Genomic DNA, 72,089 nt, shown 5'->3' with positions numbered 1-72,089 from the left:
CTTTAAACTTTAGATAGTAATTAAAGAATATAAAAGATGAGAGTTAAAATGTTTTAATTTACTCCTTTCCATCATTTTTAGGGTGACCAGACGTCCCGTTTTACCCGGGACAGTCCCGTTTTCAAGCTGCGTGTCCCGGTGTCCCGACAAATATCTCTAAAACACTAATATGTCCCGCTTTTCAACATTCACTGCAAAATTGTCACGGTTTTCGCCAGAATTAAAATAATAGTAGCTGTTTTCAGTGGTTGCATAGACATTTATCATGTTCTTTTCATGAAAACATGCTCACCTAACCAATCAGAAAAAAGGAACAAATTCATTGCGTGTCTGAATTCAACGCTGAGGCTGTTTGTCAATCACTCACTGCCTGTTTGCAACCCTGCGGTGCGTGTGTGCGCGTGCACGAACGTTAGAGAATGGGCATGCGCGTGCGCGGTAACGTGTGCATTGCTTTTAGGGTCCCAGTTTTAGGCAACAGTGTTTTGCGTCCCGGTTTGAGTGGCTGGAAATATGGTCACCCTAATCATTTTAGAGATTTCAGTGGCTGGGGCATGCGTGTGGCTAAATATGTCTTTTTACACAGAATAAGCCCATTCCCAAGATGCACCACAATCTTTCATGGGCAGATGTGACTTCTGGGGTTACTGTAAATAGCAATAAAGAAATTGCAGGCTTATTGTGTCTAAAAATACACATTTACCCACTTGTACACATGCCCCCATGCGTACACATGCCCCCACGTTTTAGCACGGTAAACATACTAAAACGATAGAACAAAGTAAATGAAAACATTTTAACACTCACTTTTTCTTTTCTCTGATTACAATCTAAAATATGAACCCTTGTTGTCCTTTAAGTAAAAGTATCAATTACTGCAATGTAGAAATGATCTGTTACAAGTAAAAGTCCGGAATTAGAAAATGTACTTGGTGTTGGCATCAAAATATACGTAAAGTACCAAAAGTACAAATTGTTTGAAAATAGCCAAGGTATAAAAGTGGTTAACGTATGTTTTATAATATTATAATTTATATCTGCAAAATAAGTAGTAACTAAGTAAGTTTTCAAATAAATGTAGTGGAGTAAAAATACTACATTTGGAACTGAGATGTAGTAAAAGTATTGAAAATGGGAAACGGACACAAAGAGTCTCCTCAGATTATTGGCTTAGGAATGCGACAAAAACGAAAAAACAATATGCATGAATTCAAGTCTGCATGGGGTGAGTAATCGCTATAGGAGGAGAAAAGAAAAGTCATTTTGGGGGTGAACTATCCCTTTAACACCTACCAGTACTGAATTTGTAGACAAGACACTGCTACAAGAACCCACAAGCTCGGCTCGCAAATGTAATCTTTTGTGAGTAAGTCACACGAAAATAAAATCACTTGCGTCAAAGTACAAGTACAAAGAAACAAAACAGCCAGAAATGTTGTCTACTTCTATTACTTCTAGCCAGTGATGGGCAAGCTACTTGGAAAATGTAGTAAGCTAAGCTACAAGCTACTCTTGATGAAATATAGCTTAAGCTACAACGAAGCTACCCACAGAAAATGTAGCAAAGCAAGCTACAAGCTACACGGCAAAAGTAGCTAACTACAACAAAGCTACTTTTTTTTTTTTTTTTAATCAACTTCATGATCAAGTGCAACTTTCCACCAAACAAATAGTCAGGCAAAAAATGCTCAGTTCAATTGATTATTATAAAACTGGAAAAAAGCCCTCATTTCTGGCTTTTTGTTTCATCCTTTCATTTACTTTTTAAATTAAATGTGTACCTTTTCAGGCTGTGACCCCCCCCCCCCCCCCAAAAAAAAAAATCCTATTTGAACTTGGGACCCCACCCTGACAAGCAATTGGAATTAGGAGTTGAGGCATTACATTTAGTTTCACTGTTCCACCGATAAATATTGTGAAAATAGCAGATCTACAAGCTCACAACACCTCGGAACACAATGCGTTTCGAGCTTGTAGATCTGCCATTTTCACAAGTTGTGCCTCTTTTACTATATTGTCAAATTGGCCAATGTTTGACCAGTTTTTATAGTTGCTAACTTTTGATGCAGTTTTGGTATTTTATTTATATTTTTTAGGTATTAAAAATGTCTAAAAGGTCCTTAAATTGCCACTTCACTGTCATTAGTTAGCTGTGGACAAAAGAGTGCCCTGATCTGTGTGCTGTCGAAACAGCTGATAAGATGGATGGATGGATGGATGGATATTCTTTATGCTGACAGACAGACAGACAGACAGACAGACAGACAGACAGACAGACAGACAGACAGTCAGTCAGTCAGTCAGTATAGTAACATTCTCATTTGAATTGATTCATGTTATAGGCCTACAATTCATTTTGTACTGTAGTGCAGATAAATGGTGAGTTGAGTGTAACGTTCTACTTTGACTACTTCAGACCAGTGGTGTAAAGTAAAGTAGATTTACTGTAGGCCTACTTACACCAAGTACAATTTTGAGGTATCTGTACTTTACTTGAGTATTTTCCAGAGTAGGCCTATTTCCAGTTTTCAGTACTTTTACTTCTACTCACTACATCTCAAATCCAAATATTGTACTTTTACTCTACTACAATTATTTGAAAACTTTAGTTACTAGTTAGGCTACTTTACAGCTATGAAAGATTATATTATAAAATATACACTACATTATTCCACTTTAGCCCTATTTTATACCTTCCTTGGCTATTTTCAAACATTTAGTAGCCTACTTTTACTTTTGGTACTTTAAGTAGAAGACCTACATTTTGATGCCAATACTTTCATACTTTTACTCAAGTACATTTTGAATTCTGGACATTCGCTTGTAATGGGGACATCTACAGAGAAGTATTGATACTTTTACTAAGTACAAATTGTGAGTACTTTTTCCATCTCTGCTTTAGACAGAACAGAACCATTAGCACTAATTTAGCAGGTCACACAATGGATCAGATATGCATCCAGCCGATGGCTCATTCTTATGTTAATTCACGTCGTTGAGACACGCTTTTTAAACGAGGTGCGAATGGTTGTTTTTGATCGATATGCGAGGCATGTCCACTGTCCAGTCCGTCGTTCCGTGCACTCTATCATGCGGTGTGGTGGTGTCCCCTTCACTGTTTCACCCGCATTTGGTTAAAGTTATAACGAGTGAAGTTCTAACATTGCAAACGTTGCAAATAACAGTTTCACTGTGTAGGTTTAGTTCCATATGACCACCATATCCCCTCCGTGTCTGACTGTCTCTGTGTGCAGTGGGTGCACGTCCGGTGCAGACCATATGCAGACAGAGAGCGGGGAGGAGCCATGATGGAAGCAAGGGTAGATCTTCAAGCGAACACCCTGCAGAGCCGAGACACGTTGATAGCTTGTAGATCTGTCCTTTTTGGCAAATGACACCGCTGTACTATAGAAGTATAAAACGAGCTGTGATTCATGTGCACAGGCTGTAGGCTACCATGGCTTTTCTCCGGGGATTTTTTCTTTTCTTTTTTGCGCAAAACCTTTATTAGTAACGTGTAGCGTTTGGTGGACGCTACGTCACTACTGGGCTCTAAAAATAGCTCCGCTACGCTAAAAGCTATTTGGTTCAAAACGAGCGGCACTACCGTGACGCTACTGAAAAATGTAGTTAAGCTATGTAGCGTCGCTACTTGTAGCTCGCTACTGCCCATCACTGCTTCTAGCTACTTTCAGAATAATGTAGCTTTCAAATAGTTCAGCAATATGTCTTTTCCACACTACAGTATATGCTGGGTAGCGTAGCGTAGTACAGTACGTAAAAGAGCACAACAGGGGTTTTGAGTGCACTTCATCACAAGCCATCCGACCATGTGTAACTTTTGAGAGGAGGTTGTTAATTACACAAAATACATTATTCTCCTTATGCATCCATTAGCTTGTATGTGTTAGTTTTGTGCAGATTTTGTCCCATCTTCCAGCTTCTCCATCTTCGTCCACTTCAAACACACCATAAGAGCTTCTGCTATTATCAGCCGGGTGCTCAAAACGAATTGAAAAAGACCTACAGTATCATTCATACGCAGTGTTGGGCAAGTTACTGAAAAATAGTAACTTGTTACCGTTACTAGTTACTTCATTTAAAAAGTAACTCAGTTACTTTACTGATTACTCACACCAAAAAGTAATGCGTTACTGTGAAAAGTAACTTTTTAGTTATTTTTTTATTTTTTAGTATAGTAATTTTTAGTAATGACCTTAGCCTGGTTAAACTTTATAGCTTGTAATCCAAAAGAGACATTAGACATTTGCCCGTGACCCAAACTAGTGAAAACAGCAGATCTACAAGCTCACAATGCATTGCTTTGCGATATGTTGTGAGCTTGTAGATCAGCTATTTTCACTATTTCTTAAATATTTGTGTTCTAATTTATGGAATTTCTTTGATTTTATTTATAATGTATTCATAGAATTACTTACAAAATAACGTTGACATTTATTTTTTGATTTTGCAAGTAATGTAGTCTACAAAAAAACAGTAAATAATCATATTTTCCATTTATGAAATACAATGCCTTACAAGCAAAAAACTTGAGGCAAAATTAATTACCTTAAGACCACAGGAAGTTTTCTTTCTGTGGCTTTCTGTCTCTAACACCAAAACGGTAGGTTCCGTACGGAACCATTGTTTACTTAGATATGGAAGGATGACCTCCCACTTGGGTAATGACGCCCCCTGGCGATCATTCAGAGAAACTACTTCAGCTCCCGTACTAACGTAGGTAGGAAGGGCCTGTCACTCAAACCGGAGTGACCCGCCTCCAGGCTATATAAGCCCCCGGAGGCGGAAGTAACATCCTCTTAATACCACTCTCTGCCACATTCAGTGAAACAGAGGGGCATTACGTGGGAGGTCATCCTTCCATATCTAAGTAAACAATGGTTCCGTACGGAACCTACCGTTTACTGTCAATATTCCAGGATGACCTCCCACTTGGGATTCTTAAACTCCCCTCTAAGCCACAACCTACTCTCATACCCCCACACACCCCTCATACGGGTGAGCACAGCCCAAACGGGCGTGACCCATCACCCAGAAGGTCCCAGGCCCACCGGACCTGGGTGTGAAGGCATGAGAAAATAAGGAGAGACCCTGACAGACCGAAGTCCGCCTCATTCAACTAAATGAAAAGGACAAGTCCGCCTTATAAGTAAGACACACTATATAAGGAAAACACAGGGTCCCCCCCAAAATACCCCAGGTGGCTACATGCCCACCTGTGGGAGGGGAAGATCCGACTCCTCTATGACGTAGAGGAGGCAACTGCACCCAGAACCGAATGCGCTAGCGAAGAGGATTCGATATCCAGGTGATAGTAGGCTGCAAAGGTAGAAGGCGAAGACCAATTCGCCGAAACACAAATCTCCTGAACGGAGACTCCCTTTGCCAGTGCCCACGAAGTAGCCACACCTCTAGTGCTATGGGCCTTAAGTGCCGCCGGCACTTCCACACCCGCACTAGAGTAAGCCAGCCTAATAGCATCCACAATCCACCTCGAAAGAGTGGGTCTAGACACCGGCTTTCTGACAAGAACATTGCCCATTTCCACGAAGAGCTGAGAAGAAGCTCTAGAACCAGCAGTCCTGTCACAGTAGGCCTTCAATGCCCTGACAGGACAAAGGCAATTCAGCCGTTCATCCTCCACCGAGACAAACGGAGGAGGATGAAAAGCCAGAAGAACAACAGGCTCCTTAGGAACCACCATGTTCTTAGGAACAAACTTAAGATGAGGCTTGAGCAACACCTTGAGATCATTGTTCATAAACTGCATGCACTCCGCAGACACCGAGAGAGCTTGCAGGTCACCAACTCTTTTAGCCGTGGCCAAAGCCAGCAAAAGAGCCGTCTTGAAACTCAAAAGTTTCAAAGGCATCCCTACAAGCGGCTCAAAGGGAGCCCGACATAGGCCCCCTAGAACCACCTGCAGATCCCAAACTGGGAACAAAGACCTAGTCACCGGCCTCAAACGTTCAACTCCTTGCATGAACTTGATGACCTCCGGGACTTTAGAAGGTGCCTTGCCCGCCACCCCCAGGTGACAGGCATTAATAGCCGCCAAATACCCCCTAAGGGTAGAAAATGCAAGACCACTTCTCAAGCGGTCCTGCATAAATTCCAGAATTTCCTGGGCTGACGCCACATGAGCCACCACCGGTGGAACACGCGACTCACACCAGTCCTCAAAGGCATTCCACCTTCCATCATAAGACGCCCTCGTAGAAGGCGCCTTAGCACTCTGAATGGTAGCAACCACTCCAGAAGAAAAACCAGCCGCCAGCAGGTTTAACCTTTCACGTGCCAAACCCACAGGTCTAGGACCTGCAGGTCTTGGTGGAAGATCTCCCCCCTGGCCTGACTCAACAGATCCCTGCACTGAGGCAGCTGCCAACCCGGTTCGCAAAGGAGAGGGGCGATCGCCGACCTCCACGTGCCCTTGTAGGGAGCCACCAGGAGCATCTCCAGACCGAACCTCCTGACTCTCTCCAGAGTGGGTCGGATTAAGTCGAAGGGGGGAAACGCGTACAGTAGACCTCTCGGCCACGTGTGCGCTAAGGCGTCCAACCCCAAGGGAGGACTGCCCTTCACCGCGAAGAACAACGGACACTTCGTATTCTCCGCTGACGCAAACAGGTCCGCCACTGGCTGACCGAACTTGCGAAAAATCTGGCTCGCCACCCTGGGGTGGAGAGACCAATCCTCGTAGCGAGAACCTCCCCTGGACAGGAGATCTGCTCCGCTGTTGAGGAGACCTGGGACGTGTAAGGCCCTGATCGACTTGAGGCGCGACAAGCACCAAACCGTCAATTCTCGAGCCAGACGGTCCAGTGGCAACGACGACAGGCCCCCCTGTTTGTTGACATAAAACATGGCCGTCGTATTGTCTGTCCTGACCAGGACGTGACAATGCAAAATCCAAGGCTCGAAATGCTTGATCGCCAGGAGTATAGCCATCAACTCCAAATAGTTGATGTGACGACCCCTCATCTCCAGAGGCCAAAGCCCCTGCGCTGTGCGCCCCTCGAAAGTGGCTCCCCATCCACTGAGACTGGCGTCTGTCGTGATCGACTTGCGGGAAACCACCTCGCCAATCGAGACTCCGCTGGTGAGGAACCCCTCCACCAGCCACGGAGACAGGGCGATCGCGCAGGAAGGGGAAACCGTAACCTTCTTGTACTTCAAGGAGGGCGGGATCCCGAGGGATAACATCCATCTTTGAAAAGGTCTCATATGAAACCTGCCCAAACGCAACAGATGTACTGCGGAAGCCATCATTCCCGTCAGTACCATGCAACTCCTGTAAGTGACCTCCTGGCCCACTTGAAAGGAGTCGAGACATTCCCGAAACCTGTCCACCCTCTCCTCTGAGAGACGGGCCGACATGTCGGATGAGTCCAGAAGGACCCCAATGAATGTAAGACGACTTGCTGGAGTCAGCATGCTCTTGCCGTGGTTGACTATGAAACCTAAGGTCTTCAGGTGAGCCAAAACCACTTGTGTGTGACGCGCCACTTCGTGGGCGGAGCTCGCTGAAATCATCCAATCGTCGATGTACGTCGCCAACCTGACGCCCTGCTGTCTCAGCGGGGCGATGGCTGCTTCGGTCACTTTCACGAAAACCCTCGGGCTCAGTGACAGACCGAAAGGGAGTACTGTATACTCGTACAGGCGACCCTCGAAGGCGAACCGTAGGAATTTCCTGTGTGGGGGATAAATCTGGACGTGCTGATAAGCATCCTTCAGATCCACTGAACAGTGGAAATCCCCTTGCCTGACCGACCGTAACATGGTGGGTACAGTTAGCATACTGAAAACGTATTTCTTCAGGTACACGTTTAGTGCCTTTAGGTCCAGGATGGGACGTAGCCCCCCCCCCTTTTTGGGCACCAGGAAATAACGGCTCCAAAATCCCATGCGGGATTGGGTCCTGTCCAGCTCCACTATAGCACCCTTGCTTAGCAAGGAGCTGATCTCTTCTCTCAAAAGATTTGCTTTTAAACCACGCGCCCTGGTATGAATAACCCTGCTCGAAAGCGGGGGTATGTCTGCGAACTGTAACCTGTAACCCCTGGTTATCGTTCGAAATACCCAATGGCTCGGGTTGCATAACTTCCACTGGCGCGCGCAGCGTGCTAGCGTGTTTTGAGCGAGAGAAACCCCACCACTGTGCTTCCGTGACGGCGGAGCTTTTTGGCGGCCGGACCGGAAGTGGGGAACCTGCGTATCCGTATCCGGAACACCCGGATGCGGAGCGCAGGGGTTCAATAGGCCGCAAGGCGGGAACACCTTCTGATTGTACCGCTTGACTAGCGGAGCTTTTTGGCGGCCGGACCGGAAGCGGGGAGCTAGCGAATCCGTATCCGGTGAAACCGGAAGCGTTCGGTTTTCGCTCGATAGAGCAACAGGAAGAGCAAAGCGATTCGACTGATAAACAGACTCGCCCACAACTAAAGCATTCTCCCCTGACAGGAGAGGAACTTTTACGCATAACTTCCACTGGCACGCGCAGCGTGCTAGCGTGTTTTGAGAGAGAGAAACCCCACCACTGTGCTTCCGTGACGTCGGAGCTATTTGGCGACTGGACCGGAAGCGGGAGACCTGCGTATCCGTATCCGGAACGACCGGATGCGGAGCGCAAGGGTTCAATAGGCCGCATGGCGGAAACACCTTCTGGTTGTACCGCTTGACTAGCGGAGCTATTTTGCGGCGGGACCGGAAGCGGGGAGCGAGCGAATCCGTATCCGGTGTCACCGGAAGCGTTCGCACTTCGCTCGATAGAGAGACAGGAAGAACAAAGCGATTCGACTGATAAACAGACTCGCCCACAACTAAAGCATTCTCCCCTGACAGGAGAGGAACTTTTACGTTTAATACCTGCTCTAAGGCCTTTATGCTTGTCCCTTGACCCGGGCTCATAGTAGGCCGACAGAATTTCTGACTCAAAGTTAAATTCATAGCATCGCTCACGCGAGGGAAAGCCCACTCGCGCGCATGAGGAACCACATAATTGTTTGACGTTAACATTACTGGTTGCTGATAAAACCTGTGATTGATTAAGGAGTCCTGACGGGACTTCATCATTCTCACAGGAGGCATGCATAAAGGAGTCATATTGTCGACGCGAGGGATATTCCACTCGCGCGCATGAGGAACCACATAATTGTTTGACATTAACATTACTGGTTGCTGATAAAACCTGTGATTGATTAACGAGTCCTGACAGGACTTCATCATTACTACAGGAGGCATGCATTTATCTTAGCCCCTGTCCTAAGGCCTTTATGTTTGTCCCTTGACGAGGGCTCATTAGTAGGCCGGCAGAATTTTGTGACTCATTGTTAATTCATTGCATTGACCACGCGATGGATATTCTCCTCGTGTGTAAGGGGAACCATCTAAATGTTTGACATAACATTACTGGTTGCTGATAAAACCTGTGATTGACTACAGAGTCCTGACAGGACTACATCAATTTTACAGGAGGCATGCAAGATGGAGTCGTCTGTGCAATAGAGTTGGACAGAAACAGACTTGTTCTTTCAACAGATTTATCTGGGACACAAGAGGCATATTCATTGACATTCTCATTTATATTTCCCCGACGCGGGGAAAAATAAACGTCCTCGTTTGGGGGGAGGGGAACCGGGTGACACCACGGACCCCTGCCCCAACACAATCCCCCTCTACAATGTCCGCAACTAAAGCATTCTCCCCTGACAGGGGAGGAACTTTTACGTTTAATACCTGCGCTATGGCCTTCATGCTTGTCCCGTGACGAGGGCTCATAGTAGGCCGACAGAATTAGTGACTCATCGTTAAATTCATTGCATTGTTCACGCGAGGGATATTCCCCTCGCGTGTAAGAGGAACCATATAAATGTTTGACATTAACAATACTGGTTGCTGATAAAACCCGTGATTGATTAAAAAGTCCTGACAGGACTTCAACACTTTTACAGGAGTCATGCAAGATGGAGTCATCTGTGCTAGTGCAATAGAGTTGGACAGAAACAGACTTTGTTCTTTCAACAGATCTATCTGGGACACAGGAGGCATATACATCGACATTCTCATTTTCATTTCCCCGACGCGGGGTACAGAAAATAAACGTTGTGCCCACCACTCTATACTGGGGTCTGACAGAACCCAGAAAAGATTGTGCTTGTGTAACTTCCATGAGGATTGTAGCGCTTTAGTGAATCCAACATCTCCGTTGCAGAAAACCAACGTCCTCTGCCATCGCTCCACCCGCTCCACCCGCCTGACTGGCGGGTGGAGGGGCAGTTGAAGTGCTGGCGCCGCAGGGGCCTTACCTTTCACTGTAAAGACAGGGCGAGAGCCATCCTCCTCCGCCATGTCCTCCTCCTTCTCGTCCTCAGAGTATCCTGAGTACGAACCCTAGCTCTGACTGGAGCTCAGGTCCGATTCGCGCCAGAAGGATCGGACTGTTTTGCTAAAGTTCACGTCGAAGGGGACGTCTCCGACGGTCACATCACAACGCTACTCTTTAGGCACCGCGCCCGTAGGAGAAATGGTCACCGGAGGGATATTGTTAGACTTCTTAGTCACCTTCCTCGCGGTAACTCCGCCAGACCCGCCAGCTCCAGTGACAGTGGAGCTAGCTGCGGTCGGCTGCACGGCAGGCGGTGTCTCACGTCGCTTGGCGCCATCTTGACCAAGGCGCGCTGCTGAACAAGCGGTGCCCCGGACGGCAGCGCCGCACCTTGACTATCGGTGCGGGCCGCCTGGGGCGGACAGCCTGGGCTGTAGGATCCAGAGCGTTAAGCCCTCCTGGTGGAGCGCAGGCTCCGAGGCCTGCCCTAGCCAGGTGGGACCGATGTACCATAGCGAAGCAGTGTAGTTAACGTTAACAAGGAAGCTGTCGAGCAACGAGCTAACGGCTAATGCTAGGCCAAACTTGGTTCAGGCAGAAACATACATTCCCTCGGCAGAAAGGCAAGAGGGACCATAGCGAAACACGTAGCTAACGTTAACAAGGAAGCTGTCGAGCAACGAGCTAACGGCTAATGCTAGGCCACGCTTGTTTCAGGCAGAGGCCTTAACAAGCTAACAGCAGAACAAACATACATTCCCTCGGCAGAAAGCAAGAGGGTTCATAGCGAAGCAGTGTAGCTAACGTTAACAAAGGAAGCTGACGAGCTAACAAGCTAACGGCTAAAGCTAGGCCACGCTTGATTCGGGCAGGGCCTGAACAAGCGGTAAGCAGTGTAGCTAACGTTAACAAAGAGCAGACGAGCTAACAAGCTAACGGCTAATGCTATGCCACGCTTGCTTCGGCGGAGGCCTGAACAAGCAGTAATAATCCTTTGTTATAGAAGGAAATAACCGTCGTTTTAGGACGGGACAAGAATAAATATTCTTAAGTACGGGTTAATTCAACACTCGCCGGTGGGCGACTCCAATGCCACCGCTTTAGGCTAATGCGCGAAGAATAATAATACAAAGGCTGAGTTTCAACTTATCTGAATGTGATATCGCAGAGAGTGAAAAGAGGATGTTACTTCCGCCTCCGGGGGCTTATATAGCCTGGAGGCGGGTCACTCCGGTTTGAGTGACAGGCCCTTCCTACCTACGTTAGTACGGGAGCTGAAGTAGTTTCTCTGAATGATCGCCAGGGGGCGTCATTACCCAAGTGGGAGGTCATCCTGGAATATTGACAGTAAACCACGGTTTGATAAGCCTTAATGAAATAGACCCGACAACAGATTTGACCGCGAGTAGGGACCAGAGTTATATAATTATAATACTGTAGGTCGACGGGACACATGCATGGATTTACAAGACGTTGTCAATCATCTCATCAATAACGCACAGCTGTGCACTGCACGCAGTGGACGGGAAAAGTCAGCTACTGTAAGTGATTGCATTCTATCATATTCTACCTAGTGGGGGCTATCTCATGTTTGCAGTCTGTATGTCTACACTAGTCTGTTGGTAAGCACAAACATGCCCAGTGCGCGTCTCAGCGCGGCTCTGTCTGGCATTTCGTGTCGGTGTCTCCCCTCCTCTCTGCCTTGTGAGTGACAGAGAGGAAGATTCAGCTCAGCTCTAGATGCATAAAATAACGCAAAAGAACGGAGGAACGCACCGTGTAGTTACTGTAGTAACGGTAACTGAGTTACAGAATTTAAAAAAGAACGCGTTAACGTATTCATTACTGAAAAAAAGAATGGCATTACAGTAATTGATTACTTTGTAACGCGTTAGTCCCAACACTGAGTATCATTCATACGAACATGTAAACACTTCACCTTGCCGGCCTGCGATAGGCTACTCGTCACACAAAGTCACACACTGAAATATCCAATTCCTATTTCCTAAGGACTGACATCAAAATGCATAATGCAGGCCCTAATAAGTTACAATAATGGACATAATGTGTCCTACTATAGCACACAACAAACGGTTTAAAACATCAAGTGACTCAAGTGTGTGTGTGTGTGTGTGTGTGTGTGTGTGTGTGTGTGTGTGTGTGTGTGTGTGTGTGTGTGTGCGTGTGCGTGTGCGTGTGCGTGTGCGAGTGCGTGCGTGCGTGCGTGCGTGTGTGTGTTTCACTGAATAATCAAGACTGCTTGGAAGGAAGGACGGACGGAAAGGCTTCCAGGTTGTGTGTGCAGAGCTTTTCATGCGGACACGGCGCGTTGCGTTGAGCGTAATGTACACATGTTGCACCGTCCGTCTCACTGGTCATTCAGTCATCATCGAGCGTTTTGTGAACTTCAAAGGGAAAACACATCAGCAACCGCGGGGGGGGGGGGGGGGGGGAGGTCTGCTGGAAAGGGCCGCCAGACCGTGGAGGTGAACGCTCACTCGCTTTCACTTTTCATCGGTCAAGGGTGTGTGTGTGTGTGTGTGTGTGTGTGTGTGTGTGTGTGTGTGTGTGTGTGTGTGTGTGTGTGTGTGTGTGTGTGTGTGTGTGTGTGTGTGTGTGCCTGCCCCCTGTGCCCCTGAACAGTGAAGTGAACAGGGACCCCCTGCTGAGGGGAGGTACAAGGAGACTGACTTTGAAGTCGGCTCTCGGAGCAGACACTGTTTACGTTTTTTCTAGATGGTTTGCCGCTCCGTCCAACACTGCGAGGACGCCCCCCGCCCTGCCCCACCAATCTTGTCTACCACGGAACACCTCCATCTCTTCTCCTCCCTCTCCTCCCACCCCCACAGAGGCCTACTGTATATGCCGGTGGTTCCCAAGCTTTTTAGCTCGAGATCCAGAAGAGACATTTCATGTCTCCCCGTGACCCAAAATTGTGAAATTAGCCGAACTACGAGCCATCACATCTACGTTGCATCACCAGTACGTCGCTTCACTTTTTCCACTACTTCTCAAAAGTGTGTTTTTCCCTCTTTTTAATGGTGTTTTGGAGCGGTGCAAACCACTCCTATGACATTTGGGTCCCAAACCACTGTTTAACGGCGCTGTACACCTCTCCTCCACAGAACGCTTCCATCTCCTCTCCCCTCCACTCCCCTCCATCCCCTACACCTCGGAACACTGATCTACAACCTGACTTCAGTGATGTCTATCTGGCTGTAAGTGTCCATGCGTGTGTGTGTGTGTGTGTGTGTGTGTGTGTGTGTGTGTGTGTGTACATAGGTTGCCTGACACCCACTCACGCAGCCTGTCAGCATCTCGCGCTCTACACAATAAAATCCTGAGGGCTAGTTTAACTCTGAAAGTGTACAGGTTGGAACCAAATAGACCTGTAAGGGTTCAAGGGTCCAAAGTGAAAACGCTTTCAGTTAAACTAAGAATGAGAATTATATATATATATATATATATATATATATATTAGAGTTCTCAACAGGCCTGAAAATTAAGGCCCGGCCCTAACTGGGCCCGAGTGGGCCGTCCCGAAGCCCGTCCCGACCCTAAAAATTATCATCCTTTTCTGCCCGAAAACCCGAAAGCCCAAGAGAGAGAGGGAGAAAAAAAGAAACGTCGCCAGTAGGCAGCTGGCAGCACGAGTGTCTCAAATTACAACAGTGAGAGAATGGACATATAATAGTTGGCGAAATGGCAACTTCACATGTTAAATTGTTCATGAAACATGCAAGGTTCTGCACAAAATGTGCTAACGTTAAATCCCTGTTGTTGTCAACAGTCAATCTCAATCATACAGCTCTCATCCTCTCTCTACCTGCCATTGTTGCTGCCTGCGTGATTTATGTTTCGTCCTTTCAACGGTCACGCATCAAACACAGGCAGCTGGCTCGGCAGATATATAAACCCAAAACAAAACGTGTTCATCTGGCTGGCATTCTGGGCTTGCAGATCTGTTGTTTAGTGTGCGACACCACCTGACCACCATGCTTAAACATACACAACTCAGGCATGTAATAAGCGGCGCGCTGTGGCTGTAAACCCTTTAAATATAAATGCACACAGCAGCAGCAAAGGATACTTGATTAACCAGAAAGCATAATGGAATGAATAATATCTTACCAGCCGAGATGATCGTCTGCGTAAGAGGATGTCAACGTATGGTACTTTTTTTAGGTTGATCATGTTGATGTTGTTGTAATACAATCCTCTTAAGTCCTTGTCAATAATATCCAGGTTGGTTCCGCTTTGAAAGTAGTTTTCTTGGATTTATACTTATTACAAACTTGTGAAATTGCCTGCTGCCTTTTAATTTAACATGCAGCTCGAAACTTTCATCGTAGCCGCTCCACACAGAGCTAACGGTGACTCGCTGCTGTGGCAGAATTTCCGTATATCCAAAGGTTTAGATTGTGACGTCATCACAACAACCAGACTGCTCTATGAGACTGATAGACTATACTTCCGTATGCGTCACTTATTATCCTTGGTCCATTGGTTAGGAACCTAGGCAGGCTTCAGTGCTGCGCTGAAGACAGTCAGACAGCTATATGCGCCTGTTCTCTGTTGCTTGAGTGACGGAGCCTGGGGCCCGACTAATTATTATAATTTTGGGCCCGGCTCGGCCCGATAACGTCGGGCCGGGTAGGGTCGGGCTCGGGCCGAATTTGAGAACTCTAATATATATATATATATATATATATATATATATATATATATTTTTTTTTTTTTTTTTTTTTTTTTCATATTGATTACTCACCCCAGTCTTTGTAGGCCCATTGATTCCGGATGGAGACCCAAATCCGGAATCAATGGGGGTACATTTATTATAATCAAATTATTGACAGAAACAAAACAAATATTATTGAACTCAAGTCTCACAATCAAAATTCTAATAACCAAATTCTACAAAGTAACTAGTAACTAAAGTTTTCAAATAATTGTATGAAGTAAAAGTACAATATTTGCCTCTGAGATGATATTGGAGTAGGCTATAGAAGTAAAAGTACTGAAAATTGGAAATACTCTAGTAAAGTAAAAGTACCTCAAAAGTGTATGGGGTATTTCTCTCATTGTCTGCATTTCTCTGAAACTTTCTTTTGAAAACCTCCCTGGCCTTTTGTTGTTGTTGGTGTTGTTGTTTTTACTACAGTGTTATTTGTATTGTACAGCAAACTGACCTTTTCCAAGCTGATGATAAACAGTTGACTCAAATAAATAAAATGTAATGTATTAGTTATTATTTATGTACATATTGTAATTAAGCATTTTTACACACATATTGTATTTTAGAATGATCAAATGTAATACAAAGTGTCTTAAAAGTGTCCATAACAGCTTTCTAGCACATTTTACTACCAGACGCATGGCTAAATATGAAGCTAAAAATAAACAAGAGTCTGTTTATTTCGTCTAAGAGACAATCTCAGTAGAGCTTAGATTGTAAATTATTGTGCATAGGAAATCCCAAGCATGAGCTGTGTTCCTCATTTAGTTCACAAGCACAATTCATGTTCCAGTTGCCATTTCCATATAAGCCACAAGATGGCAGTAAAAGCATCCATCCATTAAGTTGTTTGGTTGAAACCCTGGTCTATTCCACAACAGACCTCCACATGTTTCCCTGTATTGTGTCATAAACTGAGCACTGACTTCGCTATTTCCAAACAATGTGGCAATTATCTGCCATGATTGAATACTGAGTCAGACATGAATGCTCCCTCAAATTGTAACCCTCTCTTAGTGCTGTGTGCACAATATGCATTGTGAGAAATTCACCACTTAACCAGCCTGAAGCACACTATAGCATTATGCCTTGTACCCTACAGCACTGATTCTCAAAGTGGGGTCCAGGGGCCTCCATGGGTCCTTGAGGGGGTTCCAGGGGGTCCATAGCAAAAATGGGGAACAGTTTAAACACAAGCCCTTCGAAAATAGAATTATTAGCCAAGATACAAGCTCACAAGCTTTCTTTCTTGGCTTACAGTAGATCAAATTGACACATCTTGACAGATCTTATGGGGCCACCAAAGATTTTCAAAAGGGGGTCTGAGGCCAAATCCATATAAATCAATTTGGGGGTCCTTGACATGAAAATGTTTGAGAACCACTGCTAGAGTATTGCAGGTATTGTACCTTACATGATCTGTCTCCTACAGTGAGGCACTGCCACATCGCTGCTAACCACGCTATCATGGCATCCCTGTTCCCATGACGACCTGTGTGAAGTGCTGAGACCTGCACACCATCAGAAACAAGAACAAGAGGTTTCCTCCTGTATGCTGTATATGTGGATGTGAGCACACGTGGGTCATATAGGTCCATTTGGTTCCATTTGTATAAGCTCTCAGAGTTATAGATCTGTAATGCATCCTTTTTTTTTTTTTTTTTTTTTTTTCTGGGGACCCTCTGGAACCCTCTCAGGGACCCTTGGAAAATCTGTGTAAAAAGCCACGGTGACTGTTGTTATTACACTCCAGTCAGTCCTCCAAAGAAAACTAAAGCAAGCAATACTCAATTGTTACATACAAGCACTTTCTCAAAACTTGACTGTGTAATAATACGAAATTAACGTTGATGCAGAGACATGCCTCGACAATGGCCGGCGACACTTAAGTTGTCTGATCCAGTCTCTGATGAAGTCAATTTTAGGCCTCCTAAGATTTCCTTTGACAGGCATTGCGACCAAGACGCCTCGAGCGAAACACTTAGTCATGGTGATGGTGACAAATATTCCCGTGACGACTTCACACGCCCCCTCCATGTCCTCACACACCCCTGACCCCCCCCCCCCCTTTCCGCCAGAATCTCGTGGGTACAGTATGGTGCTGGGTGCAAATTGACCACTTCCTGTCCATATAGATGCCCATCTTCCCCGAATCTCTCTCTCTCTCTCTCTCTCTCTCTCTCTCTCTCTCTCTCTCACACACGCACGCACGCACACACACACACACACACACACACACACACACACACACACACACACACTGCTTGCAGATATAAACACAGACGCACACTCCGACAGACAGCAGTGTAAGGTAACCAAGTGCATTTACTCAAGTACTGTACTTAAGTACAATTTTTAGGTACTTTTTGAGTATTTCTAATTTTCTGTATTGTTACTCTTCTCCACTACATCTCAGCTGAAGATATTGTACTCCACTACAATTATTCGAAAGCTTTAGTTACTAGTTACTTAGATTTTGATTATTATTACAAAACATACATTAACCACTTCAGCCGTATACATTTCGGCAATTTGAAAATAGCCGATCGACAAGCTCACAATGCGATGCATTGTAAGCTTGTAGATCTACTATTTTCAAAAAGATTGTTATAGATTTTATACATTTGAAAACATGTGTAATGGGACATTCTGCACGATGAATACTTTCTACTCTTGTACTTTAAGTACATTTTGATACCAATACGTACTTTTACTCAAGTACATTGTGTATTCCGGACTTTTACTTTTAACAGTGTTTCTACATTGCAGTATTGGTATTTTACTCAGTAAAACATTTGAGTACTTTTTCCACCGCTGCAAACAGCGCCCAAAACAACACTCCCGTGACAGAATTAGAGAAGTACAGGGGTTTTTCTTGATCTATTGCATCTGGTGACTAAGAATGGAGAAGTAATAACTCATGAGAGGAGCTTTAAACACTTCCATCCTGGTGTCATAATCTGGACTCTGACTCGACATGAAACAAAAACAAAGCAAAAAAGGACACCATGTGCCAGCGTTGTAAACATCCCACAAGTCAAGCCCATCCAGGAGGCTTAACGCGCTGCGCATTGGTTACAATTTACATTTCAAGAGTGAGGAAAATAATTATTATTGGGGTAGGAAAAGCATCAAGAATCCATGCACTATAGTTGTGTAAACTCAGTGTTGTAGTGCTAAATTTGGAAGTGTGGGTACTCCCCGTGCGTGCACGCACATGCACGTGCGTCCGTGCGCGTGCACAGTGCACACACCGTTTTTGCTGGCTTAAAACGGGTCTGCGCGGCGGCAGAAATAGCCTTAGACCAGTGGTTCTCAACCAACAATTTGATGACCGGATCATCACCCAAACTTCCCATGCAAAATAGCTCCACAACTGATATTTCCAATTAATAAATCCATTTTCAAATCTTATATTACCATCTGCTGTTCATTTCAGCACGGCTGGCGAGCCTATTTCAACCAATTGCTGGGTCAGAACGACCTGAAAATATAATATCAACTGACTTGACTTGAGAGAAGTGTGGGCACCCCGCGTCCCCCCCCCCCCCCCCCCCCCCCCCCCCACTACATCCCTGTGTAAACTCCCTGTTATGCATTTGAACAACAGGAACCGTGAGCTATAGGCCTGCTCCGCTGCACTGTTATGGACTAGAACTTGTGCTTGATAGAGAAGTCTGACTCAAATATCTGTCCTTATTATACTAACTAGGTCTGGGCTGCTTCGCGGCCCAAACACCTAAATTATGCCGCCCTTCTGTCGCCGTGGACCGCCGGCCGGTGCCATATTTGGTCACGAATATCAACACAAACTCCATATGGTAGTGAATTGCACTAGCTCTATATATGGAGCCTCCTGATGCCTGAAGTTAGACACCACACTCCATATTGGGCGTACTCCTTTATGTGACATGAGCATGGTCTATTAGCCAATATTATATATACAGATCCTTCTCGAAAAAATTGAATATTGTGTGAAAAAGCATTGCAGATGCCATAGCACCCCAAATCATAACTGACTTCGGAAACTTCCCACTGTTTTCAAACAACTCTGACTTCAGAAGGTTGACATTTCGCTATTATAAATCCTTGTTTTGAGTGGTTTTGTGTAATTAGCCCTATTCACGGCCCGCCCACCTACTTCCGTTTCTCAGTTTTCCCCGGGTGCTGACTTCAATTTAGAAGGGGAAACTATACTGGACTTAAAGCCAGAAAATCGTTATTTCTAACGGTAAAGTAAATTATAATGCTTTGTGCCGTTTACTATCTTGTGTTCTTGATCATGCTAGCCGTATTTTATACTTTACTATTCGGAAATTGCATTAAATTTGTGATTTCTGTGCTAACTCTATAGGCTCTAGTAGGATTTACCCCTTCAAAACGGGACTTCAGCACCCGGGGGATGCTGAGTGGGCGGGTCGTGAATAGGGCTAATAGTGTAATATTTTGAAATATGGACTTTTGAAATTCATGAGATGTATGCCATAAAAATTCAAAATGCTATAAAAAAAAGGGTTGGAATAATTCACTGAATGTCCAATGTATCTAGAATATATGAAAGTTTCAAGAAATATATGACGGTTTCAAGAAAATGTACTTTTACACAATATTCTAATTTTTCGAGAAGGATCTGTATATGTACACATATATGTATAGGATAATCTGCCTCAACCTTTAACGTTGATGCATAATGTATTTGTTATTGCGGCAACATAGTTTGGTAAATGTCTGTCTATCCTTCTATATAAATATGAATAAGTGTGGGAGTGGGTGTGACCCCTACATTATGCCAAGAACTGGCCGAACGATTGACTTTAAACTCTGTGGGCACATCGCAAAGACTATATAAATCTGCAAATCACTATAATATGGTGATTTGCGTATATTAGACAGTATATGGTGGGTACCCTGATGTCATCAATATGACGTCATAGTACTAACCGACTGCCTGGACTCCATATTTGCGCATGGCTGACACACAGTACTACATATCCATATATGGGCATAAAGGGACACAGGCAGACAGACAGATACAGATATCATATAGGCATAAAGTGACAGACATACAGGTACAACGGGTACAATGCAACGGTTATTGCAAAACCGGAGAGCCATGTGTTCCCAACAGGCATCGATCCCAACGGCCACGGGAACCGTTTAGTTCAAGTTCAAGTTTCCTGTCTGTGAGTGAATGTGTCTGGACAAATATGCCCATATATGGAGTGGACATGCATGACGCATCACCCCAAACAAAATGCCATAGCTCACACGGAAGCGGCAGCCTTCTCTCAAAGGTGCCATCACCTACAAAGAAACCATCTTAGGCTTTGGCTTCTGACGTGTGTGACGTCAGATCAAAGCTTGATCAAGCTTGTGAGCCCAAACAAGAGAAGGGTGATAGGGATAGGGAGAAGGATAGGTGGAGGGAGGAATGGAGGGAGAGAGAGAGAGAAAGAGGGAGAGGGAGGATAAAGGCTCATTCATAGCTGAGTAGCGACTCACCTTTTCAGGTGATGTCGGTCAGTAAAAACAGAGATGTGTCAGGGTGATAGGTGAGTTGATACTATCAGTGAGGTAATGTTGTAGTTTTATGACTTTTATGAAAACTACACCACGGTGAGTTGCAACTCACCTAAAACTGGAGTATGAATGAGCCTTGAGAGGGACAGAGGAAAAGATTGAGGGAGAGAGAGAAAGGGAGAGGAAGAGAGGGAAAGGAGCACATGATTGGACTGGGACAGAGAGAGAGAGAGAGAGACAGACAGAGAGAGAGAGAGAGACAGACAGACAGACAGAGAGAGAGAGAGAGAGAGAGAGAGAGACTATTTCAGGCACGCAATAATCTCAGGTTACCTGGCCTACTGTATGCTGGGTACCGAAAACTGAACGCGCTGATCGACGCATTGTGAAGCAACGTGTTAAATGCCAAAATAATTATACTTAATCTCAATAGTACATTCCTGGTTAAATACAGGGTCTTGCCTCAAGATGCATTCAAAATAAAGTCCATCATGACATCTGTCGCAACGTTATCGCTGTGTCAACATTTTCATCAACACTCAAACCTATTTGTATTTGTTGAATAAATTGCTTCTGATTATATACACATGAATGTGTTGTGTGGCTCACCTCACTGGAATGGAATACGGTATTCACCTTTTGGCATCGAAATCCTCAAGTTGCTCCATTACAGGATCATCATCGCTAAGCTTTCAAATGTGTGTGCTGTGCTCAACGTCAGTTTAACCCTGAGCATTCACTTGCATCTCCTATAGCCAGATATCACAGAGAGGAGTTCATCCTACTTTGTGTCTCCCAATATATACTGCAGGGATGTGGTTTTTCTCTGGAACTTCCCAACAAAGTCAGAACTTGTGTGTTTTGACTGAATAGCAATATTGCCACGTGAGTTTCTGTCATTTTGAAATGATACGTGTAGTTGTTCCTAAAAGCACACACACAAACATGTACAGCTCCATGGAAACTCTATCAACAACAAAAACAAAGACAAGAAAACAAACTAAACATTCGAGTCACTTCCATCTATCGTCAGAGCAGCGGCTCCGATATAAATGCATTTTAATATCGATCAAAATCTTGATTTTATGATGGTATCTATCTTTGGAACTAATCTCCAGCATCAATATCAGTGCCTCATCAGGCAAACACAGATGTCAGACACAGACATTAGGATCAGCTAACCAGTGTCATTTACAAAACAGCTAAGCCCACCTCATTGTCTTACATAAGACTGAGAAGTCTTGTTGACTGGCCGTCCTTTGCTTTGTTTTGGTTTAAAGCATAACAGCGAACAATAATGCTATCATTCCTCCTGGATTCCTCTGGTGCATTTCAGTGCTCTTGGCAAACAATTGTGACTCAGATTCTCAAATACCTGTTGTCTGACGGCTCTGGAGGGCAAGTCCGTGTGGTATGTTTCTGCTGGTCTATTCGTAGGCCTATACGTCCAACCTAAGTTCACAAATATACACCGTCATTTATTCAGTGGTCTGCCCCCGATTTGTGCCAGTGAGTCTTTGGATGGAGACCAGTGAAAGGGCCGCTCTCAATTTAAACCAATCCCTGTTTCCTCTTTTTCTGGTCTCTCAGAGCAGGGTGCAAAGGGAAACCTTTTCGCACCCTGCCTCCGAGACTTTGTATGACCAAACAGTCATGGATTGCAAGTCATCCTCTTGCATAATCATGAATCATGACACAAAATGGATGACATCCCCAGATAATCAGTTGATCAACGATCAAAAAGAGTATATTAAAATACAATGCTTTTTAGAAGAGGTGTGCATTTGAAAATCTTGATGGACAGTTTATTTCGGAATATTTGCAAAGCAACTGATGACACTGGCAATTACATTGTCAAAATGAGTTTTTGAAATCTTCCAAATTTACTGTAAATCGATGTGGGGTCCAGTAACTTTGAGGCAAATTTTATCAGGAAATTCCCAATAACCAGAGACAGTAATGGTACTTACCTGGTAATTGCCACATGATTACAGGCATATTTGTCTTTGGCTAGCCAAACCTACACATAGAGTACCCATAAAAGACACACACACAAACACGCACGCACGCACGCACGCACGCACGCACGCACGCACGCACGCACGCACGCACGCACGCACACACACACACACACACACACACACACACACACACACACACACACACACACACACACACACACACACACAAACCAAGGTCAACAGTGACAACAGAGACTTGACTGTCAAATATCGGTGGAATGTCTTTTTAATTTTACATTCTTGAGACCTATTGCCTGTGAACGAGTGATGCTCAAACAACACAAGTGTGTTATTTGGTCACCTTTATGCAACCTGTGAGTTTCCAGTCCACAGGAAAACGAAAAGGGCCTCCTTGCATTCACCCTCACGCCATATACTCTGCATAATGACAATGATGAACTACCCATCAGGGGCGATTTGAGCGGAAAAGCCTCCAAATTCACCCCCTCCAGACATGCGTTGATTGTGTTTATTCGTGACAGTTATGTTGATGAGGGTGCGATATGGAGGAGGCCGGATGGACACTTGTTATGTGTTAGGGCTAAAATAGCAGACGAGGGAACAAACAGCCACGGCAGACGGAAATCAAGCCGTCTGCCCAAGCACTCAGGGATGCAAATTTGAAAGCACTTCATTACTCGCTTTCTCCCTGCAATCTTGCCCGAGAGACCGAACGAAATGCTTAATCAAGCCCGAAGACCGATCCTGCCTGGGGGAGGGCGGGTCTGCTTGCGAACATGGCCAAGATGGCAGGGTGTGTGTGTGTGTGTGTGTGTGTGTGTGTGTGTGTGTGTGTGTGTGTGTGTGTGTGTGTGTGTGTGTGTGTGTGTGTGTGTGTGTGTGTGTGTGTGTGCGTGCGCGCGCGTGCGTATTTTAGACGTGTGGTGGGGGGCTCAGAGTGCTTCCACTAAGTAGAGTAGGCTTTCAACTCACTAAAACTGTCTTTGTTTTGGTGAGTAGCGAAACTGTATTTTCTATTTTTACTAGAGACGAGAGGGTGCGCAGCCTTTCCTGCCCGGCACACCGCGTCATCACTGACACAATCTGGCTAACCATCGTCAAACAAAAGGGAAAAACTGCGCTCTCTCTGTTTATTTCCTTTTCATTAAGATAGTCTGTTCTTGAGAGACTATCACTGACATAGCGTTAAGGAGGACTCCTTCTAACGCTGTGGACCAGAGCTAGAGCACAACATGGTGTGCAACCAACCAAGTATAACTCAGGAGTAAGAGCATGGTGGTGAGAAGGTGTTTGATCAGTCCAGTGCAAGTCAGGTTCTCCCTGCTGGAGGGTCTGTTCTCATACAGGCCCTGGACACCAACACCCCCTCCAGGCATTCATTATGGCCACACATCAAGGAGAGAATGTATGCGTGTGCGTGTGCCTGTGTGCCTTCCCTCCCTCCCTCCCTCCCTCCCTCCTTCTGCGTTTCTCTTTATATCTTCATTCCCCCTTTGGCTATTTTGACACTGACAGACTCTGACATGTGTCTTGAATGCCCATGTCAGGTCAGAAACATTTATCGTAGGCTGCTGTTGAGCTCCTATGAGCAGTGCTGTCTAAAAGCTCACCCGTGGCTCACACACCATGTAAGAAGAAAAACTGTTTTTTTAGTGTGTGTAGTCTGTTCAGTACACGACCAAAATAACACAATTCTCGAGAAACGGAGACGGTTCAACTCGCAGCGGCCTCCAACCGACCGTCTCCCCAAACACCCACCCGACCTCTCGTCTTTTTCGTCCCTGCGATAGACGCGCCGCTTGATTTAGCTGGAACGGTGTCGGCCTAGAAGAGTTTTGGAACAGAAGAAAAGTGTCAGAGAGAGACCCTTCGAGACAGCAGTTGTATGTGTGTTCGGCTTGTCGCCAGTGCCTTTACCTGTGAGCCTTTGATCACGGCAAAGGCGTGGGGTGGCGTTTGATTCCTGGGGTACTTTGACAGTTGGTAGGCTGACGGAAGGGTTTCTCTCTCTCTCTCTCTCTCTCTCTCTCTCTCTCTCTCCCCCTCCCTTCCTCCCTCCGTCTTCCCCCGATGTCTGATGCCAGATCAGAGGAGGCCGGGGGTCTTGAAGTGAAAAAAAGCAGCGTCCAGCTGGGAGAAGATCAGAAGAGACAAACTTTCACCAGCTCCATTGTGAGGTACACACACAGCAGCCTGTCGGTTTCCATAACTTTTCTTCTGTGCCCTTTGTGTGTTTTTACGGTGTTCTTTTCAACCCCCATTTCTCCCTTTTTATCTGATCTTGTGTGTTCGGAATGTTCTTTTCCCGTCTTGAGGTATAAAGGTCTGTGAGTGTTTTTTTATCTGATTTTGACAAAAGAGACCCTTGTTTTCACCCCTCTCCCTCAGTTGTTCCTTGGGATTTGATTTTCTGAATAATATTACAACTGCCCTGTTAGCTTATGTGCGTGCGTGCGTGAGTCAGTCAGTCAGTGAGAGCGTGCGTGCGTTCACACTGTAAGTTTCAAATGTGAAATAGTTTTTTGTTTTTTTGTTTTTTATGTGAAAAAGTAAAGAATAAAGGTATGCTTTGGAATGTGGTCTGAAATAATGTTAAGTATACATGATTTTAACATGCACGGTACATCATTATCAGACCAAATTTTACCCTTCGACTTATTGTTTATTCCATAATGACAAATTGGAGCAATTGTTGAAATATTAGGCCTTAAATGTCAAGCGTTCAATCATGTTAAAATCATGTATACTTTATCGTATTTCTGACCATTCTCCAAGGCATACATTTATTCTTTATTTCCTTACATTTTTTTTTAGCATTGAGGTGCCCAGACTGTTCAGGTGCCTACTCTTCAGGTTGCCATTTGAGGTTGTTTCCTTGGCTCATGACAAAGACACAGGTGTGATAATGGCTCCCCCAAGTGGTGAGTTGATAGAATGTGTGAAAATATGAAATTGAATAGCTGTGGTCTAAATTGTATCCTATTCACACTTATTGTAACTTACCGTATTTCACATAAAATGAGTTTGTAGTGTGTTACTACATACAACTGTGTCACATTATTGTGGCATTCAAACAATTATTTCTACTAATGATGCATAATCCACTGCTGTTTTTTGTTCTTTTAATAACTATTAATCAATGGTGAAAGAATATCTTCTATAATGTAGATGCATGTGTTTATGCACCTACAATCTGTCATGTAGTATGTAACCTACTATTTGAGTATACATTCAAATTAACTGTTCAGAGAACATATAGCCTTCTTAACATCTACTTGAGTGTTAATTATCAACAGTCATCCAGTATAATTAGTATGAGTAGAATGAGTTGAAATGTATTTGAGTCAAAGTCTACTTGAAGTATCCAAGAATACATTTACTCAAGTACAGATACTCAAACAAGAAATGACAAAAGTCGTTATAGTCTATATCAGGTTTACCTTGTCATTTTCTTCAGAAAGTGGCATGAATTACCAAATATTACCACAGGAGAAAGTGATGCGAATTACCAAATATGGCTATGGGGCCAGCCAATGAGGAGAAAGTAATGCGAAATGACTAGGTGATGACTAGTGACTAGGTGACTAATAGGTGCGATATGTATTACAGTTTTGCGACCTGATAAAAATGTGTGCTTACCGTCCATCCCTGGTCTCAAATCGGTTGACACAACTCCTTCAAGTGGTCTTCATTTCCGTGAAGAACCCCCCCTGAACACTGCACAACCTTCAAGATCGCAAAGATCTTTCAGTGTGGAGTGGGCATAAATCAGACAATCTTCAGCAGATCATCCTCCTCCTCCGCCTCCTCCTCCTGGTTGCATGCAGAGGTCTCGCCGCCTAACGAGCCGGTTACCACTGGAAGCCGGCCGACCTGCTCCATGACGTCCAGGCCACTCTCCTCTGCCATCTGCCGAATCAAATCATCCACCTCCTGGTCTCTAGGCGTGGTCAGCGCGGTGGCTGAGCTCATCGACTCCTCCATCACTGAAGTGTGGACGTCGAGATTCTCGACCTGCGTTTCAAACTTGTGCATGACAGCGGAGACCTTCTGCAGGTCCATGGTTCCCAAAGCCTTGTCCAGGGCCTTTGTCACTAGTTTCATGCTCTGCATCCCCTTCATGGCGACGGCGCCTTGAACCTTAGAGGCAACCGTGTTGACACGAGCCGCCATGCGCAGCCAATTAAGGCTGTCGTTCTTCTTCCGGATGGTGTTCTCGGCGTAAACTCTGGCACGGTCCACATTCTTCTGCTGGAGAGCTTTCTTCGCCTTGGCCTGTTCTTTCTCTGAATCCTTCTCTGCCTTCTTGGCCAGCCTCTCCAGCTGCTTAGCTGTAAACCTCAACTGGAAGAGTGTTTCATTCATCTCGAGGTCTAGTTTTGACGTACCTATTCCCATATATAGTATATGACCTGACGTCCTGCATAAACACTCTCTCTGTTTTATTGACCTCAGAGCAGCACTCCACAAACTGCACTGCACATTGCGGGTGTCAAGCTTATGTACCTGCATATTGATGTCATCACTGAAGCACAGAGTAGCCTACTCATTTCTGATTAGCCTTTGGGTGTGTTTCACTTCCACTCACCAGAGGTCTTTGTCATCGAAAGGCGTACCTGATGTGTGACAGAGTGCGTTATTCTCAGCTCATAATCAAACTTTTGTTATTTCCAGCTCATAATCAAAGAAAGGTGTGCTTATTGGAACAGATATTTCTGACAGGAACTACATATTTAGGGAAGTCTATGACGTCAGCCATCCATATCTGTGCCATATGACAGCAAAGTTTCACTCCAAGTAACCAGCTTTGACTTTGATTATAAACGTATTAAGGTGTGTACCATTTACAGTATATTACATATTGTGATTGTAATTCATGTGTTTATACTAGAATGTTCTGTTCTTTATTAACTCTGTCTTGCCATTTATATTACATGTTGTGATGTCACTCCTGTGTCCTGTCTTATTGGATTTTCACATAAGGGCTGGCTCACCATTGTAGAAGGACAGTTTGTCAAGTGAAGGAGGTGATGTGGTGAGCACAACAGAAGGACTGTGTGCCTTCCTTATCCGAGTAGCTATGCATGATCGCAACGTGTTGACAATATAGTATAGCCAGGCTGCTTGATTAGATGCTCATATCAACCACTCAAGCCCTATTCTACAAACAATAACGATCTACAAGCTCACAAGTCAGTGTCATTGTGATGCGTTGTGTCCTTTGTGTCCTGGTAGTGTCATGCATTGTTCCTGTTGCCAGGCAGTTTTTACTGACCTTTCAAAATGTTCACAGTAGGTGTACACTGAATGACTTTGCTGTTACTATGAAACAACAACTTATTTGAATACACAGAGCGCAAATGACAGCCTTGTGAATGCGTTTCCTGTTATGCCATCCTCATACGGGAGTCAATTTTTTGCAGGTCTTTCAGCAGTTATATCAACAAAATACCTTGGTTAAGGTGGAGATGACGGTGGCGCGCCGTCTCAAGCGGACTTGAGCCACTGGGGCACGTACCGCAGAGCGAGCTAAAGCGAGCAAGTCGCCATGTCGAGCGTTGCGAAGTCTGCATGAGCCGACTCAGCGCCGTTAGAAGTTGTAAACCAGGGGACCAGAATAGTAAATCTTCGTCCCCCCTGACTTTCGGCACCTCAGCGCAGTCAATCACAAGCTTCCGCGGGCAGGTCTTTCCTTAAAGACCCAATGAAATGACTATTTTGGGTATTTTATTTTGAAGTTTCAGTTTGAAAAGGAAGCCTGTGTGTTTCTGAACCTATCCGAGGGGACCAGCCCTTCAGGCAATGGGATTTAAAATCTGCGTAATGGGAGTAATGGGAGCCAGCAATGGTAAACAAACAGGTGAATGTAATCAAAGGTTCATTTATATTCAAAAACTCTATCTATGTCATCACTTTTTGAATTTCTGTTCACAGGAAGTAATTAAGAATGGCCTATTTAGGGACCTTTGATATAAATATACACAAAAATTGTTTATTTTCTATTTTTTTGGCATCTAGTGTTAGGTATGGCCATATTATCACTACAGATATGCTCTAAAAGTGTGAAAAACATGTTTTTGATTTCACCCCGTCTTTAACCGAGGTGCTTTTTTGATACACGTGGACTGAAAACCTGCAAAAAAGGGAGTCCCATCCTCAGCAGCCTATGATCTAGCACAGTGGTTCTCAACCTGTGGCACATGTACCAGTGCCACTCACTGGTGGTACTTGAGCCCCCTCTGGTGGTACTCAGAGGAGCTTCCCAAAAATAAGAAAAACCATGGAGTGGAGTGAAATATTTATATTATACTACTATATGTGGTTGTGGTTCTTCTGAACAAGCATGAGCTGTTAATAGAAGACTTTGAGAACGGATTAATCACATTAGAAATATGACAGGAAGTTCACAAATGTAGTAGCTAAATCTGGCCGATCAGAACCGGTCATCAAATTATTGGCTTAGAAATAATAATAATAATAATAAACTTTATTTATAAAGCGCTTTTCAAAACAACGTTACAAAGTGCTTTACAGTAGCAAAAAAATACAGTGCATCAAATAAGCAGCAATAAAATCATTGCAACAAAAGAAGTGTTTTAAAAGATGCTACCGAGTTTGCATCCCTCAGTTCCTGGGGTAGGGCATTCCAGAGGCAAGGTGCCTGTGCTGTGAAGGCCCGATCACCCCTGGTGACAAGGTTAGCTGTGAATGGAGTAAGGAGACCCCTATCCGACGACCTAAGAGGGCACCCAGGCTCATATGGATTCACCATTTCTAAAATGTAACTGGGGGCCAAGCCTCGCAGGGCTTTAAAAGTTGTAAGTACATTTTTAAAATAACTTCTAAAACTCACCAATACATGGAGGCCAGGACTGGTGTGATGTGGTCACGCCTCCTGTTGTCGGTGAGTAGTCTAGCTGCTGAATTTTGTATGAGTTGGAGGCGAGAGATGGTCTTTTTGGGGAGTCCGGAATACAGGGAGTTACAATAGTCTAGGCGTGAAGTGATGAATGCATTGATTACTTTCTCAAGGTCTGTAAAGGTGAGGAATTACTTAATTCTGGAGATGTTTCTTCACTGGAAGAAGCAGGACTGCAACAAAAACTAAACAATCTCCATGAATTCAAGGAATAAATTGGCCGCCTGTTAACTGTTTATAGAAATTAGTTTTTCACATTTTTAGAAAATGCCTGTGGACATTTTGTAACCTCTACTATTTTCAAAGTGTGTGTACCCCCCATATGTAGCTCTATATTGTGAATTTAGATCTGTAGGCCTGGCCTATATTAGTCTGTGTGTAACCCAATAAGTCATAAACTACTGGAAATGTGTGAATTGGAGGTGTAGTTGCATGTTGTTCCCACCGGAGGGCACATTACTCTTACACATTCTATATTTTCAGGAACTACATCCTGGTCTGTAACCTTCACTTCCTTCTGGTGGTTTTGTTTGGTTGCTGAGAAATAGCTGTGAACAACTACTACTGGTATGAAAAACACTCATTTATTGTTGATTATTCCCAAGATCGATAAGGCAAAGAATTCGATCAAGTGTTGTTGTGAAACCACTATGCCTATTGCTAATGCTAACCATGTCATATCACGACAAGAAAAACATGTTTTGATGCATTGGCTGCCTTTATGGGAGGTATTGCAACCCTATTCAACATTAAAAAATAACCTAGTGTTGCAATTTGCGTCTAGACAGCCATTTAGTTTGAGTGTCTTAAGTCTAATGGTTTGTTGTAGTTACAAACAAAGTTAAGTACCTGGATGGTTATAATTTACATATTTAACAGGCGGGATGCGCCAATTCTTGGCCATCTGGCCAGTGTTGTATATCGGACCAGTTACCCATGGAGACCCCTGGTACCCATATATGGAGATCCGTGTACTGTATATGGTACATCCCTTTTATGCCCATACATGGAGATCCCTGTCTATGGGCTGTCTTCCTTCATGGGTATTCCCATATGAAGTCCTGTTAGATATGGGCTTAATATTGATGACATCAGGGATCTCCATATATGGGCATAAAAGGGATTTTGTACGTGGTTCCCATGACATCACAACATACAATCCCTTTTATGCCCATACATGGAGATCCCTATCTGAATAAGCCACACAGATATGGGCCATGTGTTGGCCATCTGGCCAGTGATGTATATCGATGACATCAGGGAACTTCAAATATGGGCATAATAGGGATTCTGGGGAATACCCATATATGGACTTTTACATAGGTGATGTCACCTGTGATGTCACAGTGATGTGTCAGGGGAACCACAGTGTCAGGCATGACCTACAGACAGAAATACGCGGGCAAGATGTGCCGGTTTTCATTATAAACTTGCGACCTACGGTCGCAACCAGTAAGACGCCTAAGGGCGACATGCGACCTCGCCCTAGAGGTCGCGCCATGCAACCCCAAACATGCTTATTCAGTTATTCGTTATGTGAAGGTCCTATGACGTCTATGACATCTGACATCATACCATACAATCCTTTTATGCCCATTATGTAGAACCAGCCACACATATATGGTCTGTCTTCCTCCATATACAGTATGGGCATTCCCATATGAAGTCCTGTTAGATATGGTCTTAATATTGATGACATAAGGGATCTCCATATAAGGGATTCTGTTAGTGTGGATCCCCTGACATCACAGTGATGTCAGAGTGTGATGTCAGAGCGCCAAACCCATAGACCGTAAATAGGCATACACTGAAATTAAATAATTGATTTGTAAATGATTTGTGTTCGGTTAATTTGTGTGAATGAATGGCATGATGATGCTGGTATAGTGCTCTAGTGTGCATGCTCAAGACCTCAAGAACTATAGCTTCACTTAGGCTGCACTGCACTGCCATTATGTTGTCCACCGCAGGTATAATAGAATATCAATATTCAGTTACTATATACAAAATATGTGCACCCTCGCAATTTTCCAATGCACCCTTAGTCATTTCATCCTGGAGCTGGTGCTGAGGTGGGCTGTGTGGACCCTGTGCTCATTCTGATTGGATAGCCCCTTTCGGGACGGGAACCTACCTTTTTTGTATTTGGGAAGGCGCTTTCTAGGGTCCCTTGCTTGTCAATCCACTCCCTGGGACGCACAGGTAACACTATCTAGTCATGGACAAATTTAACGTCGCTCAAGTGTTGCTGAGCCTACTGCTCCCGTGGAAACATGTGTGAATCTATTTTTGAAATGTAACTTCTTTTCCTCACTTCCCATGTCCCGCTTTGGGGAGCGTTCGGATATGTACACTGGGAGCCCGCTGAGCGTACTGGTAGGCTACCAATATCCAACACGAGTGCGCTCCCGAGTCCCGGAACTATGACATGGCACCGCCACTGGTGCGTACCAGGGAGAGTGGCAGGGAATGTTCTACCACGGCAGGTAGAACATTTTATTATTAATACAAAATGGTGCACAATATTGAGCTCTTTTTTTGTGTTAAGTGGGCATTAGGTGTGTGTACTGTGTGTACTGTGTACAATGGGAGATGAGAATGAACTGCTCTTCTCTTTTTGATTGCATTCGGGAGGTTGATTGTGTTTCTGTCATTCTTTTTCCCCTCTGTTTGCAGGCATGTAGTTGAGCTCCTGTCATGGTCTGTTTTACCCAGACTGCATAATAAAGGACCTTTTCTTTTTTTATATAATAAAGGAGATCTCTCTCTTCAGGTTCAGGTGAGGATAGGTACAGACATGCCTCATCTCTCTCTCTCTCTCTCTCTCTCTCTCTCTCTCTCTCTCTCTCTCTCTCTCTCTCTCTCTGCCTGAGGAGGGGAGTGGTGTTGGAAAAGTACTTGTGTGTGTGTGTGTGTGTGTGTGTGTGTGTGTGTGTGTGTGTGTGTGTGTGTGTGTGTGTGTGTGTGTGTGTGTGTGTGTGTGTGTCAGGGAGTGGCGCAGTACAGAAGCACAGTTTGTTCACACTCCATTTTGTCTAACACAGAACTACAACGATACAATTCAACTTTATTATCATCTCTCTGACACTTGTCTTCCATTTGACCCAAACACACAGAAACTAAACAACAATGACAAACATAACAGAAGACAACAGTCCTCTTCCAATTATGAGACACATACGTAGGGTAAGTGTTTGTCTCTGTTGTGTACTTATTTTGATGTTGTGTTGAAGTTGTTTAATTGTGTTGATTTTGCAAAGGAACCGTTTCCCCTTTTGATCTCACATTTCACCCACGCTATGAGAGCAATGCTGGTCTTGAGGAAACCATAAACTTCCTGTCTGCCTTATGCCAGCTGCATCTCAAAAACAACTGCTTGTCTGAATTATACATTTCAGCAGCCTGACACAGCAACGTCCTGGAGGTTAGACTGATTATTCCAGGGCCAGAAGGTAAATTTTCTATGTATTTATTTTTTGCTCTGTTTGACTGTCAGGGGCGTCACAAGCGGGGGAAAAGTGGGACTGAGTTACTAGCGCCCAAGGTAAAGGGAGCCTTAATTATTTTGTACTTTAGCTATTGAAAAATAGCAAGCTCACAGCACAGCACCGAGTGCCGTGCTGCGAGCTTGTAGATCTGCTATTTTTGAAAAGTCGTGAAAATGTGAACAAATCTTTGAATATATGTATTTAAGCGAACATTTGTAACTCAAATTTTGCCTCTGGAGGGGTCCCTGGAACTACATGTTTTGAGGTGGAGGTCCGCGGCCTGTCCGCAGCACTGACATAGAAATATAGGTTTTTTCAAAAAACCTTTTCATGATTTAAAAAAATAGCAGATCTACAAGCTGTGAGCTTGTAGATCTGCTATTTTTCAATAGTTAAAGCACAAAATAATGCGTAATAATGCGTTCCCAGTCAAATGAAATACATTCACGGGGGACCCGCAGTGAATCCTTGTTCCCAGGGCCCAGAATTTGGTGCGACACCTCTGTTGACCGTTAACACTGGATCCAGGGTTAACATCATCTAGAAACTCCCTGCTCATCAGTCTCCCTCTCTTGTTACCTGGACAACAGCGATAGCACATACATACAGTAACTGTACTCTTCACTTTTTGCAAATAACATTTCAAGCCAATTCAGGCCACATGCTCAGCACAGCGACGCTGTATCGATGCTTGTAAGGCGACTAGGCGAGGCAGGGGTTGTCTCGCACGAAATTCCCCATGAATGTTCTTCATAGGGGGAGGGGGTTTAACCCTTTAGTGGCACTGAGTGCCGTGCTGCGAGCTTGTAGATCTGCTATTTTTTGTGAATATTTAAAAAACCCATGTTTCTATGTCAGTGGTGCTCAAACCTTTTCATGTGAATGTGAAATGTTCGCTTAAAAAATACATATATTCAAAGATTTGCACACATTTTCACGACTTTTCAAAAAATAGCAGACCTAGCAGCTCGCAGCACGGCACTCGTTGGGGGGGGGGGGGGGGGGGGGGGGGGGGGGGGAATAAATACAAAAAAAAAAAAAAAAAAACATTTACATTAACAGTTCCTGAGACAGATTCCCAGAATTTAACTTCTAAAATTATGTATCTTTCTTTTAATTAGGTCTACACTGTATATTCTTTTTACGTTTCTGTTTGGCTGTTGCGTAAGTGTCTTAACACAGCATTTCCTGCTGTGAGTGCGCAGTTAGGGGAGTGAAGCAGTGAGCTGGACCCTGTATTTTGCGATGTGTTCAACCTCTTTATTAAATCCTCCACTGTCCCTAAATGCTATAAGAAATCAATCATTGTTCCTGTACCAAAGAAACCTAAGATTACTTGTTTGTATGATTATCTCCCAGTGGCTCTAACATCTGTGTTAATGAAATGCTTCGAGAGGCTGGTATTAAAACACATTCAATATGTTATTCCTCACTCTATCGATCCTTATCAATTTGCTTATCGCTCAAATAGGTCTGTTGAAGATGCAATTTCAATTGCTCTGCACACTGTGTTAGAACCAACACATTACAAGAACATGTACTGTAGACAGACTCAATGTATACTGCCGAATGCTATTTATTGATTTTAGCTCTGCATTCAATACAATAGGCTATATGCACATACGCCATTTTGTTCTACTTCCGGGTGTCTTTCGACTTCCTTCACAGGTGTTACTGATTATACTAATTAAGGCTCTGTTTGATTTATTGTACAGTGGTGCTTTCATTTCAAGGACCCCCATAACTCTGTACAAATGGAATCAACAAATGGAAGCAAATGGACCCTTGCTGGGCCATTTGCTTCCATTTGTACACTCTCAGAGTTACACACCTGTATGGGGACATTTGGAACCCACTCAAGGACACTTTGAGACCCACTGGTGTAGCAGTGTTTCCAGTGAGCCAACATGCACAGTATCAGCACCCTGACTCTGTTTGACCAGAATGGACCAGACCCTTCATTAGTATCATCGGTAACACCTGTGAAGGAAGTCGAAAGACACCCGGAAGTAGAACAAAATGGCGTATATGCATATACCCTATTATGCCAAGCAAATTGTATGTCAAACTGAGAGTCCTGGGACTACCCTCCTCGATCTGTGATTGGATCCTGGATTTTTTGCAGGGGAGGGATCAGGCAGTGAGGATAGGAAGCTTCACCTCACAATTATAACAAATGTGGGTGCCCCTCAGGGCTGCGTTCTTAGTTATTTTCGTTACTAACTTTATACTCATGATATCTTTGCAAAGCATGAAATGAACTGCTTTATTACATTCGCGGATGACACAACGGACAATGATGAATCGGCCTACCGAAAGGAAGTGAAAGATTTAATAGAGTGGTGCTGCAACAATAATCTAGATCTAAATGTGAACAAAACTAAAGAGATCATTGTTGACTTCAGGTCAAATAGGGGAGCACTCACTCCCATCAGCATAAATGATGTTGATGTTGAAATTGTGGACACTGGACAGTTTTAATTGTAAAAAGGAGCAACAAACAGTGTCTATACTTTCTGAGATGCCTAAAGAAGGCTGTCGTGTCCACAATGACACTGATCAATTTCTATAGATCAACTATTGAGAGCCTTCTCACAGGGAACATAACGGCCTGGTATGGAAGTTGCTCTGTAGAAGTGAAAACAGCTCAGAGCCATCCTGGCAATGGTCCTATCACCCTGCTATACCTTCAGGCAGACGCTACTGCTGGGAGCGCTTCCCTGAAAGGAAGTCGAAGTACTAGTAGGCTTGTAAACATCTTCTTTCCAGAAGTGGTAAGATTATTAAGTAGTACCAATGCACTTTATCCTATTGTTTAAAGTTGTTGTTTATTTACTTTTTTATAAAATTGGTGCACTGAGCCGATATGCTGTTTGTAGGCATGTCATATTCTGTACTGTCTTGTACTGTATGTGTTTTAATGTTTTTTGGAGTGGTGAAAGCGCTCCCAATAGACAGGTATGTCCGTGGCTGGCTGGCTGGCTGGCTGGCTGGCTGGCTATGTGGCTGGCTGGCTGGCTGGGTATGTCTGTAGCCTGGCAATACCTTGAGTGGCCACACAAGTTAAAGGAGGGGCGCTGTTGTGCAGGCACAAACACACACACACACACACACACACACACACACACACACACACACACACACACACACACACACACACACACACACACACACACACACACACACACAGATTCACCGCTCCACTTCGAACCGAGGTTTGATTTTTTTTTATGCAAATGGTGAAATAAACTTGAAACTTGAAGCAATCACACACAGTATGATCATAATAGATAATACATTTAAAAACATTGTTGAGTTTGTTGCCGTTCCTAAAGCAGGGCACAACATGCAGTCACTATAAGAGTGCTGATGCGATGCGTTGTGACCTTTTTTTATAAAGGAGATCTCTCATCAGGTTCAGGTGAGGATAGGCACAGACATGCCTCATCTCTCTCTCTCTCTCTCTCTCTCTCTCTCTCTCTCTCTCTCTCTCTCTCTCTCTCTGCCTCTCTCTGCCTCTCTCTGCCTGAGGAGGGAAAATGTGTGTGTGTGTGTGTGTGTGTGTGTGTGTGTGTGTGTGTGTGTGTGTGTGTGTGTGTGTGTGTGTGTGTGTGTGTGTGTGTGTGTGTGTGTGTGTGTGTGTGTGTGTGAGGGAGTGGCGCAGTACAGAAGCACAGTTTGTTCACACTACATTTTGTCTAACACAGAACATGCCTCATCTCTCGCTCTCTCTCTCTCTCTCTCTCTCTCTCTCTCCGTCCGTCTGTTACCAGCTAATCTCTGGCGCCGTTGGCCCGGTCGCTGACAAACTGTGCACACACACTCCCAGAACACAACTTGTGATTACAGAGAATTTCTGCATGCACATTCCCACTAAGTCAAGGAACAAATGCCACTCCTTTCACATTGGCCTGTTATAGCGCCACCAGCAGGTCGACTTTTGCCAAACAAATTTTTGGAACAAAATGCCTCAAATCTTGCATGAAGGATCACATTGCCATTAAAGGCTAAAGAAGACATGGCACCCTTTTCACATTTAGTGCCACCAGGAGGCCTACAGTTATACCTGACCTGGTGGAGACCTGTGCTTGGAAGAGCACTGCTTCTAGTTTTGTACTCATTTCATTGAGACATTAAATGACAGACAAATATACTAGGCAAAACATCAGAAATCTTAAGGGGGGGTAGGCTTTCTCTGACGCAGGGTCCAATTTCGAGTCACAGCGTAGGGATTTACACTCCTTAAGGCCGTCGGTAGGGAATTTTACATTGTACCAGGGACCCAAGTATGAAAAGATGTATGTTGTACCAGGGTCCACCATATGAAAAGTAGTTGTACCAGGGTCCCTAATGAAAAGTAGTTGTACCAGGGTCCCTCATATGAAAATTAGTTGTACCAGGGTCCCCCATATGAAAAGTAGTTGTACCAGGGTCCCTCATATGAAAAGTAGTTGTACCAGGGTCCCCCATATGAAAAGTAGTTGTACCAGGGTCCCTCATATGAAAAGATGATGTAGACAATAACAGTCTGAGGTAAGAAACAGTGCATGGCAATGTGCCACTAACAATCTAAATAACAATGTACTATCATAGTACTACTATGGTCAAAACAAACCATGTCCTTCCCCCAAAAATGACAAAATACCATTAGTGACCAATTTCTGTCTCTGCTCTTCAATCAATCAATCAATCAATCAATGAATCAATCAATGCTATTTTCAATGTTCACAGTCAGTGTGACACACTCACAAATCAGCAGTGGGAGGCATATAGAATGTCTGTCTGTCTGTCTGTCTGTCTGTCTGTCTGTCTGTCTGTCTGTCTGTCTGTCTGTCTGTCTGTCTGTCTGTCTGTCTGTCTGTCTGTCTCTCCGCCCCAGGAATTCCCCTTGCTCTTCTTTGAGGATTACTTTAATGGGGAAATGAAAGGGGAAGTTACAAGTTGCAACTTACAACCACAACAAGCCAAACAAGCAGCCTAAGCCCTAAGAAACCAACCTATTGGCCTAAGTGCTGCAAAGTCAGTCAGCCTGCCTGTCTTCCTCTCATGTCAGTATAGATGTTGTACCAGGGACCCCCATATGAAAAGATGTTGTACCAAGGACCCCAATATGAAAAGATGTTGTACCAGGGACCCCCATATGAAAAGATGTTGTAGGGACCCTCAAACTCAAGATTTGTGAATTTTCTTTGTAGAAAATAGCAGATCTACAAGCTCCCCTTCTCTCTCAAGTGTGTGTGTGTGTGTGTGTGTGTGTGTGTGTGTGTGTGTGTGTGTGTGTGTGTGTGTGTGTGTGTGTGTGTGTGTGTGTGTGTGTGTGTGTGTTAAACATGCAGTAGTTCCTGTTTTCTGATCTATTTCATTGACTGTAACCCTGACAGGTTTAATAAAGACCTAGAGATGAGTGAGTGTGTGGAGAGAGAGGAGGAGGGAGCTTACAAACATCTCATCCACAGAGCAGAGTCTCCAGCATTTCCTCCCCAACCTGGACCTCCTCACACTGAGTATGTCTCTCCAATGTTTATATATACCGTATACATTATAAGTTACTATATGTGCAGTTTGTGGATGAAGTGCTACAAATCACTATGTGCTGTTCAGTGGTGAAGCTGCACTCTACAGACTCACTGTCTGCATGTTTTTGTTGCTGCAACGTCCAGGAGTTGAAACTCCAAAACATTTTTACCCTTTCATACTAGCCTCGTACCCGCCCTCTTCTGGAAACCATTTCATTTGTTTCTCGCAAGAGAGTCTGCATGAATGTGGGCTGGTTATAAGTCCACAAAAGGCGGACGAACCAATCAGCGTCCGCTCTCGGGGGCTCTGTGATTGACAGCGCACGTTGGCCTACCAGTGGAGTCTATGATGTCACTGCTAAGCGAGGCCGTCTTCTGCACAAGTGTTTCTCAACTAGTGGACCTCGGACCTTGGAAATACTGATGGAAAGGCTGTTATCTTTTTATCTCCGTTGAGTTTCTCCAGATGAAAGGCAACATTTAATTTCGAAAGGTAGGCCTACAGTCAAGACTATATGTATTAGTCGGAGACGTTAGGGAGATGACATGGTAATGTCGTGCTAATTAGTCTAAAAGCGCCACATTTTGTACAGATGTAGCCCAGGGTATGCTCTAATGATTTAGCTAGGGCGCCCGAGTCTGCGACATTCGGGGTCGCCACAGCGGCCAAATCAAGTTGGGCTCCCATCGACTTTCAATACAGGAGGAAAATACCCAGAAAAACACTTTTTTTCTGGGTATTTAAGTAGGATGTGAGGGGTCTAACTAGGGGTTTGTCATGATGCTGAATCCATTGCAAGCATTTGTTTTGCACAAAAAACATTCCTTGGGCTAGAAATGGCCTCAGAAAATGATGCATATATGGGTGAGCATTCATGTTAGTCGGAGGCCTTAGGGGTTTTTTTCTCGTGCTAATCAGTCTAAAAGCGCCAAATTTTGCATAGATGTAGCCCAGGGCATGCTCTAATGATTTAGCTAGGGCGCCCTAGTCGGCGACCTTCGGGGTCGCCACAGCTCCAGAAAACACCTACAAAACTCTGAAAAGTGATGACTCATCACTTTTCATCACTAAACCATCGTTTTATGGGACCCCGAAGGTCGCCGACTCGGGCGCCCTAGCTAAATCATTAGAGCATGCCCTGGGCTACATCTGTGCAAAATTTGGCGCTTTTAGACTGATTAGCACGAGAAAAAAAAACCTAAGGCCTCCGACTAACATGAATGCTCACCCATATATGCATCGTTCTCTGAGGCCATTTCTAGCCCAAGGAATGTTTTTTGTGCAAAACAAATGCTCGCAGTGGATTCAGCATCATGACAAACCCCTAGCTAGACCCCTCACATCCTACTTAAATACCCAGAAAAAATGTGTTTTTCTGGGTATTTTCCTCCTGTATTGAAAGTCGATGGGAGCCCAACTTGATTTGGCCGCTGTGGCGACCCCGAAGGTCGCCGACTCGGGCGCCCTAGCTAAATCATTAGAGCATGCCCTGAGCTACATCTGTGCAAAATTTCGCGCTTTTAGACTGATTAGCGCGAGATATCCTTAAGGTCTCCGACTATATGGCTTTGCAATCTTGTTGTCTTGCTAATGTTAGCAAGTAGTTTAGCATTGTACTACTATGAACATGTAGTGGTACTGAATGGAAGCTAACAAATGCTAATGACAGCGATTTTTTCCCCAATGTATTTATCATGGAAGGTGCGAATCCTTTGTGGTCAATATTAACAGATCTGACAAAATCTAAATGCAAATATTCAAAGCCTAAGGTCGTTCAAACTTAATTCTTGGCGTGAACGGGCTGTTAATCTTTGTAGATACAATGAAAATAAATGAATTATCCCATAGGCCTACAACAAATTAAACATAGCCATGTTGTAGCCATATAGACCTAAAACAGGGGTTCTCAAAGTGGGACTCGATCTGTGAGTTCCTTTAGGGGGGTCTAAACTGACCCATACAGGGCTGTAACTTTAACAGCATACAAATGAACCCATTAGGGTTCATTTGGTTCCATTTATAAACTGCCAGAGTTAAGGGGAGACCTTGACATTTGAAACACTGATATAAAGTGTTTGTGAAAGATGAGATACATTGGGGATCTGAAAAGATGATTACCAAAAATATATCATGACACCCATGTGTATATATTTTTTGTATTTCTCCTCTAGGTTGTGGCTGGATGACTAGAGACGTCTGTATCAGGAGCCAGGAAGGGTTTCCACATGCACCAGCTGCCATCTGACAATATTGTCTTAATATTTGTATGGTCTCAATAAATATCAGTGATAAGAATCCTTCATTCCTCTCATAGGAATACACAACGAAGATGTCCACTTTTTTGTCCTCAACATTAGGAACCATACCTATTAAAACTGCAGCTGTTTTTCTAAAGTGTCATGCCTATTCACATGAGCATGGTAAATAATATTCCCAGGTAATAACACCAAGAAGGAAATGTAGTTCATATATCTACAGTTTATGCATTTAAACACATGTACCTACCTGCACAAAGGAAATTTACATCTAATCCTGTGGTTCTTAAATTACAATATAATTAAGGCATTATCATCCATGTGTGTTTGAATACTTTATTAACAGTTTTCAAAAAAAGGTACATTGTTTCAAGTGTTGTTGCTAACTGTTACATTTCTACAAAGACCAAGGGGTAAAATATACAGTGCATATTATATTCCTAGTTAGCCTATAAAAGGGACATTATAGTGGCTCATTCACGCCGAATTATATGCTAATTTTGGGAGAGATTGGCTGGTGGGACAAGCTTATTGCTCACACCATTAGTATTCAAATCAATAGAAACTGCACGGCCACTATACAGCAACAACACAGCATAAACATCGTAGTGGTTTACATTTAAAATGTAACTTTGATATAATGTTGAGTTCGTTATTATACATTGATATTAAGGACAGGGTTAGGCCTATAATAAAAGGTGCTCCACAGGAAAATATCGCAAGCATGTCTATAGGGAAAGGAGCTAGCAATGCTAATACATTGGTAGTCCTATTCCCTAAATATAGACGTTCTTGAAATAGTAAAATGCAAAGGACTGATAACATTCACAAGACGTATAATTGGTGTTAACTGTACCTTTAGATTATGTTGTTGCCTTTCATTTCATCTGGAAAAGTCCATAAAAACGGAACAGTTTGCAGTTGTTGATATTGTACTTGCTATTCTTCCCATGATTCTTCCTAGTAAGCTAACAGTAGCAAGCTAGCAGTTAGCTAGCTATACGATGATTGGCTGAAGGGGTTGTCTGTCAAAGCTACTGCGCCCGCCCGCTGCTCCCGCCCACTAAATGGTTCTGCATAGGATCAGGCTAGACCAATCTTCTGGAATCCTCCTGGATAACGGAAGTTGGTCGTTTACTAGGCTACTTTCATACAGGGGTCATCAATATGTCCGTACACAGACAAATGTGTCTGTGGCAAAGACTTGGTCTTGTCCGTTGGCCGTGGGAAATCTTTGATTTTACTATTTACACACCATTATAATGTCAGAATATCAGAATGTGAATATGTGTGACACTTATTTATTACAACACTATGTCTGGCACATTATGAGTCCACTAGCTCTCAAATGTTTTATTTGCAAGGACCCCCTTCACTCAGAGAGTGTACAAATGGAACTAAATGGACCCAAGAGGGTCCATTTGGTTCCATTTGAACACTCTTCAGAGTCACAGACCTAACACTTTGAATGCCCCTAAATGGCACCAGAGTTATCCCCTCTGAGTGCCCAAATCCACCTCCATTGTAGAATACACGGCCCTGCTGCGTAAGTGCATGCGTGATGACGTCACTTGGTCACATGACCGTAGTCAGGATGTTCTTGCCTTTCACCCTGTATGGACTAGTATAGCCTATAGCTATTGTTTGCCGATCTAATTTGGTCATGTTGCCAGCCATGCCCAGAGTTTTAGCCATAAAAACAAACATCAGAGATAAAGGGCTTTAAAGATGGGGAAATGCATTGGATTATATGGAGAAAAACGGCCGTGCGATGGTCTCAGCGTCCAATGGAAACAACCCGCGGTGATTGGGCAACATCCAGGCGTTGCCCCGACCTTACGGTGAGATTTAATATTGTTACTGTAAATACAGTAAACGCGTCAAACACGTTGTGGGCCTCCAGCGACATCAAAGAGTTTGACGCGTGGGCACCTAGTGAGTTAATGGTCATTCAGGGTTGCTGTTACGAAACCAAATAGACCTAGGAGTCAACACAGTTTAAAATAAAGGAGTCAACACAGTTTAAGAGTACAAAAGGTGCGAGTGCTTTTTACTCTTTTTCAAGTCAAGATATTTACATAGTTACAATAAGTTCAAAAAGTATGCATAAACATACTACAAAGAAATGACACTACCTAGAGACACGGGCGTTGCCAAAATAACAAACAAAGCAGCTAAGTAAAACAAAGGCAAGCTAACTAACTAACTAACAAGTAACTAGTCTAGTAAAACAAAAGCCTACCTACCTAACTACTCTAACAGAAAACAGGTTCAAAAACACATGTGGTGGCAACAACCCCTTACCTAGTGTGTTTAACAAGTTTCAACCTACGTGGTGCCTGTGTATAGAGGCCTCTGTCTTCCCCTGTCCCTAGGCAGTGGCATATAACACAATCTACATCAGCAGGTGAAAATACTACAAAAAGGTTGCTCTGGGGAAAAATAACTACAAAAAAATAACTTCAAAATGTGATGCAATGTGTCTTGAACGAACTGACCTTTCATTCACATGATAACTGTATAAATATTTATTATGATTCCAGAAGAGCAGTCTCTCCAACACCCAGCTGTGTGTCTATGAAGAGTGACTGGTCTAAAGATGAACCTCTTAACTAAAGAACCTGGACATGTGTTGCACAGTGTGCAAATTATTAATCATTTTTTTAGGGCAATAAGTGTAATAGTAAAATAAGTGTAATAGTGTAATAAGTGTAATAGTGTAATAGGGCAATAAGTTAGTCCAACTTCAATCTGAAAACTTGAGGTTCGGATTTGAAATCCCGACTCTGGATTGGCTATTAAAGACCAAGTTTAACTAGAAATACTGTTCCTACGAAACAGTGTGGGCTCGCTCGTGACTATATTCTGCAACGTGCTAACTGTCATGTGAAGCTCAACCAATACTCCAGCTAACACCACTCCCAGATATTTTTCCACACCTCAATTGCACCTCATTGGCTAAGGGCCCGGCCTTTGTACTGTCGTAGCGGAACTTGGTAAATAAATAATGAAGATAACATATTGTTCTCGCCTTTCAGGCGAGCCCACAAAAAGAAAGGTGCAATTCTGGGAAATTGCAAGTGTAGTTGCACTGATGCGAGTCACAAGGAATCCAATGGGAAATTAAATCCTTACCGTTTATATTACGTATTGTGATGTCAAGTGAGGCATGACCAAAAGCTTCACTTTTCTGCTGTGTAGCCCAACAACAAGTTTACAAAACAGGTTCACTTTGCTGGCAAAAATATTCTTAGACTGAATACATTAGTGTGTTGTCTAATAGAAACCACTCTAATAAAGACCTTAGGTGATCTATTTCATTGCCTGTAACCCCGACAGGTTTGACCTAAAGATGGATGTAAGTCAGAGTTCTGCCAAACGCCACAGACCAGAGTCTCCAACACCCAGCCGTATGGCTATGAAGAGTGACCATTCTGGACCTCCACACACAGAGTAAGTGAATCCTCCTTTACAGAATACACAACAAAGTGATCTCTGTCTTACATGTGTAAATTCCTGCGACTGTGAAACCCTGACAGGTTTAATAAAGACCTAAAGATGGATGTAAGTCAGAGTTCTGCCAAACGCCACAGACCACAATCTCCAACACCCAGCCGTATGTCTATGAAGAGTGACCATTCTAAGTGGGCACCTCCTGACTCCAGTGGACCTCCACACACAGAGTAAGTGCAAAACCAAGTCCCTAAGTCTTGGTTTGAAGGTTATTAGTCTAGGAAACCGATATACAAAACCTATTATTATTATTATTATTATTATTATTATTACCCGTACCCGTTACCCACCATTTCTTTGTGCTTATAGATCTTCTATTTTATTTTAAAATATCACACCTATGACATGTCCAGGTTCAACGTGGTTTCTAACAGAGGTTTGAAGGTTATTAGTCTAGGAAACGATATACAAAACGTATTATTATTATTATTATTATTACCCTTATAGGTACCCGTTACCCACCATTTCTTTGTGCTTATAGATCTTCTATTTTATTTTAAAATATCACACCTATGACATGTCCAGGTTCAACGTGGTTTCTAACAGTTATTAATGTGTCTAGGAAACAATAATATGAAAGAACAGTTATTAGTGTGTCTAGGAGCCAATAGGAAGAAAGAACATTCCAATAAACCATACCAATAATAGATACTAAGAACAGAATGTTGGTTCCAACCATACCAATAATAGAAACTAAGAACAGAATGTTGGTATCAATTATACCAATTATAGGTACTAAGAACAGAATGTTGGTACCAGCCATACCTGGACCAATAATAGATATTAAGAACAAAATGTTGTTATCAACCATACCAGGTAATCACACTCTCCTCTGGGCTGTGTCATAGGTACTTAAGAGTACATTAGTGCAGTACTTCAGTACATTTCAGTACTGAAAGAGGCAGTGCCATGATTTTTTTCCCCTCTAAAACATGATTATCTACTATTATGATTATACTAGGAGGAAGATTTTTTCCAAAAAAGTGTACAGAAAGAGTTAAAATTATGTTTTTATGTGGCCACACCCACCAGTTCATTGGTATACGTGGTTGTCATGGTGGGTGGTGACCCAGCTGAAGTTAGCCACACCCACGTATGTTGGGTGAATGGTAATTAGGGGAGGGGTTGATTCTGTGATGTAATAAGTGTGTGTGTTTTTGGACCGGCACGTTTGACCCCACAAGGTGGCAGCCTACAGCTGAAACCCAAATAGAAAGGCAATACATAATTGCTCATAACAACCACACCAGGGGGTCTAATGAAGTACTGTCAACCTCCTAGACACATGAAAAACAGAAAAAGTACAAAACTATGGCACCGCCTCTTGAAGAGAAACTATTTGGATGTCTGTTTTCGCGAGGTCGCTTGTCGCCCTTAAGCGTTTTACTGGTATATTACTATACTATACTATTTATTATCTATATTATATTGTCTTCATCTCCACAGAACCACACCTGAACTGAAGACATCCAGTCAAACCACAAGTGAACAATGTAAGACTGGACACATTTTACACTAATTAACATTTCATATACATTAATGAAATGTTTAAATAGCAGAACAAACTAATGATCAAATGTTATTTTTCTTATTTATCTTTTTTGACATCGTTTTAATGGTAAGTTATATTGATGTAAATTAATGAATTATTATCTTTAATGTTTTTCTTGTCTTCGTTGTCTTCTCATAGCAGGTGTCAGTCCGCAGGAGGATTTAAAGGTTTATAAGGTCAGTTTGAACCGTCTTGATCGAGTGACTTACATCACTGAAGTGCCCTCCCTCAGTAGCATCTACACAGAGCTCTACATCTCAGTGGGAGAGAGTGAAGGTGTTAATAACCAACATGAGGTGTGGCAGCTTGAGACGGCTTCCAAGAAGAAGAGCCTCCATGACCAACCAATCAAATGCTGTGACATCTTTAAGCCCCTCCTCCTTGGCAGAGAGACACCCAAGAGAAGAGTTTTGACCAAGGGCATCGCTGGCATTGGAAAAACATTCTCAGTGCGTAAATTCACTCTGGACTGGGCAAATGGTTTGGAAAATCAAGATGTCATTCTCCTGGTTCCCTTCTCATTCCGGGAGCTGAACTTCGTCAGAGATGAGCAGCACAGTCTTCTCTCACTGATCCATCGTTTCCACCCAACATTAAAGAAGGTCACAGCTGAGCAGCTCGCTGTCTGGAAGGTTGGCTTCATCTTTGATGGTCTGGATGAAAGCAGGTTCCGGCTGAAATTCGACAACAATGACATCATTTCTGATGTCACAGTGACATCATCAGTGGACTTGCTGTTGACAAACCTCATCGAGGGGAATCTGCTCCCATTGGCACTACTCTGGATAACTACCAGACCTGCAGCAGCCAATCAGATCCCTCCTACATATGTTGACATGGTGACAGAAGTACGAGGGTTCACAGACCCCCAGAAGGAGGAGTTCTTCAGGAAGAGATTCAGTGATGAGAAGCTGGCCAATAAAATAATCTCACACGTGAAGGCATCAAAGAGCCTCCACATCATGTGTCACATCCCAGTCTTCTGTTGGATCACTGCTACTGTTCTGGAGGACATGTTGAAGACAAACGAGACAGAAAATCTGCCCAAGACCCAGACTGCAATGTACAGTCACTTCCTGTGGGTTCAGACCAAGAGGAAGTGGAAGAAGTATCATGGTAGTCATGATGTGAATCAACAGCAGCTCATGGAGGCTGACAGGGAGGTTCTTCTAAAGCTGGGCAGTCTGGCATTTGAACATCTGGAGAAAGGTAGCATGATGTTCTACCAAGAAGACCTGGAGGAGTGTGGTATTGATGTGAAAGACGCCTCGCTGTACTCAGGAGTGTGCACAGAGATCTTCAAAGAAGAGGCTGTTCAATCTGAGAGAAAGGTCTACAGCTTTGTTCATCTGAGCATCCAGGAGTTTTTGGCTGCAGTTTACCTGTTCCACTGTTACACACAGAGGAACATGAATGTACTGAATACATTCCTGAAAGAGGAAGAAGAAGAAGAAGAAGAAATTACCCTGGATGTCTTCCTGAAGAGATCCTTCAAAAAATCCCTGAAGAGTAAAAATGGTCACCTGGACCTCTTTCTCCGCTTCCTTCATGGCCTCTCACTGGAGTCCAACCAGAGTCTGTTAGGAGGCCTCTTGGGTCCAGCTGAGAACTGTCCAGAGAGCATCCAGAGAGCCATCAACAACCTGAAGGAGATGCAATGTGAGGATTCAGATATTTCTCCTGACAGATTGATCAACATCTTCCATTGTCTGATGGAGATGAATGACCACTCACTGCATCAGGAGATCCAACAGTACCTGGAGCCAGGGGACAGATCAAAGACAAGACTGTCTGAGAGCCAGTGTTCAGTTCTGGCCCACATGCTGCGAATGTCAGAGGAGGTTCTGGATGAGTTGGACCTGCACAAATACAACACAACAAACTCAAGAAAATCCAGACTGGTCCCAGCTGTGAGGAACAGCAGAAAGGCTCGGTTAGTAGTCATGTTAATAGAAAACGTATTAGAAGAGAATCAATCTAACACTAAGTAGAAATGATGCTAAAACATAAAACATCCAATAATAATCAGGTCTCAAATAGTGAAAGTAAAAGGATTCCTGGCTTATAATTCATACATTATAATTGCCCTAACTAAAATTAAAAACACTTAAATATTGTATTTAGTTTTACTCAAAGGAGACAACGCTGTCGCAAGTTGACAATGTCATTTGTCCATGTGTGGTCCAGCACTATCGGAATTCATGGGCTAAAAAAACAAAAAGGTTTAATATGAACATCAAAACAATAAAAAAAGATTGTAAATTCTTAATGGACAACATCAAGTGAAACGTTGCACACATAACCAGTGATTTGGTTTGATTTCGAGCCTAGATAGGAATCGCTCAAAGCTTAAAATGCAACGAGAGAGAGAGAGAGAGAGAGAGAGAGAGAGAGAGAGAGAGAGAGAGAGAGAGAGAGAGAGAATATGTCATGTACAATATATATAAACAATACTATTGATAACAATCCTATGAACATAAAATAACCATTAGAGGCACACATTAACAATAACATTGTAGTATAAAAGATATGAGTGTTCCTGAAAAATATATGTTAAAGGTGGAGTCAACCCCCCTCGAAAAAGGATACAAATTAAAAAAAAAAAAAAGAAAAAAAAAAAAGAAATGTTGTTTACTCACCCCATGATGTGTTTAATACAATGATAATTGTATTTCTTTTGTATGATTTCTTCATGGTGAATGAATAATTCAAAAAACGAAGAAATAAAAGAAAAGACAAAACTGATTAATTGAAGCAAACTGAAGCCAACAGAAAAACTGTATAAAATGTGTTTATAAACTCACGAACGATAAACAAAACAATAGTCTAAATGCTCTCACTAATGTGAGGCGTGTTTACCTTAACAAAATATAATTAATTAATCTGGAGGGGATTGACCACTTAAAACATCATGTTTTTGCAACAAATGGTTACATTTTCACATTTGTGGCGCCCCTGGTCTAAGTGGAAATGCACTGTGTTGAGTATACAACCCTCACCATATGATTCATATTTGGGGTTGATTGTTCTTTCATGATTTTAAAGTTTTATAATTGAACATGAACTTGATCTAATCTGTGTTGACAATCTCTGATTTTACATATATTCTACATTTACAGACTTGTTGGCTGTGATCTCTACAATGCAGAATATGAAATTGTGGCTTCAGCTCTCAGCTCTAATCCTTCACATCTAAGAGAATTGGATCTCAGTTATAATGACGTGCAGGATTCATTCATGGAACTCATCACTGCTGGATTAAAGAGTCCACATTGTAAATTGGAGATTCTAAGGTCAGATTAATTAACCAGCATTATTTGTATTATTTAATGTTTGATTATAATCAGAGGAGTTTGCATTAAGTTGACATGGTATCCCACACTGACTAGAATCATGACAGTTTGTCCCGAGTTGGTGTTGGTTAGTTCTCACTCTGGCATCACATCACAATGATACGATACAGTAAATACAATATGTGATCCATCATGGCTGCTAGGGAATTATCACGTCCGGTTAGACAATCATTGAGTGTCAAACTGGTGTCAACACAGACGGGAAAGTTTGGCCCACCAGCACCAGCAGTCTGTTGTCTGCTTCCTTTAGTCAATAAGGTTGATACCTTCATAACCCACACTGACTAGAACAAATTAAATAGAAATAACTATACGGATGCATTCTGGGACTTTGCGAGTGTGGTTGCCGTTTTTGCATTTTCCCATTCAAGTCAAAGGGGTTACTCTAAGGTCTTTGGGGAATGCTACTTGCTTCCTCATTGGCTAAAAGTTACTTTATAAAGTTAGGAGAGAACAATTGCGTGTTGCCTACAGCAACCGCCACACCAATAACCAATAATATTAATTAATAAGCGATAATATTTATTTTAAGGCTGGGACTTTAACTGATTTATTGTGATTAATTAATTACAGAAAATTAACGTGATTAAAAAAATTAACACATTTTAATCGCACCTAGGCATACCGATCATAGCGATGCACCAACCAAAAAGAGACAACAAACGCAAAGGGAGAAGTAGCCGATCAGAGTGCTTTTCTTGGCACAGTGGATGCGAAATTTAGATTTAAAAAACTCACCCGTTGATTCACTCACAAAAAATGCTTCTCAGGTCAAATATCAATGTGCAATTAAAATGTGATTAATTGCGATTAATTAATCACAGAGCCTGTAATTAATTAGATTAAAGATTTTAATCGCATCCCAGCCCTAATTTATTTATGATGTGTACTTTTTAATACATACTGTATATTTGATTACCATCTACTGCCGTATACCTGGTAACTACCCCGTCTGTCTGTCTGTCTGTCCTCTCTCTTTGCTGGATCATCTGTTGTTAACTTGCTGGTTCCTGTTTCCTGTCAGTTACTGTAGCTGCCTGTTGGAATATTAAGATGGTTTACTTCACATTATTCCTGCCTGCCTGTTCTTTCCATCTCTCTGATAATCAATCCAGATATGTCATCTTTAATTACAGACTTGCTGGCTGTAACATCACACAGGCAGGATTTGACATCCTGGTTTCAGCTCTCAGATCTAATCTTCCCCATTTGAGAGAATTGGACATCAGTTTCAACTGCCTGCAGGAATCACAAGTGGACCAACTCTCTGCTCTACTGAAGAGTGAAGAGTGTAGACTGCAGATCCTGAGGTAAATAAATTAGGTGTTTTCTCTCTATGTGGATCTCTACTTGAACATCAACAGCCGTTTATTAAATATGGATTTATCTGCAGGATGTCAGGCTGTGGGATCACTGAGGCAGGCTGTTCTTCTCTGGCTTCAGCTCTGACCCTAAAGCCCTCCCATCTGAAACAGCTGGACTTGAACTTCAGCCACTTAGGAGGCTCTGGTCTGAAGAAGCTCTCTGCTGCAGTGGAGACTCTGAAGTGAGTAGACTTGGACTGTGTTGTTCATTGCAGTGTTTCCCTTACAATGTTGAACTGTCTGGCCAGGTGGGAGGGGGGCTACACCCATAACATCCAATGTACAAGACCACCACAACATCCTCATCCTTAATCCCTCTTCCTTAATCACTTGACATGTAAATATGAAATAATGCATTAAGGAAAGAAAAAGAGTGTGTGTGTGTGTGTGTGTGTGTGTGTGTGTGTGTGTGTGTGTGTGCGCGTGCGCGTGCGTGCGTGCGTGCGTGCGTGCGTGCGTGCGTGCGTGCGTGCGTGCGTGCGTGCGTGCGTGCGTGCGTGCGTGTGTGTGTGTGTGTGTGTGCGCGCGCGCACGTGCGTCATAGCAAAAGGAACAATTTCTGTATGTCAGGTAGTGGAGACAATTTGTTAGACATTGATTCATTGTTGTTCTATTTCCTACAGTGTGATTCATGGAGGAGAACACTGGTTTAAACCTCAACTCCTTGCAAGATGTGAGTGTCTGTCTGTCTGTCTGTCTGACCAGGTTCCTCAGGGCTCTATCCTCGGCCCCTCCTTTTCCCTCTAAACCAAATCTATTAGCCAAAACGTGTTGCATTGCAACATGTTGTGAGCTTGAAGATCTGCTGTTTTATAATTATGACAGACTAGAGTCACTAGGGTTGAAGTGGTTAATTTAAGCTGCAATCAGAAACTGATTTGAATAAAACATTATTTTAATTATTTTATTGTGTGTGTTAAACACTTCCCTGAAACAAATCTGGTCTACAAACTACCACAAACGGTTCCTCAAAAAAAAAGTATTTGAACTATTAACCATTTAATCCCTGTGTCCCAATGTTGGACTATTAACCATTTTAGGCAGGAACCACTTTTGAAGCGGTGAAGCCGGCTCCCACCGTTCGACTTAACTCATATGCTGCCAAAAAAATACCCCTTTGTACCCACTTCTCTGCCATGCCCGTAGAACCCGTAAATGTAATAAAAATTAATAAAAAAAATTTTTTTATCGAAGCGGAACTAAAATTCCGGAACTAATGTTCCGTGATCATCGTTTCTACACGGACACATTATTGAGCGGACCAGTTTAACATTGAGCCCTAAACCGGAAGCGGGTGGTCCGTCCTCTATTTTGGCCCGTCAGCTTACTGTGTGAACTCCGCGGCTTACAGATGGAGAACGGATTGATCAATTTTCAAAATTTCAACGGATTTGAGAAGCTGATGGAATACGCGAACACACGATGCATAGCAGTGTCCGATCGCGCACGATGGGAATTGGATGAGCGCCCGCGTTAACAGGTAGGAGAAGCCAGCAGTGAAAGACATAGAGAAATCTGCGGGATTTACGGGCGAAAACTACGAATGAGTTAATATGTCTCTCTATCTGTCCCTATTAGTACACATCAAATATGTCTTTGAATGTGGATTTTATTCCATCCATCACGGAAAGGCAGCCAATCCCAACGGTGCAAAAACAGCATCATTGGAGGAGAACCTTTCAAATATCTTTCGAACATTTAAAAACAATGAACCCTGTATAGGTCTATAAACACGGTATAGGTCTATACACACGGAGCACAACGCTAATGTATAAAAGAGATGTTGCAGATCCAGTAGCCTAGTCATTGGCAGATTACAAAATAAACAACTATAAAGAGAAATGACCGAAGCAACAGCTCTATGCTGACGCCTCTCACCCACAAGTTACAACAGCAGCCAAAACCAGTAGAAGATAATTAAGCAGTCCACTCACCTAATGCTGCGGAGGTTCAAAAAGTTTAACCAACTTTCAAAGGGTATACATTGTTTAAGTCACAGGTAGCATGGTTTTCATATCATAAATATGAACGTTAGTTTAGTCAAAAGCTTGTGTATAATACATGTGATTTCTGTTTACATTTGAGCTGCAACCATAAGCTGCAGCAAGTAGCCAATAACAACAAGAAGAAGCGTTTCCTCTCTATGATTAGACAATATGATTAAGTCTACTTACAGAAAGTACAATGGACTAAATTAAAATGACATGACACTGACACACCAGCGTTCCTTGACTAGATACCTTGGCTGGCGAGCATAGGGGAGGACGCTTGCTGCACATTATAAATTATATGGACCATTCCACATCGCCCCGCCAATAAAGTGTAAATTTCATGACCCAACTCAACCCGCCCTGCAGGATGACTGCGGGTTCCTGCGCATCACTAGTGTACATATAGCAGCATAATGTTTTTTTTTTTCTTTTTTTCATTTTTTTTCAGGGAATGATGTTTTTAATGTTTACTGTGTTGTTTTCTCATCAGATTTCCATCGTCTCACACTGGACACAAATACAATGAACAGATTCCTCTCTGTGTCTGAGAACAACATGAAGGCGAATCGGGTGAAACAGCCTTGTTCATATCCTGATCATCCAGACAGGTTTGATGGACTGGTCCAGGTTTTGTGTACAGAGGGTCTGACTGGACGCTGTTACTGGGAGGTGGAGTGGACTGGAGTGGTAGATGTAGGACTGACTTACAGAGTCATCAGTAGGAAAGGAGAGGGTCATGACTGTTGGCTTGGATGGAACGTAATGTCCTGGGGTCTGGGGTCTGGGGTCTGGGACCATGAAAACAGATACAGTGTTGTACACGATAGTAAGGTCACTTTCCTTCCTGTTCGTCCCTCTGACTCCATCTGCTCCAGAGTAGCAGTGTATCTGGACTATCCTGCTGGGACTCTGTCCTTCTATGAAGTGTCCCCATCAGACACACTGACACACCTGTACACCTTCCACAACACATTCACTGAACCTCTCTATGCTGGCTTTGGGCTTCACCTTAACTGTCACTCCTCTGTGTCTCTGTGTGTGAGGACAGACAGATTAGTCCAGCAGCTCTCCAAAAACACCTCATCAGAGACATCCACATCACGACACCAGAAACAGCTTAAACGTCACTCCTCACAAGATTCTCCACAGGAAATAGTTCCCCCCTCTGTTGCTACAGTGTCCCCCCATTCTCCCATGTTGCCTTCCTCATCCGTATCGCAACAGTGCTCCCAACATCCCCCAGAAGAAATGTCATGTGACACAGCCAGTGATCTCTCAACCACAGACCATCCTGTTGCAGAGTCCACTGTAAGGAGGAGAGCATCCAGCTCCCTGCCTCGTTCTCGCAGCTTAACCTCACTGAGCCAAAGTCCAGGCATAGAGAACACAGCGTGTTTCACAGCAAATCGCTCCCACAGTTTAAATGATGTCAAACTACTGGACAAAGCACAGAAAATTACACCTGACATCATTTTTGTAGAAAACAAGGAAAGCTACAGGTTGCACTGCACCCAAGCAGGACTGTACCAATGCAGCGTGACTGACCTGGTGTTTAAGATGGAGGCAGGGACAGATGTGACTTACAGGACAGTCCCTTGGAACCGAAGGCTTCAAGCCCAGCTTGGCAAGAGGCCTGCAGGACCACTGTTTGACATCAAATGTCCTCAGGGGTCTGTGTGTCGGTTACACCTCCCACACTGTGAGATCCTTTCCATGGGTGGAGGCAAGTTCTTGTATGTTGCCCATGTGACGGATGAGGGCATTGAGTTCATCAAGCCGGATGTGATCACTGAAACTCACATCATCATAAATATAACAGAATTTTCACCCTATGGTGTAGTTGTCATTGATGACAGAAGCAGCAATCCTTCAACTTCAGGTTTCTTTGCTGGTGTAAAAAAGTGGATCAAATCTTTTCTTACTGCCACTCCTATCCATGCGTTGGGGTTAATGTTTTATGCACCACTCATTTCAACCTTGAAGGTATTGCTGCTTCCTGGGAACGTTGTGCTTCGTGAAGTGCTGAATGAAAGGAGGAGCATGCATCCAGAAGAGATTTACATTGAAGTCCCTCCCTGCAAACTAATCCCAAATCAAGAGTACACACTCTCCACTTCCCCTCAACACGAGTCCATCATAATTCAACCAAAGAAGACAACATTTGAAGTTGAGGAATCATCCTATATAAATTACATGTCAACATTTAACGTGAACTTTTTGGAAAGGTTTAGCGATGTTAAGCTGCTGCTTAATCCCCTTTCCCACTCCCAGGAAATGCCTGTTGTAGACATTAACACTTCAGACTGTGCATGGGAATGCTATGTACCCCTTTCTGCTTTAAGAAGACAGCAAGTTGAGCGCACACTGAGCCGTCCAGTTGAAGACAGACTGTTTTCTGTGCGGAGCAGCTTCATCGACAGCATTTCAGCTCCCAGTCTCAGATGTGTCGTGGACAAACTTTTCGATAAAAGGATGCTAACTGAAGCTGAGCAGGAAGAGGCCAATGGGATGCAGGCAAGGGAGGACATGGCACGTTTTGTCATCGATACAGTGAGGAGAAAAGGACCTGATGCGAGTAGAAGCATGACATTGATTCTCTGTGAAATCGATCCATTCCTCTCTGGACATCTTGGGTTGATGTAAAACTGTACAGGTGGACTTAAATACCGTAAGCATGTAGACAATGTCTTGCCTCATTTCCGTTCTTTCCATAGAGGTCCATTTGGTTACATATGTATGCTCTCTGAGCTACAACTAATGAACACTCGGGATTAGAAAGAAAGCTGGATCTAAGTAACCCACCACTGGATAAAGAAATTGTTGATTTGATTTTTTCCTCCCCTTGTCTCTGTATACATAATGTTGATTATATGTATCTAATAAACACAACCTTACATTTAATTAAAAAATTACATGTCATTTCATGTTCTTGTCTTTCTGTGTCTTGTTTATGACAGCTGCCATTCTTCGCTTGAAAAAGAGATATTTGATCTCAAATGTCGGGGACACCCAGACACACTGCAGGGTGTAAGACTTCAACCTGTGGCCTTCTGCTCATCAGGTAGTCAATCTACCCATTCACCTATAGACTGTCTTTAAGCATGGTGTCTCAAACAATTTGGCCATAGACCCCCAGGTAAAAAGTGTTGTGCCCCCCATAAGGAAAGACTAATATATAAACATGATAATAAGTAGCCTATTCCAAATGTGGCAATACTGTATGTTAGCACTAGCTTGACATATTGACAGTGCCGGGAGGCAAACCTGCAACACACTGTGTCATTGGCAGGGTCTTAATCCAATGAGCCATTATATGACTTCACTGTCTACATCCCTTACACCACTGTATACCATGTTATTGTCCGTTATTATCAGTAGGAATATCATTCTATGTAGTGGAAGAAGAAAAAAAAAACATTCTGAAAAGATAGTGTGTGTATAAGGATTTGTGTTTTACCTATTAAGAGTTTGTTTAACTATTAAAAGAATAAACAAGAGATACAAGTAGTAGGTGGAAACAAATGATTTGCTGTGAGGACCAGGTAAGACATCACTTAAGAATGGAAAAACAGTTTATTAGTATGACAACGGCTGAGTTTAAACTAAATTAAATTCAGGCAACAGAGTTAAACATTTCCTCTCCACAACAACATGCTTGTTTGTACTGTAGTTCTAAGCCACTTAATGGTATAGTCTGTAACCTTCAGCTCACCAGGCTATCACCATTCACCTACAGACCATCTCTGTGTGTTCTCATTGGTACTCAAACATTTTCATGTGAAAATAGATATGTATTTGGCCATGGACAACCCCCTCTCTGCATGTGGCAATGCCTAAGTGGTATCACTTACTGTAGGCATTGCCACATAGGCATGGATGCCTGGCGGCGTTGCCGGTTCGATTCCCGATCCGGACGACCTTTCGTGTCACTCCCCATCTCTCAGGGTTTGGGTTAAAGTCTTAAAGACGTGGTCAGTTTGAGGAAGATAAACCCTGCAATAATTGACAGAATGGCTTTTTGTGTGTGTGTCTCCCACCCGCTGCCTGGGGTGGGAACTGTGGCTCCACCGCTCCAGGAATCACTGTCACAGTTTGTCTCTGTCTGCGGCTGCCTAATACAGTACTGTAAACTGATGGAGGAACACCTGACTGCCTGTCTGCTTCTTTTGTCTTCTCTCTCCAGCACAAGAGCTAAGAATTATGCACAGCAACTTCGTACTTATGAATTCAGTCTAATATTATTTGTGTTAGAACTCTCCATTGTGGTGTACAATTCACTACAGCATAAAAGCCCAAAAACAATTAGGCAGCCAATGCATTAAAAAAAAGTTTTCTGATAGTTAAATGATGTCAAACTCACCAATATTGTGGCGGTATGGAAAGCTTGAATTATCCTCCTATATAATTTACATAAGTTATGTGGTCTCATCACTTTTTCACTTTTCTTTTGATGCATCACTTTTCACTTTTATACAAGTACTGTACTTAAGTACAAGTTTGAGGTATGATTTTACTTTACTTCAGTATTTCCAATTTTCAATACTTTTACTTTTACCACATCTCAGAGGCAGATTTGTACTTTTATTCCACTACAATTATTTGAAATATTTAGTTAACAGTTACTTGGAAGATTTTAATTATCACAAAACATACATTAAACCCTATTTAAACTTTGGCTATTTGAAAGTAGTCGACCTACAAGCACACAACATGTCGCAACACGGTGTGCACTTGTAGATCTGCTATTTAAAATAAATATTGAGTGGTAGACCCGAATAGGATATCAAACCTAATGGAAATATGATTTAGAGGTGGAGTTGCATGTTGTTCCCACCGGAGGGTGCAATACACAATACTCTTTATATTCAGAATTCTGCATCCTGTTCTGTAATGTACACTTCCTTCCAGGTTGTTTTGAAGAGAAGAGGCTGCGAAGAATGACTGGTATGAAAAACACCAGAATAATCATATATTCTTGATTCTTGAATTCAACACACATGGAGTCTTGACCAAAGGAGAATGGGGTAAGGTGAGCCTGTATCTTTAAAACTGTACACGGGAGTTGTCATGATGTTACCATAAAATAACCTGACGCAAATCATTTCCACCCAGCTGTGAATTTGAGAGACACGTCTTTTTTTTTTGTCAAAGTCAATTGTTTTACTTTTCAAAGAGAATTCAGTCAAGTTTAGTATTGTTGTGAAACCACAAGGCCCAAACAAAGCCTGCTGCTAATGCTATACTGCTAAAATGTGGGGGACCGCCCTACCGAAGTCCTTAAAGGAGTGTAAATCCCTATCTTACTTCAAAAGTGGTAAAGTAAACCTAGCCTAACCTTAGCCGCAAATTGCAACACTAGATTTTTTATTATCGGATGAATCTAGGGTTGCAATACCTCCCATAGGGATCCAATGCATGAAAACATTTTTTTGCTATCTGATTGTATTAAACGACTTCAAACTCACCAATATTGTGGCTCTATGGAAAGCTTGGAATTTACTCTTGCTATCTGCAAAGTGTTTGTTTCATAAAAATCCACCGTAGACATGTTAGGAGCTACTTTCTATCAAGAAATTGGCTTCAGGTGATTATCTTTTCTAAGTGCTGGAGTTTGGAAGCGCTTGTGGGAAGTCAATCAGCGGTCCTGTATACCAGCTGGTTCTGAATGTCACATAATGCAGGAGGCAGCGGGACGCTGCGTAATAGAAGACCGAGCGCTTCCGAAGTTCAACACTTAGAAAATAAACCATGTCTGCTCGGATTTCTTGACAGAAAAGAAACCATAACAATTCTATGGTGGATTTTTCAGAAACAAACACTTTGCAGATAGCAAGAGTAAATGCCAAGCTTTCCATAGAGCCACAATATTGGTGAGTTTGAAGTCGTTTAATACAATCAGATAGCAAAAAACTGTTTTCATGCATTGGATCCCTATGGGAGGTATTGCAACCCTAGATTCATCCGATTATAAAAAATCTAGTGTTGCAATTTGCGGCTAGCCTAACCTTACCTCCCCCTGACCTTTCTATTGTATACCATTTATTTTTGCATTGTATTGTTCCACATCTTTTCAGCATGGTACTTTTCTACCTGTCATTCAATGTTATGAGTTAAAAAAGGATCTCAATGAGCCATGTGCTTTTCCTTTTAGCTGACTTTATACGAGTGAACTGTACATGAATGAAACTACCTTTTTGTTTTTTTTTAATCCAGTCATGACCGCAAATTGCAACACTAGATTGTTTTTAATCGGATGAATACGGTTGCAATACCTCCCATAGGTAGCCAATGCATCAAAACAGTTGCTATCTGATTGTGTTAAACAACGTCAAACTCATCAATATTGGGGCTGTATGGAAAGCTTTGAGTATCCTCTTTCTATCTGCAAAGTGATTGTTTCAGACAACAGCGTAGACATGTAATGAGCTACTTTCTAATCAAGAATTTCAGTTCAGGTGATTATTTTTTCTAAGTGCTGGAGTTTTAGCAACTTAACACTGATTTTAATGTGGTATTCTTAAGACTGTAGCTGCTGCTTTTGCTTGCGCACAATGAATTTCACTTGCCCTTTTACTTGTAAATTGGTATTGTTGACAATAAAGTTGAACCTTGAACCTTGGAAGCGCTCGTGGGAAGTCACTCAGCGGTCCTGTGTACCAGCCAGCTGGTTCTAAATGTCACATAGCCTAATGCTGGAGGCAGTTATAGAAGACGAGCGCTTCCGAAGTTCAGGAAAAAAACATGTCTTCTCAGATTATTGACAGATATAACAAATAACATCTCTATGCTGGGTTTTTTCTGAAACTCCAACTCCAAGCTTTCCATATAGCCCCAGTATTGGTGAGTTTGACGTCGTTTAATACAATCAGATAGCAAAAAACTGTTTTGATGCATTGGCTGCCTATGGGAGGTATTGCAACCCTAGATTCATCCGATTTAAAAAAAGAAATCTAGTGTTGCAAATTGCGGCTAGTCATGACCCATAAATATTTGTCTGTGACCCACAAATGAGTCACGACCCAGTGTTTGGGAACCAGTGTTTGGGAACCAGTGTTCTAGATCTAGAGCATTTGATAAAGTGCTTATGCTTTGTTATTTATGATTGATAGAGGTGTTCCAAAATACTTAGTCAGAATACTGGTCTTTTGTTATGGCCAGCAGATGCTTCAGGTCAAACTGCATTTCTGAAGCATTCCCTGTCAGTAATGGGGTCCGACAGAGTGGGCTTTTATACCCTACGTATGACGTATGTTGTTTGTTTAACCCATTTATTTAGACCGGGAACGCATTTTTACTTTAACCATTATTTTATGCTAACTATAAAAAATAAAATAAAAAAAGCAGACAGAAAAAAACCAAAAAGTCTTCTCATCTCTGACCTTTTCACGTCAAGGACCCTCTGTAGGCTATTTGGCCGCAGACCCCGTCCCAAAATATGTTGTTCCATCTATTTTTCACTATTTTGAAAAACATTTTTAGAAATGTTGAAATAGCTGATCACAATGTGTCGAGGTAAATCCTCTCCAATGGATGCCTTCACGGTGTACAGTTCGGAGCGAACGGCCGCTGTAGGCTATTATTCACAATTTCGGATTTAACATCCTGTAACTCTTTTCTAAGAGAACTGAATTCATAAGCAAACGACCAGTGTATTTCTGATTTTATTAAAGAGGAAATGTCCGCTCTAATCCCGATAGGATCTCAGCTTTTAGCGTAGCGGCCACGGTGTCCATTGTCAGCTCGCCGGCATGGGCACACACTCACGGCTCTCAGAAGTACTCTGCTTCGCGGAGGGTTTTGGCCCAGGCTTTGGAGCAGTGGGAGGCTCCTCCACAAAGCTATATTTGCAAAGATTCGGTTTGTTGGCCCTGAATGTCCCAGTTAAAGGGGTATTTCGGTCAAAAACGACTTTCCTACCTCTCAAATGATGATTCGGGAAGCTTCTGGGTTGATCCAGGTGTTGTTTGACCCATAGCAGCATTTTGTTCCATTTTCGATTTTCTCCCCTGCACCCCACGGCTCCAAAACGGCACCTTTTGGGAAATCCGATCATGCGATACAAAACGGGATTTCCCAGTGTTTCTCTAGTTGGTCTGAGTTCAGAGTTGAGCTTTTTGTAAACAAACATGGCGGCGACCAGGAGCTGGTGTAGCTCGGATATGCTAACAACAGTATGAGGGACTGAGATCGAGCGAGAAAAGTGAATTTTGAGCGAGAATAATAACCGTATTACGGAACGACCCAAAAGGTGCCGTTTTGGAGCCGTGGGGTGCAGGGGAGAAAATCGAAAATGGAACAAAATGCTGCTATGGGTCAAACAACACCTGGATCAACCCAGAAGCTTCCCGAATCATCATTTGAAAGGTAGGAAAGTCGTTTTTGACCGAAATACCCCTTTAAGACTTGAAATTGGCCTCAGGTAGTTCGAGATAGCGTTATATGTTGTTTTTACACTGGTAAAAGAAACAATGCACCACAAAATAATACTTTTTAACAGAGGTCTGGCAAGAGCTTTTCCAAACGTGTCCTTACAGCATGCTGGCTCAACAGCACCCCCCAGTAAATGGAAACATTTTAACACTCATCTTTTCTTTTCTCTAATCTAATATGAACTCTTGTTGTAAATGAAGTTGTCCTTTAATATTTTGTAAAAGGCAAACATGCTGTGACAGTGTGTATACTGTATCCTCTTTGCTTCACTGGTTCTCAGTGGGGTCCGGGGACCTCCTGCATGGGTCCTTGAGGAGATTCCAAATCAGTTTGACCACTTTAAACCTATTTCGTACCTATAGGCCATACATGGGCAACTGGCGGCCCGGGGGCCACATGCGGCCCTCACCTTCATTTAATGCGGCCCACAGGTTAATACCGGAAAATTGATATATTATTGATTTCATCTGTTACAATTCCAAACATGACCTGCTTTAATTCCGTCAGTCTATATTAGTAGCTTAATGACTAGTATAGTAGTATTAAAGTGTATTTTTTTATGTCCAATGTATTTGTATTTAGGTTCATAAAGTTAACATGAGTATATAACTAAATGAGTTTGAAATTAAATCAAAATGTTACATTTCAGGATTCCAATAAAAAAAAATATATATATATATATATATATATATATAATTTAGGATTCCAATTCAAAAGAAGAAAAAATAGCCGATCTACAAGCTCAAAACGCATGCGTTTTGAGCTTGTAGATCTGCTATTTTTGCTTCTTTTGTATGAGATACTAGAATGACAAAGTTGGACATAGCATTATGCAATGTGGCCCTCTGGAGTGAAGGTGCAAATATAGCGGCCCTCGCCATCATCAAAGTTGCCCATCCCTGCTATAGGCTATTGGAAAATAGCAGATCTACAAGCTCACCACAGGTCCCATCAAGCTTGTAGATCTTCAAAAAATATTGAAAGAAATCTGGAAAGTTATGGGGTTCCCTGGCACAACATACTTTTGATGTCCACAGCCCTTGGCATGAAAACATGTGAGAACCACTGCTGTACATGTTCTGAAGAGGAAATGGAGAGAATGATGGGGACACTGAAACGGGGACAGTAGAATGCTGAGAATAACTCAAGGGCTATTCATTATTGGCCCAATTAAGGGAGAAAAAAAAGTCAGTGGGCTAATTAATGGGTCAGCATTTCCATGTTTAAATTCGAGTTGAAAATGAATGTCGATGGTGAAACAAAGTCTCTTTGTAACATTTAAAAGGAGGGGGATATTTGTGTACTCTAAATACTGTAGCAATTTATAGCCAGAGAAATGGCTGGCCTACAGCTTCTGAAGTGGTGGAGGGGTAAAGCCATTTCTGCAGATGGCACTTCACGCTACTCATGGACCTTAAAATTAGAATAATTATTCACGTTTGTTTCAGTTGTCTGAGGACATCTGTCCATTTAGGATTGTCTGTTTACACCAGTTTATGAGCTATGGTTTGTGGCAAAAATAAAATATGTAATATTTTGTTCACAAAGATTGTTTCCCTATATGTGCTACTTTATTATATTGACAACTACTTCTCTTACACAGTACAACTGATGGCCAAGTACTTGCAGTATATTGTATCCAAATGTCTCTTGTAATTTTCAAACTGAAGAACCACTTTGGATGCACCTTTTTCAGGGATTAGTATTGGTTTGGGAATGTGTATGTCTTTGAGTAATAAACAGTGCAGCTACTATACTGGCATTACCTGCGCTTCAGGTAATGCTGACTGATACCAAAGACTATATAAATTGGGCCTCACTTCCCTACTTGATGCTCAGCAAAAAGGTTTGAATTGTAATACTTCTGCGACACTAGTGTCATGTCCAGTGGGTGTACTTGTACAACAAGTTTGCCTCATGCTAATAAGAAGTTGTTATTCTCACTGTATGGAACATACAACTAAATTTTGTTTAGGGCATCCAAAAAACAAATGGCAGTATCAGCAAAGAAATAGAGTTAGAGTAACATTGTGCCATAAACTGGTAGTCCGTCATAGTCAAGTTATCATAGTCTGTTGTCATATAAAAACATAATACATACAATAATACATCTTAAAAGAAGACTATACGAGAAACCTACATTACCTATAAGATATTGCACTTTCCCAATAGGCCATATTGCCTGTGGCATCATAAACAAAGTTGAATGAAACAGGAGAAATGTGAACTGTGTTGTTGAATGTGCAGAAGCTTCTCTCTTCTCTAGGCTCAAAGGTTTGCTTCTGTCTATAGCAGGGGTTTTCAAAGTGGGTGACGGGGCACCCTGGGGTGCTGCGACGGCAGTCCAGGGGTGCCGCAAGATAATTTGATAATATTTGGAATTTATTTGGACACTTAAAAATATATTTAGTTTCATTTTACTCTTGAAGAACAAAGTTATTTTCAGTCAGTTCTAACCAAAATGGCTATTATCTCAACATATCCCTTGCAACATAATCGCTAAAATATGCCATAAATATGTAGGTGATGGGAGTGAAAATTATGAATATAATATGGGGGTGCCTCGGATGAAAAAAAATATTTTTAGGGGTGCCCTGAGCCAAAAAGGTTTGGGAACCCCTGGTCTATAGCACCATCACCTGTTGAAGCTCCTTGGAGCTGCCATTCTCAGACTCGACCACTGGAGGGCGCCCAATGCTGAAGCCTCATTTATACAGTACTTGGTTGTGCTCCAGTGTCTGCAACCAAGTATAAATCAGGTATAAATAGCCTGTCAAAGTAGGTGAGTGCAAAGTACATTTACTCAAGTACTACAATAATGTGTTTACAAAGCACAGCACAATTTTGAGGTAGCCTACTTTTACTTTCCATTTGTGTACTGTTCTCCCCTATACAATTGCAGCATTTGACAGGTACTTGTTAACTCCCACCCCGCCTCCCACGTCACATAACATAGGCCGTCATACTATCTGTATCTGTCATACTTCAACTATTCGAAAGAAATCCGATATATACAATGTAATGCGTTGTGAGCAGGGCAGGAATTTCATTGAGGTCATGAAGGCCATGCATGGCTGCCGTTGCCCCTCAGTTTGGCCTTGTGCCCCTCAAACCAATGGCATGCCCTGAGGCCACAGTGGCCTTAATGCCCCAGTTGACTGTACCACTTTCTCCTCTGTCTCTGTCTTGTCAATATGTAGACAGTAGACACCGGTGTCTCTTTCTTATCATCAAATCAAATCAAATCACGTTTATTTATAGAGCACATTTAAAAACAACTTTCATCGTACCAAAGTGCTATACAGACATTTCATCATTCAAGTAATACAGTAAAGAAAACATCTCAAGGTATAACAATAAAAGCAATAAACACAATTACAATGTAGTAAACTAAAACAATGCGATAAAAACAGATAAAATGTGTCAGGGGGATTCAAAAGCTTGTGAGTAAAACAGGGTTTTGAGCCTGGATTTAAAAGAGTCGCAGGAGGGGGCAGATCTAATATGGAATGGAATGCTGTTCCAAAGCTTCGGAGCAGCGACGGAAAAGGCGCGGTCACCTCTACGAGTCAGGTTCGATGTTGGGACATCTAATAGACCTAGGTCAGTTGACCTTAGGTGCCATCTGGTGGTGGGGGGGTAGTTTATAAGGCCAGTAATATAAGCGGGGGCAAGTCCATTTAGGGCTTTGTATACAAAGTCTTAAATTTTATTCTAAATTGGACTGGTAGCCAGTGCAGGGAGGCTAGGACGGGAGTGATGTGGTCTCTTTTTTTGGTGCCGGTCAAGAGCCTGGCTGCTGAATTTTGAATGAGTTGGAGACGAGATAGGGCTGACTGACTGATTCCTGTGTAGAGTGATGTAGGGCGTGTATGACAATTTCAAGGTTATGGGTGGAGAGAAATGACATAATTTTTGATATGGAGCGGAGGTGAAAGAAACTGGATTTAACTACTGCGTTTATCTGTTTGTCGAACTTGAAATCGGAATCAAAGAGGACGCCCAGATTCTTGGCATGGGGCTTAACAAGGCCGGATAGGTTGCCTAGGTTGTTATGAATCTGTGTGATGGAGTCTGGGGAGCCAAATAGGATTATTTCAGATTTTGAGTCATTGAGTTGAAGGAAGTTGTTTGCCATCCAGCATTTGATGTCGGTAAGGCAGCTTCTCAGGTTGTCGAGTTGTGAATTATTATTTGGTGTCAGGGGGAGGTAGATCTGTGTGTCATCGGCGTAGCAGTGAAATGATATGTTGTATTTGCGGAATATTTGGCCTATAGGGGGAGCATATAAATGGAAAATAAAATGGGGCCCAGGATTGATCCCTGAGGGACCCCGCAGCACACACCAGTGTCTTTTGTTGAGATTCTTAAATCTTACCTCCCCCGAGTTCCCGTCTTTAAACCAATCCAGTGAATTTCATTGGTGCAGGGCTCAGCATGGATCAGATTTTAAATACCATAATTTATCTATTTCACTGCAGTTTAGGTTATCATCCGTCCAAGTGGCCTTGGACCTATTAAACATGACGAAATTCCAGGCCTGTTTGTGAGCCTGCAGATCTGTTTTGTAAGAAGCTTGACAATATTTGGAAAATGTGAGTACTTTTACTTTGGTACTTAAAGTACCAAAGTCAAGATATATGATGGCAATACTTTTGTACATTTCAAGCTCCAATTTAAAGGACAACTTTGTACAACAATCTCCTTCCATGTGATGATTTTGAACCCCTTTTCTTCAAGAGCACCTGCATTTTCATTGAGTCTTAAATGATACAGATCAATCCTTGAGCACATTACCTCTTTTCACATTTCACCTCTGTGGGATAATTAAACCTGTCGTGACCACAGATTCACCTCTGTTAAATTAAGATAAGAAGTAATAATAAGCTTTATAATGCAATAAAAGAACAAAGCAGTCATTCTAATTGGAACAACGTTTTTCACTGCAGGCACACAAGTACGAGGAAATTAAGCATATCTATGAGATGCAGTGATACGGTAATTTGGCAACACAAGGAGCAAGAGATCTAAAGATTAGATTTTGTGCAACCAGACATCAGTAGGCCTACTGTTAACCATGAACAGCTCTATATATAATTATGCACTACCAGTGGCTCTCAAACAGGGCTCCGGGGATCCCCAGGGGTTCTTAAGGGGGTTCCAGAGGGTCCCCAGCAAAATTCATACAGCACCAACATTAATTTAACCACTTTAAGCCTATTTTATCCTATTTTGCCCATTTGATAATGGCTGATCTGACAATTTTTGGTGGAATACTTTTCTCTTATGGCACAAAATTCCCTGGCACAAAATCTTTTCAGATGGGGGTCTGCTTTAGGTATAACCACTTAAACCCTAAGTTGACCTATCGGCCTATCGTTGGCCCACTGCTTTTTTCCCTCTATGCCATTTGAATCTGAATGTTTGGCTTTTATAACATGACCAGAATAGGGATGCCAGGGTTCGAGTGGTTGAGGGCACATTAGGGTCACCTTTGAGAGAATCCCATCCAATTACTCACAAACCACTTAATGTAAAAAATGTGATAGAATTAGCCAGATGCTAGGTGGACTGTTTATCTGGTATCCTAGTTTCTTGAAGCACTACACATTCTATTCAGGTGATTAATGACCTTGTTTATTGTAAGTTGCTCTGGATAAAAGTTTCTGCTAAATGCCCAAATTGTCACAAAGGGAAGTCCCAACGTGCTTCAGTCAGGTTTTGAGCAGAAGTAAAATAAAGAAGAAAAAGTCATTTATACCTGGGAACTTAAAGGACCACTACACCCATTTCCAAGCTATCTTTATATAATATTTGGTTGTCAGACTCGTCACTAAAGTAAAATAAAATAACTTTCTGTGACACATGCACACAAACACATACAATCCATTGTCAAAATGTTCCACATGCAAGTACGAAAAAAAGGGGGAAAAAATACGACTGTCATTCAGAATCCTTTCCTTGTCTAGGATAAAATTCATATTCAGAAGACGCCTCAAGTCGAGGCAGGTTAGATGAGAGCCACAAAGCTGTCGACTGCAGTCCCGCAGGGGGCTCCATCCTCTCTGCACTCACCTCTGGATGATTGAATCTCTGCTGTAATCCTGCTGTGACACGATGGCTCCTTCTCCCCTGCTTGTCTCCTCCATGCCTCCCGCTCACCTTCTCCCCAGGCCCAGGATCCTGTTGATGGAGTGGGACAGAGTCTTGGAGGGCTTGGGCTCCGCTGCCCGCCCGGTGAGATCCTACCCCTACGTGTTGCTCCAACTCACCCAGGAGGAGCACCAACACGTGGAACATGTGGTCACAGTATTAAAGGTAGGATAACTGGCCGAGTGATAGTTTTTGGTTAAAACAAAAAGTTGTTTCTGAAAAGGTTAAAGTTATACCATGTAACTTTTTTTATAAAACAAATCTTAAAATTGTCCTAACTGTTAAATCGCTAAAGTTTTAGAACCCCCACTCCGTTAATTTCAGCTTCTAAAGCCTTCTCTTTATATGTTTTCTATGAGCCGTGAGGGGGGGAGAATTTCGCGGCAAAATGACGTCATCTGCATCATCTGTATACGTTGTGTATACGTTGGCCAATCATATCGTGGATCATAAACACATGGTACACTACCGGCCAATCACAGTTTATCTGCTCTGGTCTTCAGGAAGTAGCCTCGCTCAGCTACAGTGTTTACCATGGTGAAGGATTTTAACCTCTTAATCCCCAAATCCTGGCCAGAAAATTACGCTCTACCATGCGTTCTACCCCTCCACGGATTACTATCGGTCGCGGACTCGCGGTGGTTTGCGGTGCCGCTCCGGTGGTCCGCGGCGGTGGTCCGCGACGACTCTGGGCGAAAAACGGCCGAAAAAAGCAATACCGCTACTGACCACTAGTTTAGCAACTTACACAGTATAGCTTTAAAGCTCTGTATTCAGATGGAAATCATAGAGGCAGGGGTAGGCAACGTTGGGCACGACTCACGAGTGCCAACATTGGCACAGGGGAGAGTGATCACTGGCACACTGTCATAAGTTTTTTTTAATGTGGTCAATTAAATTAAATCCTCTCACATCTGTATGCAAATTACATCCTGCACATAATTCTACATTCATTCAAATTCTGACCCTCAATGTCCTGCTTTGAAAGAAAATCTTTCAAAAGAAGAAGAAAATTGCTGTTACTGTATGTATGGACAATCAAAATCTGTGTCATAATTGTGGGCTCGCCTAAAGGCGAGCACACGTATGTTATCTTCATTATTTATTTCTATACTAGTCAGTATCCTAAAACTTTGGCGCGCTTCATCTCTTAAACGCTTACACCTTTCAACACCATTCAAATTTTTATGTGTTCAGCTTACTGAGGACAAGTGTGCGTGTATTTTTCTTTTTGAAATGTTTTGTAGTATAAATATAAAAAAATAAAAATGTTTAACTTTAAGCACCCAATGCATTTCCAATGGGTTTAGTAGAGTGGAGAGAAGGATAATAGACCCATGTTTATGTTAAGGCGCTGTGGCTGCAGTGTTCACACTTCAGATATGCTATCTATATCATTGCGTTCACACAGGTCTGCTCTCTGATTTGATCCAAATGTCTAAGCTGTGTGATGTATAAAACTATAGTTATAGTTAAAACTATAAATAAATGTCCCTCTCCACTCTACTGATTACACAGCTGTGATCAAGAATCAAGTCCGGGCGATGGGATGTAAATCCCATAGCCATATATCCTAGAGCCCGCAGGGACAGTCAGCCATATTAGTGGTTGTTGTTGGTTGTCAGGGAGATATCAAAACCAATGCATTTCCAAGTCAGATCCACAAACACAATAAAAGCCATGCTCCACTCCTCAGTCTGGAGTGGCCACATAGAAGAACGCCTTGGTTATAGACATAGTGGAGGACAGATGTGATCTGGGATTGTTAGCCTACAGTATATGCACTCAATATACTCCACTACAGTTGGAGTCCATTTGACAGTTGCTGGTTCCCAAACACAGAATCAAAAATGTAGATCTAGAACACATAGAATATGTACAGTACAGTAAGGTTCAGTAGAGTACAGTAAAAGTACAGTAAGGTTCAGTAGAGTACAGTAAAGTACAGTAAGGTACAGAAAGGTACAGTACAGAAAGGTACAGTAGAGTACAGTACAGTAAGGTACAGTAAAGTACAATACAGTACAGTAAGGTACAGTAGAGTACAGTAAAGTACAGTAGAGTACAGTAAGGTACAGTAGAGTACAGTAAAGTACAGTATAGTAAGGTACAGTAGAGTACAGTACAGTAAGGTACAGTACGGCACAGTAGAGTACAGTACAGTATAGTACAGTAAGGTACAGTAGAGTACAGTAAAGTACAGTACAGTAAGGTACAGTACAGTAAGGTACAGTAGAGTACAGTAAAGTACAGTAAGGTACAGTACAGTAGAGTAGAGTAAAGTACAGTACAGTAAGGTACAGTAAGTTACAGTAGAGTACAGTAAAGTACAGTAAGGTACAGCAGAGTACAGTAAAGTACAGTACTGTAAGGTACAGTACAGTACAGTAGTCTACAGTAAAGTACAGTAAAGTACAGTAACGTACAGCACAGTACGGTACAGCAAGATACAGTAGTGTACAGTAAAGTACAGTACAGTAAAGTACAATACAGTACAGTACAGTAAGGTACAGTAGAGTACAGTAAAGTACAGTAGAGTACAGTAAGGTACAGTAGAGTACAGTAAAGTACAGTATAGTAAGGTACAGTAGAGTACAGTACAGTAAGTTATAGTACGGCATAGTAGAGTACAGTACAGTATAGTACAGTAAGGTACAGTAGAGTACAGTAAGGTACAGTACAGTAAGGTACAGTACAGTAAGGTACAGTACAGTACAGTAAGGTACAGTAGAGTACAGTAAAGTACAGTACAGTAAGGTACAGTAGAGTACAGTAAAGTACAGTAAGTTACAGTAGAGTACAGTAAAGTACAGTAAGTTACAGTACAGTACAGTACAGTACAGTAAGGTGCAGTACAGTATAGTAAGGTACAGTACAATACTGTAGGGTACTGTACCTTACAGTACCTTAAAGTATCCTATTTGTTGGGTTGGAATCGAGCCCACACTGTTTCGAAGGAACAGTATTTCTAGTTAAACTTAATGTTGACACTTCATTTCAAAAAGGTTGCTGACTCCTGTTACTGAACAAACACTCTATAGCAGGGCCTGCTATAGAGTGTTTGTTCAGTAACAGGGGTCTCCCTGTCTCTCCAGCGCTTTAGTAAACTTAAAATTAAAAAGTAAAATCTCAGCCAATCAGGAGAGGGTACCCATTTGCAGTTCCAATTTTGTTTGCACAATGTCACACTTGAGAAAGAAGTGGTAGCCAGCACTCAAGGAATATCCTTTTTAGATGATTTTATTTACCTCAATGCATGGACAGTATACATGCATTGCAACGCTGAGGAAGGCCGAAGGGCGTCCGTATACTGTCCATGCATTGAGGTAAATAAAATCATCTAAAAAGGATATTCCTTGAGTGCTGGCTACCACTTCTTTCTCATTATGCTTCTCTGAGCCGTGCACCTAAAAGCTTTCATCTAACTTGGAGTGTTGCGGGCTGTCTGCTTTATTGCAGATATCTTTCTCTACAATGTCACACTTCCAATTTCTGTTTATCCTGTATCCTGTGTGAGTGCTCTCTCCCGATTAGATAACATTTGTGTCCCAACCTGACAATAAACGTTCTATTTACTATAATGAGCTGAAGAGACGATTGATTGTTTCCATTGAGGTCCTATTGTTACTGAAAACTCTATAGCAATGCGTATAAGCTACAATCAGAATCGGCTATAGATCTATTTAACACTCCTGTTTAAACCACTTAAACCCTGTATTCTTAGTAAAAAAAAGCTGCAACTGTACTTAGATTGCTTTCTTCCATCTACACCAAATATCTCTTTTACAAAAATAGCTGATCTATTGATCAGCTGATCATTTTCACCCCAGAATAGGGGGGACTGCCCTTAAGTCCGACATCTCATTAGTCCTACATCTCATTACTCCTACATTTGTTAGGGTTGGGTTTTAGGGTTAGGTTTAGGCATAGTTTTACTAGGTTAGGGTTAGGATTACGGTTAGGTTTAGATATAGTAGCCTTCACCAGGTTAGCATTCACCATCGTCGGACTAATGGAAGATCTGTTCGGGGTCCTGTTTTGTTAACTTCTTTTAGTTTTGTTTTCCTCTAAGAATTCTCTTTCTCTCTCTCGTTCTCTCGATCAGTGCTATCCTATCATGCTGATTGGCTCTTCCAGACTTTCCTCCGCTGAGTTTCCTAGCAGACCGGTGAAAGTGTTGGACTGGAACTCTTAAGACCATAAAAACTCCCTTGACAGCTGACGGTCAATGTGCAGGTATGAAGCAATACACACACACACACACACAAGTTAAAAAAGGACCCCAATTGAAACAAGCCCAAAAGCTTTTTTGAGGTATCCTTTTAGTTAGTGTGGTTGGAAACCAGACTGTAGTTCTTGTCTAGTTTTCTCATCATCTGATGTAACCCTTCACCCAATCAGACATCACAATACCTTGATATCGTGATGTCATCCTTTTTTCCCTATCTGTATGGCTTTCCGTTAGAGTTGCCCCATTAGAGTCAAGGGCAACCACATTTGCAATTTCCAATTGCATCTTTCTAGTTGACCTTGTACCAGTGAACTTTATTGTCACGACACTGTACCTTTTCCTGCAAACTTCTAAAGTATTCAATCAATCACGCAGGCACGCGAGCACACACACACACACACACACACACACACACACACACACACACACACACATACATTGTTGAGGATGATGTTAGATTTGTAAGATTTTATTGAAGGGAAAGCCCCATTGAGATGCAGCATCTCATTTTCAAGAGGGACCCATAGGAACATGACATACAAAAAACATGAACAGCAGGCAGGCATACATGCATATATACATACAGGACAGGGATACAGATACATTCTTCCACAGATAGCTTGCTCACCCTCCCCAACACCCACCACTTCAGCTGATGCGCAAATAAGAGGCACAGTACAAATACATAAGCAATGATTATACTTACAGGTACGGTCAAATTAAAAACACATAAAA

The 72,089-nt window shown here is 42.7% G+C and overlaps 2 protein-coding genes across 2 annotated transcripts; one reads left to right on the top strand and one right to left on the bottom strand.

Annotated features, from left to right (window-relative positions):
- Nucleotides 1-26,356: 26,356 nt before the first annotated feature.
- On the bottom strand, nucleotides 26,357-26,953 carry LOC308308787 (charged multivesicular body protein 1a-like; the record flags this gene model as incomplete). Its single annotated transcript, XM_080754240.1, has 1 exon — nucleotides 26,357-26,953. One exon carries the CDS (start codon nucleotides 26,951-26,953, stop codon nucleotides 26,357-26,359), a length of 597 nt encoding a protein of 198 aa, XP_080610366.1.
- A 17,372-nt stretch (nucleotides 26,954-44,325) lies between these two features.
- Nucleotides 44,326-55,515, top strand: LOC308308786 (NLR family CARD domain-containing protein 3-like; the record flags this gene model as incomplete). Its single annotated transcript, XM_080754239.1, has 8 exons — nucleotides 44,326-44,450; nucleotides 46,065-47,760; nucleotides 50,389-50,495; nucleotides 50,579-50,705; nucleotides 53,090-53,233; nucleotides 53,718-53,848; nucleotides 54,883-55,090; nucleotides 55,498-55,515. 8 exons carry the CDS (start codon nucleotides 44,326-44,328, stop codon nucleotides 55,513-55,515), a joined length of 2,556 nt encoding a protein of 851 aa, XP_080610365.1.
- Between the last annotated feature and the right edge of the window lie 16,574 nt (nucleotides 55,516-72,089).

This window comes from Nannobrachium achirus, assembly GCF_963921795.1.
Source record: "Nannobrachium achirus genome assembly, chromosome: 23".
NCBI classification, from domain to species: Eukaryota; Metazoa; Chordata; class Actinopteri; order Myctophiformes; family Myctophidae; genus Nannobrachium; species Nannobrachium achirus.
This window is presented reverse-complemented; position numbering and strand designations above follow the sequence as displayed.